The sequence below is a fragment of the Ostrea edulis genome, chromosome 2 (genome assembly GCF_947568905.1).
Source record: "Ostrea edulis chromosome 2, xbOstEdul1.1, whole genome shotgun sequence".
Classification (NCBI taxonomy): domain Eukaryota; kingdom Metazoa; phylum Mollusca; class Bivalvia; order Ostreida; family Ostreidae; genus Ostrea; species Ostrea edulis.
Genome location: NC_079165.1, coordinates 94,124,083 through 94,185,030, shown reverse-complemented (window position 1 = coordinate 94,185,030; position 60,948 = coordinate 94,124,083). Strand labels below are relative to the sequence as shown.

At 38.9% G+C, this 60,948-nt stretch overlaps 5 protein-coding genes across 12 annotated transcripts in view; 2 read left to right on the top strand and 3 right to left on the bottom strand.

Moving 5' to 3' along the window:
• The first annotated feature begins 2,170 nt into the window (after window positions 1-2,170).
• Window positions 2,171-15,437, top strand: LOC125681193 (uncharacterized). 8 transcript variants are annotated; one of them, XM_056155587.1, is made up of 9 exons: window positions 2,171-2,443; window positions 2,624-2,745; window positions 5,990-6,028; window positions 6,712-6,750; window positions 7,434-7,472; window positions 8,177-8,215; window positions 11,845-11,883; window positions 14,140-14,178; window positions 14,889-15,437. In XM_056155587.1, exons 2-9 carry the CDS (start codon window positions 2,723-2,725, stop codon window positions 14,896-14,898), a joined length of 267 nt encoding a protein of 88 aa, XP_056011562.1. In that variant the 5' UTR covers window positions 2,171-2,443; window positions 2,624-2,722; the 3' UTR covers window positions 14,899-15,437. The 8 variants fall into 8 exon arrangements, 7 of the variants coding, with proteins under 7 accessions (XP_056011562.1, XP_056011564.1, XP_056011563.1 ...); XR_008800295.1 differs by having other exon boundaries at window positions 2,172-2,443; window positions 11,845-11,948; window positions 14,889-14,977; XM_056155589.1 differs by lacking the exon at window positions 11,845-11,883 and having other exon boundaries at window positions 2,195-2,443.
• A 3,503-nt stretch (window positions 15,438-18,940) lies between these two features.
• On the bottom strand, window positions 18,941-27,454 carry LOC125680851 (uncharacterized). The gene is made up of 8 exons (XM_048920634.2): window positions 27,186-27,454; window positions 26,757-27,036; window positions 26,091-26,645; window positions 25,010-25,194; window positions 24,412-24,661; window positions 24,207-24,311; window positions 23,924-24,087; window positions 18,941-19,449 (listed from the first exon to the last, which is right to left on the bottom strand). The coding sequence occupies exons 1-8, from the start codon at window positions 27,420-27,422 to the stop codon at window positions 19,027-19,029; spliced, it is 2,199 nt and encodes a 732-aa protein (XP_048776591.2). The 5' UTR covers window positions 27,423-27,454; the 3' UTR covers window positions 18,941-19,026.
• Window positions 27,455-48,724: 21,270 nt separating this feature from the next.
• On the top strand, window positions 48,725-50,128 carry LOC130051539 (uncharacterized protein F54H12.2-like). Its single transcript, XM_056153533.1, has 2 exons — window positions 48,725-49,759; window positions 49,889-50,128. The coding sequence occupies exons 1-2, from the start codon at window positions 48,725-48,727 to the stop codon at window positions 50,126-50,128; spliced, it is 1,275 nt and encodes a 424-aa protein (XP_056009508.1).
• A 1,935-nt stretch (window positions 50,129-52,063) lies between these two features.
• LOC130051538 (uncharacterized) lies at window positions 52,064-52,852 on the bottom strand. The gene has a single exon (XM_056153532.1). The coding sequence runs from the start codon at window positions 52,850-52,852 to the stop codon at window positions 52,064-52,066; it is 789 nt and encodes a 262-aa protein (XP_056009507.1).
• A 4,564-nt stretch (window positions 52,853-57,416) lies between these two features.
• LOC125680850 (uncharacterized) overlaps window positions 57,417-60,948 on the bottom strand; it is a 6,148-nt gene continuing 2,616 nt past the window's right edge. The window contains exons 4-8 of the mRNA XM_056155583.1: window positions 60,701-60,897; window positions 60,255-60,504; window positions 60,041-60,145; window positions 59,795-59,955; window positions 57,417-57,954 (exon numbers count right to left, since the gene is read on the bottom strand). Coding sequence (XP_056011558.1) covers window positions 57,523-57,954; window positions 59,795-59,955; window positions 60,041-60,145; window positions 60,255-60,504; window positions 60,701-60,897 — 1,145 coding nt within the window. The 3' untranslated portion in view covers window positions 57,417-57,522. The remainder of the gene's footprint in view (window positions 57,955-59,794; window positions 59,956-60,040; window positions 60,146-60,254; window positions 60,505-60,700; window positions 60,898-60,948) is intronic.

Below are 60,948 nucleotides of genomic sequence, written 5' to 3'. Positions count from 1 at the left end.
CATTTACAACTATATTCTATTTATAATATATACTATATTAATATGTTATTCTGTTTTGAGTGTGTTAGCGCTATGTCATGGCGGCTTCACCTCTGATTGTTTAACTCGATTTCTTTTTAATTACGAAAGTTCTAGTTTTAAGATTTGTTGAGCTCTTACAGACCAACTTGTTGAATGCAACAGCGCATAGAAACTATAGGTAATTTTGCGCTTTATAAATGAATAAAATAATAATAATATAATAATAATAATGATACTACAAACAAAGTAAATAACACATTTTACTTTGTCAATTAAGAAATAAAGCTACTGATCTAGGTGAAGACTACATTGTCATGCAAGGTGAAGATAACGAACAGTGATCAATCTCATAACTCCAACAAGCAATACAAAATAGATAGTTGGGCAAACACGGACCCCTGGACACACCAGAGGTGGGATCAGGTGCCTAGGAGGAGTAAGCATCCCCTGTTGACCGGTCACACCCGCCGTGAGCCCCATATCCTGATCAGGTAAACGGAGTTATACAATACAATATTCTGCTACATGTCATTTCATACAATATTCTGCTACATGTCATTTCATACAATATTCTGCTACATGTCATTTCATACAATATTCTGCTATATGTCACCATAATGCATTTTTTCATAGTTTCCAGTGTGGTGAAAAGAGTTACTCGGTTAGTTAGTTAGTTATTTAGTTAATGAATTAAATTCAACTGTAATTTCTACACTATTGAACTTCTTCGTTTGTAAGGCGTATGTTTTCAACTCTATCAATTTTAGAAGAACAAGACTTTAATTCCACATTTGGTAATCATCACATTCTATTTCATAAGACGAAATTCTATAAAATCTTATTTCAGTTTTAAACACTATCAATATCCTAGTCAATGTAATGAATGCATTTGAGTTGTCATACCTATACTGTATTCTAAAACTTCCCCAAAACCATGACAAAGATATATTACAGGACCCAGTAATTGGTCTACTTCTAAGGGAAGAACATGTATTAGCTGTTGTGAAGGAGAAACTTCAGACGCATTGTGCCACAACATATGCGAGAAACGGTGTAAATGAAATGTGGATTCTCAAAATTTCCAAAGAACTTTAATAAAATATTTGAAATTGGAAAACTTTTCCAAAATCAATGGTATCAAAGCGTATGATTTTGCAGTACTTTACAGCCACCGATACATTCCTCGGGATGAATTAAAGACTAGGCTATATAACATCATAGACATCTGTTTCGTCAATGGCTATCGGAAATATAATTCAAATCGTGTGATCGTTAATCCAAAAACACCACTCTGATTCTATGCACAAGAAGTCTGAAGTTGATATTAAAAAGATGATGGGAGTTCCACATTGACAAATTCACAATAACTTCCTAGTTTTTGGCGATCAGGTCTTCTTACATGCAATTTGGTATTATCTGCAGGATTATGAAATTGATCATTATTTGATGGCTTCGCCTTTTCATTCTAATGACAAACGTGCATAGTACTGTAATTCGTAAACCATATCGAGTCAAATTGTTTAGAGTGTCATGTCATCCATTTGTACAAAAATATCAATTTCATTCCTTTCTTGTCTAAATTGAAATAAAAGTAAAAAATAAATCATTATAATAGAATCTAATATCTGGACATCCTTGAAATATATTATTATAAGAATTCGTGTTGCCCTTATTTAGACATTTTAAGTCATGGTCTTTTTTCTACGGTAAATTATATTAAGGAATTAATGGAAATGACTAGAATATAGGTGGGGTAGATATAATTACAACGGAAGGTTGTATACCTGTCACTGGTATTAAACAAATTAATGTGCATTTTAAAATACACTGACAACATAAGTATCATGTCTTTATTTTCTGTATTGTGTGTTCAGAATCATATAGGATATTCCTCTATATGTTTTAGCAGCAATCACATCAAATTAAATCCCCTTTACGTGACATAGAAGTGCGGCTTACGTCTCGCCATCACTGTTTCAGAATTCCTAAATCCCTAACAACAAACTTGATAATAACATATTTTTCAGCCTAACCAGGAAGATGTCCCATAGAGATGAAATGCCCTAGGTATTTCGTTTTGTGTAGACACAAACTTGTATAATCCTACCAAAAACGTGGTGGGGATGACAGATTCCAGAAACGGTTCTTATCCCATTTGACACTTTAAGGAACCCTCTTTTTTCATTGTCGCCAGCAACTCGGTAATACTGCAACAAGGATAAATCAGACGATTAACTAATAATTTATCAGATCAAATGTTCCCAAAATCAACACAACCTTGGTCCAATAATATTTTCCAATCAACGTTTACATGGTTACCCCGATACATCCATTTTTATCTTAATCTGTTTATGAAGTCTACGTGCATCGAACGCACAGGTCATAATTAGCGGAGAGTCGAGAGACTGCATCTTATACTGAGGTAAGAATAACTCCAATGTTTTATTTCTTAAACTTCCAGATATTCACCAAGGTTTTTGTATATAAATTTTCCCGTCTTAACAAATTTCAATTTCAATCTTTTTACAAGGATTTCTTGAATTCAGCATATTCATTTTTGGTTGAAATATACGTATTTGGCAGCTTGTAATTCTACTTTCAGTGCGGGGAAAATTGTGGAACATAAGATGGTACAAATTATGGACCCGATTATGAAAATTGCAGTTGTGGCTGTTTTTTCTCTTCTTTTGATGCGTGATTCATGCACCATTGGTACATCGACCAGTAAGCGAAATATTTTAAAAGCATTAATTCATATTATAAATCATTCTTTGAAAGGTATAATTGCAGTCAGAATTAATTTTATAATATTTTTTTTTACTGAATTTCACATGAAGTATTTAATATTGATTATACTATAACCAGATTAAGCATATTACTCTCATATTCTCAATTTTGAATACATATTTAAAACTTATATATACAGGTAGTAAAAACGTAGTTTACATTTGGTCTTCGATGCTCCCTACGGAGTCTGTATTATGACTGTATCTACATTTTCGGTGATCTGGCGTCTTTGAGTTCTGTTACGTCGTAATGCCGGTGTCAACACGGTCTTCTTACGATGCAGACACATAAAACGCCGGTCTCTATGCGGATAAGCACGGTAGCTACCCGTACGTCCCCGGAAAAATCCCGGTCAGTGCCCGCGTGAAAATGAAACGTACGGAAGGTCACGGTTTCTGCCGGTCCCTCCTCGGATATACGCGAACGTTCACGGATTATCGCGGTCTTTCTCCCTTGCGTTTATCGTGACTCCCCGTGTAGTTTCCGGGAACAATCCGTAGACATCCGTGTTCTTCAGTAGAAAAGTTTCGTATACGGAAGACCCCGGACTTTACACGTATACTTCGGTTGCTAAACGGACTTCTCGGTTGATACACGGAACCTACACATATCAATACGGTGGATTTTCATTCGGGACGATCCGGGGGAAAATTAAACATGTTTGAATTTTTCCCGAATTGGTTTGACCAAGCCGGATGATCCCGGGCGACGCCCGATGCATATACGGCTTGTACATGGTGATGATGGATTGTCACGGACCATCACGGATTGGTGATCCGGAATGATCCAGCGTCTCATCTGGGAATGCGTGAAAGGAGCTTAATAAATGTTCAAACCTCATAAACAAATGTTCAAACCCCATAAGCCCGTAAACCGTAAGCATGTCGTAGAATGTACTGCGCTATCCCAGTACAGCCATTTTTTGCGGGAGACGTGCGTTGATTTTTCTTAAGGATATTAGGGGCTGCATAGTAATCGCATGTATTTGCCTTCCTCCAAACTCTTTCAAGAAATGGCACAATGGTCGTACAAACATAAACAAACATGAAAGACGTAGTCCGCAGATTTTTACGATGATCAAATCATCGCACGGAAAATAGCAGACTCTATTTATTGTATGACTGCCATGGCAGATGTACAAGTAAACTGGGCTTACTATACCTGTTTTTCTCATTTCTATGTTTGCACAACCCTGCTAGCAAATTTCCCTAAGCAATAGCAATTGGACAATAATTTGCAAAAACGTGTCTTTCCAATACTGGTTTTTATCTTTGAAAATTGAGTTAGACATGTGAGTACTTTTAAAAATACGCGTAGAGTTTATTACATTAATTTTAATTAACTGTAGATATCAACTTCATCTATAATGGAAAATCAAAATTTCATTTTATTTTTAAATTTTTTAAACTGGACACACATGAGCACTACATTGTAGGTACTAAATCAACACGTAAAATCACAACCAGATTGCAATACGATTCTCGTATGCGTTTAGTATGTTCACATCATGATTAGAAAACCAACAACAAACAACTTGCCAAATCGTATACTGATTCTTTAACAACTCTGCTCAACTACAAATAAAATATTTATCTATTCATTTCAAAAGATCTTGTAGGGATCCGGGTTAGAATAGATCCTCAGTACCCCTTGCTTGTCGTAAAAGGCAACTAAATGGGGCGGTCCTTCGGATGAGACCGCAAATCCGAAGTGCTGTGTTACAGCAGGTGTGGCACTCTACATTGAAAGATCCCTACCACCTCAAAGGCCGAAAGCGCCGAGCATAACCCTAAATCTTAGTTCTTCACCGGCAATACTCCATATGAGGGGAAAATTCTGGAGCGGGACGTTATTAGTTAAATAAATTCTTGGCAGGGTATATGGACTCGCATTCCCTGTCAAAGTATATATTCTCCCGAGCCTAACGGTTCGGGAATGTGAGTCGGTATACCCTGCCAAGAATCCATATAACGAATATGTCCTACAGCAGAGCTAGATGTAGAAATCGAACAATCAAAAGGGGGGATTGCGTTCTGAAAAGAAATTATTTATTAGAATTTTTTTCCATACATTTGTGAACTAATTCAACAAACAAACAACTCTTAAACACGAACAATTGTTTTTTGTTCAATTTTAACTTTGCATTTAATCTGAGAAAGTTATCAATAATATATAGGCCTTTAACATATATTAGCCTAAACCCAAATGGTGCCTTAGCAGCTGTGACGTCAAACGCAGTAAACTTGGTTTTCATTCATGGAGTTATGCATCTATGTTTAAATTGTGTATTGTGCATCCCTGCAAGAAGAGAAGATTTGGTAGTAACTGTGGGATGATATTTTCCCCGATTTTTTCATTAGTTTACGGCGCGTGACGTCACAGCTGCTGAGGCACCGTTTGGGTTTAGACTAATATGCGAAAGGCCTATTATATATATATATATATATATATATATATATATATATATATATATGTATGTATATATATATATTTCATATTACAGATGTTCTTGTTAAAAAAGTTATTTGTTATTTAAATTAGTTCACAAATGTATAAAAAAATCTAAATATTCTTTCAAGTTTTTCCTTTTCAGAACGCACCCCTCCCCCTCTTGATTGTCCGATATCTACAATGATCGGTCTGCTGTAGGTCATATTCGTTATATGCATTCTTGGCAGGGTATATTATCTCACAATCTCTGTCAAAGTTTATATTCTCCCTTAACGGCTCGGGAGAATAGTAACTTTTGACAGGGAATGTGAGTTCATATACTCTGCCAAGAATTCATGTAACTAAATTAATAATATACAACCGACCAACTTTAGCACAATAAACTAACTCTCCAAAGTTGCACTATTATAGTGGAATTTCTTATATACATTAGTTCCATTATCTGTGTTGCAACGTTAACAATATCTACCAACCAAACTACCTACTTACATGTGTACGTTCCTACCTACTTTCTTACCTACCTACTTACATGTACTTACAATGTACCTACCTATCTAACTACCTTCCTAATTGTTAATTTGCTTCAAAGTAAAATATGTTAATGCCAATAATTTTCATATTTAAAAAAATCAACAGTTTAGATGTCTGAATCTCTAAATGACTACTAGGTAGTTCAATATTCCATACTTTTGATTATTACATATATTCAGTGTCTTTCATTTATTTTCAGACACTGCTACTTCATCGACGAATACGACAGCTCCACCAGGTGATACAATATACGCAAAATGACTTATGCTATTGCTCGTCGTCCGCCGTGCGTTAACAAAGAGCATTTTAAACTTCTTCTTGATAACCACCCTTTCAATTCCTATCTAATTTGGAATGAAGCATCTTTCGGACAAAAGAGACATTATTATAAATTCCAGTACTCCTCCTTTCCTTGGAGGGTGGGGCAAAAACTAATAAAATTGTCCAAAATCCTGAAGCAACGAGTCATGGTGGAGCATCTTCCCCCTCTGTCTCTTTGTCAGCCCCAAACAACACAATCGTTGTTCATAAGAATACAGCTACTTGTACACTGCCAATATACAACGTGTACCTGTGTTTGTCACTTATTGTATTCTCCTGGAGATACAACTCAGATAATTAGCATGCATTATTTGTAATAACTCTGTGTCTCAAATGACCACACTATGACACCGAATTCAGACGCTGAATGAGAACTTTTGTGATATCTAATTTTATTTATTCTGATATGTATAGATCAGAATATATTTACATTCAATCTAATTCTTGGTATATTTCAATGTAAAATATGTTAATGCCAATAATTTTCATATTTAAAAAATCAACAGTTTAGATGTCCGAATCTCTAAATGACTACTAGGTAGTTCAATATTCCATACTTTTGATTATTAAATGTATTCAGTGTCTTTCATTTATTTTCAGGCACTGCTACTTCATTGACGAATACGACAGCTCCACCAGGTGATACAATATACGCAAAATGACTTATGCTATTGCTCGTCGTCCGCCGTGCGTTAACAAAGAACATTTTAAACTTCTTCTTGATAACCACCCTTTCAATTCCTATCTAATTTGGAATGAAGCATCTTTCGGACAAAAGAGACATTATTATAAATTCCAGTACTCCTCCTTTCCTTGGAGGGTGGGGCAAAAACTAATAAAATTGTCCAAAATCCTGAAGCAACGAGTCATGGTGGAGCATCTTCCCCCTCTGTCTCTTTGTCAGCCCCAAACAACACAATCGTTGTTCATAAGAATACAGCTACTTGTACACTGCCAATATACAACGTGTACCTGTGTTTGTCACTTATTGTATTCTCCTGGAGATACAACTCAGATAATTAACATGCATTATTTGTAATAACTCTGTGTCTCAAATGACCACACTATGACACCGAATTCAGACGCTGAATGAGAACTTTTGTGATATCTAATTTTATTTATTCTGATATGTATAGATCAGAATATATTTACATTCAATCTAATTCTTGGTATATTTCAATGTAAAATATGTTAATGCCAATAATTTTCATATTTAAAAAATCAACAGTTTAGATGTCCGAATCTCTAAATGACTACTAGGTAGTTCAATATTCCATACTTTTGATTATTAAATGTATTCAGTGTCTTTCATTTATTTTCAGGCACTGCTACTTCATTGACGAATACGACAGCTCCACCAGGTGATACAATATACGCAAAATGACTTATGCTATTGCTCGTCGTCCGCCGTGCGTTAACAAAGAACATTTTAAACTTCTTCTTGATAACCACCCTTTCAATTCCTATCTAATTTGGAATGAAGCATCTTTCGGACAAAAGAGACATTATTATAAATTCCAGTACTCCTCCTTTCCTTGGAGGGTGGGGCAAAAACTAATAAAATTGTCCAAAATCCTGAAGCAACGAGTCATGGTGGAGCATCTTCCCCCTCTGTCTCTTTGTCAGCCCCAAACAACACAATCGTTGTTCATAAGAATACAGCTACTTGTACACTGCCAATATACAACGTGTACCTGTGTTTGTCACTTATTGTATTCTCCTGGAGATACAACTCAGATAATTAACATGCATTATTTGTAATAACTCTGTGTCTCAAATGACCACACTATGACACCGAATTCAGACGCTGAATGAGAACTTTTGTGATATCTAATTTTATTTATTCTGATATGTATCGATCAGAATATATTTACATTCAATCTAATTCTTGGTATATTTCAATGTAAAATATTGTAATGCCAATAATTTTCATATTTATTGAACGAAACTCAACAGTAGTCACCGATGTTTAGATTTTTGAATATCTGAATCACTACTAAATAATTCAATATTCCATACTTCTTATACAGTAAATGTAATAAGGTTTTTTAAAATTTATTTTCAGGCACCACTGCTTCATCAACGACAACCACTCCTTCACCAGGTAATATGAAATGCACAAGGTCACGGTGACCTGGCTCCGGGATCATGAAACTGTCTTAAAGTTAAGTCAAAATTTTGACTTTAAATTAAAATTTGAACTTAGCTAAGATTGCTGACTTAAATGGATCACAAAACGAACTTAAGCAAATCTTAACTAAGATCTAGTCTAAGTCTAGAATCTTAAATTGCTATAGCAACAAGGAACTCTTTTGCGTAGAGGTAACAAAAAGATATAAAAAATAAATGACTTAAACAACATAGTCAGTGTCTAAAACGTCTAGTTTATGATCACTAATGCTGACGCAGGCACATACATGTACCCCCCCCCCCTTTTTTATTAAAAAGAAACTTATTTTCGTTATTACATACATGTGCATACAAATTTTGATGTATTGACTCCGTCGCCTCCCTCTTTCTAAAAGTAGTAATGAATGAAAGTGGAAATGTAAGAGTGATTGAAGCGATAATTTTATTAAATTCAATGCCTTTATTTATTTTGTCGACTGTGTGCGTACATGTAGCAAAGAAGGATAACTCTAATTAATTTCAAATTCGGGCTCGGACTGCACATTATTCGTGTGCAAATGCAGACTGCAAGTAATGATTGTTTTCTTCTTCCACATTGTCAACAAACTCAGTCAGGTAAATACATGTACTTTTGTAGTCGTAACTTTTTAGTGAAACGGTCGTATGTGTACGTGCTACTTTCACATTTACATCTACTTTACGAACTACGATGAGGCAGTGAAACGGACAATCGGGCGATCAATCCTGCGATATTTTGATCACATAAGAAGTCATATTTATGCCTATATATTTGAAAACACCCGCTCTCAATTTTTCCGGGCTAGTGGTGTTACTTTTCGATTACATGGATTTGACTTCTTTTCCTGTAAACAAACTTTTTATGTCAATACTCTGCTTTAAAAAGAAAAACATTTTTTTTTTCATTATATGATTTTCAACGTCAAGATCCTGTTTTCGATCTACCGACAGTCTATTGTTTCTTAAATAAATGATTTGTCCGCTTCATGGTAGGGATAGACAACTTCAACAACGGACATCACGCTAATTTTCTTACTAGCCTCAAAAATGCAACCAGCGCGGCCATTTTGAACGAACTCCAAGGCCGTCTTAAAATTTAAGACAAAATACCAATCTTTTAAGCCTAAGTAATTTTTTTTGTGATCCACTTTAAGACCAGTCTTAAGATTTAAGTGCAACTTTATTAATTTAAGTCAATCTTAAAGTTTAAGACAGTTTCATGATCCCGGAGCCTGATGTTATTGGTCTACGTCCGTCGTCGTCCGCCGTGCGTTAACAATTGAACAATTTCAAAAGATGAAATTCTTCAAAACCATACTTCAGTTTTAGACACATTTAAATCCCAGTCAATGGGTCGGATGAATATGAGTTACCGTATCTATACTGGATTCCTAAACTTCACAAAAACCCTTTCAAAGAAAATTACATTGCTAGATCCAGTAAATGTTCTACCAAGCCCTTATCTTTGCTTCTCACGAAAATATTAACAGCTGTGAAGGAGAAACTTCAAACGCACTGTGCGACTACATATTTTGACTGCGGATAACTCCGTTTACCTGATCAGGATATAGGGCTCACGACGGGTATGACCGGTCAACAGGGGATGCTTACTCCTCCTAGGCACCTGATCCCACCTCTGGTGTGTCCAGGGGTCCGTGTTTGCCCAACTATCTATTTTCTATTGCTTATAGGAGTTATGAGATTGATCACTGTTCGTTATCTTCACCTTGCATATGCCGGAAGTGGTCTAAATCAAATGTGGATTCTACAACCTTCTAAAGAACTTTTAGTAAACTTGAAATCGCAAAACTTTTTTCAAATTAACAACATCAAAACGTATGACTTTTCAACACTTTACACGACCATTCCTCACAATAAATTAAAGACTATACTTTTTGACATCATAGACATTTGCTTCCTCAACAAAATTGGAAAACGCAAATATTCCAATCTAGTGACCAGTCATTTGATTCCTCAACAAAATCGGAAAACGCAAATATTCCTATTTAGTGACCAGTCATCCAAAAAAATGCTTTATCAAACGCCACTCTGATTCTACGTACAAATACTCTGAAATTTAAATTAAAAGAATATGCTGGAGTTCCTCATTGAGAATATATTCGTGGTCTTTTTGGTGGTCAGGTCTTCTAACAGCCTGTTGTAATCCCCATGGGTACGAATTGTGCTCCTTTGTTAGCTGGCCTGTTTTTATATTCCTATGAACAGAATTTGTTCAAAAACTTCTACTTGAGAAGAAAAATCTCTTAATGTGGCCTTCAATTCGACATTTAAATATATCGACGACGTGGTATCTATTAACAATAATAATTTTCATTCATATGTCGATTCGATATATCCCAGTAAACTCGAAATAAAAGACACCACAGAGTCGTCCACTTCTTATTCATACTTAAATATTTTATTGAAAGTAGATATCAACAGAAAACTAACAACTTAACTTTATGACAAACGGGATGCTTTCAGCTTCTCCATCGTCATCTTCCCATATTTTGTAGCAATATTCCATTATCACCTGCATATGAGGTTTATATCTCTCAACTGATTCGAAACGCAAGAGCTTGTTCTGTAAACAAGTTGATGGTGCAGGGGTTCCAACAGTCTCGTTTAAAGTCAATATTTTGCAAATTATATGGTCGTTATAACGATCTAGTTTGCCAATACAACCTATCATTGGGTCAAATGCTGTTTGACGTGTTTCATACCGATTGTTAGACCGTTCTTGACAAACTGATTTTGACTACGGATAACTCGGTTTACCTTATCAAGATATAGGGCTCATGGCGAGTGTGACCGGTTGACAGGGGATGCTTAATCCTCCTAGGAACGTGATCCCACCTCTGATATATCCAGGGATTCGTGTTTGTCTAACATTCTGTTTAGTATTGTTTATAGGAGTTTTGAAATTGTTCACTGTTCGTTATCTTCGCCTTTCTTTTAACTACTTGATAACTACCCTTCCATTTCTTTCTAATTTGGTATAAAGCATCTTTCGGACAAGAGGGACATAAATTATAATTTCAGTACTCCTGGTTTTCATTTGGGTTGGGCAAAAACTAATGAAATTGTCCAAAATCCTGGAGCAACGAGTCATGGTGGAGCATCTTCCCTCTCTGTCTCTTTGTCAGCCCCAAATAACACAATTGTTTTTCATAAGAATACAGCTACTTGTACACTGCCAATATACAACGTGTACCTGTGTTTGTCACTTGTTGTATTCTCCTGGAGATACAACTCAGATAATTAACATGCATTATTTGAAATAACTCTGTGTCTCAAATGACCACACTATGACACCGAATTCAGACGCTGAATGAGAACTTTTATAATATCTAATATTATTTATTTTGATATGGATAGATCAAAATATCTTTTACATACAATGTGATTGTCAATATGTTTCAATTTAAAATATATTGTAATGCCAATATTTTTCATATTTATAAAAAGACGTTCAACAGTAGTCATTGATGTTTAGATTTCTGAATCTCTGAATGACGACTAAATAATTCAAAATGCCATACTTTTAATACAGTAAATGTATTCGTTTTTTCCATTTATTTTCAGCCGTGGCAAGTTCATCGAGGATAACCCCTGCTGTATCAGGTGATACGAAATGCACAAGGTCAAGATGACCTGATGTTATTGGTCTACGTCCGTCGTCGTCCGCCGTGCGTTAACAATTGAACAATTTCAAAAGACGATATTCTTCAAAACCACACTTCAGTTTTAGTCACATTTAATATCCCAGTCAATGGGTCGAATGAATATGAGTTACCGTACCTATACTGGATTCCTAAACTTCATAAAAACGCTTACAAAGAAAGATACATTGCTGAATCCAGTAAATGTTCTACCAAGCCCCTATCTTTGCTTCTCACGAAAATATTGACAGATGTGAAGGAGAAACTTCAAACGCACTGTGCGACTACATATACCAGAAGTGGTCTAAATCAAATGTGGATTCTATAAACATCTAAAGAACTTTTAGTAAACTTGAAATCGCAAAACTTTTTTCAAATAACAACATCAAAACGTATGACTTTTCAACATTTTACACGTCCATTCCTCACGATGAATTAAAGATTAGACTTTTTGACATCATACACAATTGCTTCCTCAATAAAATCGGAAAACGCAAATATTCCTATTTAGTGACCAGTCATCCAAAACAAATTGCTTTATCAAACGCCACTCTGATTCTACGTACAAATACTCTGAAATTTCAATTAAAAGAATATGCTGGACTTCCTCATTGAGAATATATTCGTGGTCTTTTTGGTGGTCAGGTCTTCTAACAGCCTGTTGTAATCCCCATGGGTACAAATTGTGCTCCTTTGTTAGCTGGCCTGTTTTTATATTCCTATGAACAGAATTTGTTCAAAAACTTCTACTTGAGAAGAAAAATCTCTTAATGTGGCCTTCAATTCGACATTTAGATATATCGACGACGTGTTATCTATTAACAATAATAATTTTCATTCATATGTCGATTCGATATATTCCAGTAAACTCGAAATAAAAGACACCACAGAGTCGTCCACTTCTTATTCATACTTAGATATTTTATTGAAAGTAAATACATGTATCAACGACAAACTAACAACTTAACTTTATGACAAACGGGATGCTTTCAGCTTCTCCATCGTCATCTTCCCATATTTATGTAGCAACATTCCATTATTACCTGCATATGAGGTTTATATCTCTCAACTGATTCGAAACGTAAGAGCTTGTTCTGCAAACAAGTTGAAGGTGCAGGGGTTCCAATAGTCTCGTTTAAAGTCAGTATTTTGCAAATTATATGGTCGTTATAACGATCTAGTTTGCCAATACAACCTATCATTGGGTCAAATGCTGTTTGACGTGTTTCATGCCGATTGTTAGGCCATTCTTGGCAAACTGATTTTGACTACGGATAACTCGGTTTACCTTATCAAGATATAGGGCTCATGGCGAGTGTGACCGGTCGACAGGGGATGCTTAATCCTACTTGGCATCTGATCCCACCTCTGGTATATCCAGGGGTCTGTGATTGTCTAACATTCTGTTTAGTATTGTTTATAGGAGTTTTGAAATTGTTCACTGTTCGTTATCTTCGCCTTTCTTTTAACTACTTGATAACTACCCTTCCATTCCTTTCTAATTTGGTATAACGCATCTTTCGGACAAAAGAGCCATAAATCATAATTTCAGTATTCCTGGTTTTCATTTGGGTTGGGCAAAAACTAATGAAATTGTCCAAAATCCTGGAGCAACGAGTCATGGTGGAGCATCTTCCCTCTCTGTCTCTTTGTCAGCCCCAAACAACACAATCGTTGTTCATAAGAATACAGCTACTTGTACACTGCCAATATACAACGTGTACCTGTGTTTGTCACTTATTGTATTCTCCTGGAGATACAACTCAGATAATTAACATGCATTATTTGTAATAACTCTGTGTCTCAAATGATCACACTATGACGCCGAATTCAGACGCTGAATGAGAACTTTTATAATATCTAATATTATTTATTTTGATATGGATAGATCAGAATATTTTTACTTATAATGTGATTGTTAATATGTTTCAATGTAAAATATATTGTAATGCCAATAATTTTGTGATATTTACTTTTATTTATTTCGATATGTAACCATATGTAGATCAGATTATTTTTACATACAATCTAATTATTAATATATTTCAATGCAAAATGTAAATATAAAAGAAATGTCAATAATTTTCATATTCATAAAAAAAAATCAACAGTAGCAACTGATATTAGGATATCTGAATTTCTAAAAGATTAGCAGATAATTCTATATTCCAAACTTTTAATACAGTAAATGTATTCAGTTTCTTTCATTTATTTTCAGGCATTACTACGTCATCGACGCCAACGACATCTTCACCAGGTGAGAGAAAATACACAAGTCAAAATGACTTATGCTATTTGTCCACGTTCGTCGTCGTCCGTCGCGCGTTAACAATTGAACATGTTTAACTTTTTCTTGATAACTACCCTTCCAATTCCTTTCTACTTTAGTTAAAGCATCTTGAGGACAAGAAAGACATAAATCATAATTTGCAGAACCCCTGCTTTCCTTAGGAGCGGGGCAAAAACTAATAAAAAATTGACCAAATAGGTGCCTTAGTACCAGAGTGCGAGCAAAATGGTCAAAGTGATCAAATGTCTTTAAGTTTTCTAATACTATATGTATATAAAACTAAATCCACATAGGAAAAGGAGAAAGAGATGTATCAAAATTGTGAATTTCGCAACTGCAGGGTTCTGACTAAAGGGCAAGTCCAAAATACATATGTAGTCATATAGTGTTACATATGTAATACATGTATATAACTATATTATATTATGTAGTCTTTCATTTGTGTTGACACTTTTGAAGGCGCCTGTGTGTTTTTTTTTAAAGTTCTTGTTTATATTTCTGCTGAATAGTAGAATTAATCTAGAAAATTATCATAGATTTCGTTTGGGTTAACGATATTTTAAACTAATACTCAGTGGATCGTTAAGGCCCGTGGGCCTTTTCTTTTAAGATATTGTCATACAGTCTCTAATATTCTTAATTTTTCAATTTTATTTTTTCATACCCTACTACTGTAGCGGTGAATAATAACAGCCATTCAATTTCGACTTCACCTCAAAATCCAGAAGCAGCGAGTCAGGAGAATACAGCTACTTGTATACTGCCAATATACAACGTGTACATGTGTTTGTCACTTGTTGTATTCTGGAGATACAACTCAGATAATTAACATGCATTATTTGAAATAACTTTGTGTCTCAAATGACCACCCTATGACGCCGAATTCAGTTGCTGATTGGGAACTTTTGTGATATCTACTTTTATTTATTTTGATATGTATAGATCAGAATTTTTTTACATACTATCTACAATTGTTTGATTGATAATGGGATATTTATCAAATGCAATTACATGTATATCTTATGCAAATTCAATTATTATAATCATGTCAGATTACTGTATTATAATTAATCTGTGCTATAACCAAGATATCTTCATATTTTAAATTATGAAAATGCTGCATTCCCTATATTCGGAACCCGACTTTACATTAGAAAGCTTAATATATCTAGCTCACTTTTTTAAACTCAGTTAAAAAATGGAACATAAATTATCAGCCTTACAAACTGTGACTCATGTTTTTCTACTCAAAAGTATAATGTGTATGTTGGTTTGTATCCCAATGAAAGGTGAAGATAACGAAGAGTGATCAATCTTGTAACTCCTACAAGCAATACAAAATAGATAGTTGGGCAAACACGGACCCCCGGACACACCAAAGATGGGATCAGGTGCCTAGGAGGAGTAAGTATCCCCTGTCGACCGGTCACACCCGCCGTGAGCCCTATATCCTGATCAGGTAAACGGAGTTATCCACAGTCAATATCAGTGTGCCAAAAACGGCTTAACAATCGGTATGAAACACGTCAGACAACATTTGACCCAATGATAGGTTGTATTGACGAACTAGATCGTTATAACGACCATACAATTTGCGAAATTCTGACTGAAGGATGTTTCACTTATATAGAGGCATCAATAGCTGGAGATGAATATCTGATATTTTCCACCTAGATACGTGATCCTTAGTGTCGATTCAGTGATGGCACTTATCATGACGAAGATTACCGTGACACAGAACCTCCGTTACTTTCACTTCTAATGTCGGGCATTAGCCAAAAGAAAGAGCTGTTAGCATTTACTTTAAACGTCGTAGGTTAACGCGGCTCTGGGATTAAAAAATGCAACCCGGGACCTTAAGGTTTTGGGTTCAATTTTCAATCTCGGCACCACGTCACTAGATCGAGCTTAAATCTTAACAAACACAGCAATTCAAGATAATGCAGTGCAATGATTATGTGCTTTTCCCCCGACAGAGATCCTGCCAAAACAAAGTACACGTACCCACATTGTCCACCATAGAACTAAATGAGCATCACAAAATGGTTCTGGTTTGTGGCATTGTTGAAAGAAGACTCAAACGTGTCATGTTATCCATTGATATAAGTTCATTTAAAATATTCCAATAGGCACAGGGCTAGACACAAAAAAGTCCAGAAAAACGTCAGATCTTTGAAATTTGCTTAGTTTAAGGTCCATAATTCTTTCAAAAATAGGACAAGAAAAGCCAAACTCAAACATGATCTGCAATTCATTGATATAAGTTGATGTATATATTCGCAAGTCAATAGATGCAGTGATAGCCAAAAATGTCGGGAAAATGTCAGTGCTGGGACCGCATAGACTGATCACTACAGGGCCTTCGTCTATAAATAGATGTTTTGCACACTTAAATGGCATGCTGGGTTAAACGGTCACATGGGAAAAACTTGCATCCGGGTTCTTAATCAATGTGATAAACGCATGACGATAGCTGATCAACAATTTCTATTACATTGGTTTAAGCATGTAAGTTGATGAAATTATACCATTCGTTAGAGTTACCATTAAGAGTTGCGGATAAATTAAATAATGTTTCATTTATATTTATTCAATTTGATATTTTAACTTGTGAAGTAGCTTCTGCGTGTCTCTTGATATCATCGAGATTCGTCGAGGCTGGATATTTTGGACTGATGCCTCTTCCGAATCTCGGACCAGTGTCACACAAAGTGATTCAGGAAATCTTACCTGAACTTTGGCTGTTTGTTGCGATTAAAATGGGTTAAACTGAATTTTTGTTCGCCTCAACTTTTCGCCTTAGACATCATATGAACTCTCTATCACAATGAAGCATGCATTTCTTACCTTTAGATAGTGTAAATTCTACAGTAATTAAGGCTGGTTATTTTCGAAGTCGTTGCAAATGATCACCATTTCATTTTTACCTTCTGCGTCATGTATCAGAACAAGCGACTTTGTCACAAAGTTGTTCTGCTATACGTCAGGACGTCGACAAGGAGATTACCCACCACCAACATTGTTTGCATTATTCATGAACGATCTAGCAAAGGAAATCAGAATAATTATGGTACCTGTTGTAGCATTCTTCTATACGCCAATGGCATCGCACTCATCTTTGGTTTTGATTGATTGTGTATTGTTTAATTAACGACTCTCTCGAAATTTTTTTCACTCATATGGAGACGTCACCATTGCCGATGAAAGGCTGCAAAATTTAGGCCTATGCTCGGCGTTTACAGCCTTTGAGCAGGGAGAGATCTTTATCGTGCCACACCCGCTGTGACGCGGGACCTCGAGTTTTGCGGTCTCATCCAAAGGACCGCCCCATTTAGTCGCCTCTTACGAGAAACAAGGGATACTAAGGACCTATCCAAACCTGGATCCCCATAGGTTAAATCAACAAATTTTCAAAGAATGCTCGTCTAAAAATTGAGTCGAATGCTCCTGTTTCTGTACAAAAATATCAGAATTATCAAAGAAAATTGATGGTTCTTTTTATGATGGTTTTCCCATAGCCGTATTTGGGGAAAAACGAGTTGCGATAATAGTAAAAAATTAAAGCGCTGTCGGAAGTCGATAGATAAATTTGAAGACAGGGTAGATTTGGTTACTTGATGGATCTAGTCCTTTGATGACAGGATGAATTTGAGTACTTGGGGACTCTACTCTGGAGACAAGGTCAATTTTTAGTATTTGATGGCTCAAGTCTTATCACCTGTAGTTTACTATACAAAGAAAATAGAATATATTCAGTCGTCACTATACTCTCTCACAATAAAAAAGTTTTTATTAATTCAACGATGACTTACTTTAAGGCTTTTCTATTCAGAATATGTGCGATTTTAATTCAGAGTGCATAATGTGCATACAGGTTGAATTTCATTGTCAGACGGGTGTATGTTGTACCGTTTGCGGTACCCTTATTGGCTTTTGTAATTCTATGAGTCAACGTAGGATATTATATAAATTATAACCGTTCTTTTTTCTCTCTCTTAAACAAAGTATTTAATTTCAAGTTACAGAGACTTCTTCTGATGTCAAACAGCAATAGCTCTGATAAAAATATTGATTTCAGGATCAATTCCACTTGAACATCCCTCAGCACACACAATTTAATTAATTTTGTGAATATCGCCAGGGATTAAGGTGCCAAACAAATACCTGTGTTTCAAAAAGTCCTGTGTCTCCCTGATCAAAAGTGACAGAATGCATTTGATGCATTCTGAAAACAACTTTAACATGGACATTGATTTCATGCTGCAGTTATTTGTATATCAAATAGAATTTTACTTAACATATTGTTTCTTTGATCGTGTTACGGCGACTGAATGGATGAGAAGGGGTCAATTCAGCCATTTAGATTCTACATGCATTTTTAGATATGAATTATTTTAATCATATACTAGAATGTACTCATCAGCAACAATATACATGCAGTTATAGAATCAAAAGATTATCAAATGATTCCTTGAAATAGTGCGCATTGAATGGAAATACGAGTTGTTTTATAAACCTCCTTTTCCTTCATGCCAAAGTTTGAGGTGTTTACATTCTGTTTACATCAAAATGGTACATGTGAATGCCCTTGAAACCTCAAAAGATTTATCTTGACGGTCCCTCGCCGTGTAAATGTAGTTCCAATATCAACTACTCAGCCAGTGTAACTTCAGCACAGTGAGTATGGTTTTAGTGAATCATGACAGTAAACAAAACATTTTACACTATATTGAACAAAGTATCTTTAATTCAATGAACAAATTTCATGTATATATACATGTAATAAGGTTGGATAGAAATTTGTATTATTTTCTATCAATCAAATAGATTTTCCCACACGCAATTTTGTGTAGTAAAATCGAAAACTGTGCCTCCAGCACACGACTGTACCCATGGTGTTAGTCCAGTATCGCAGTGTATGTACTTGTGAGGATCAGGATGAGGAAACATGGTAATCGCCCTGTCTACTTGGTCGTGGGTACAAGGATTTGATGACCTATGCAAGTTCTCAATACAAGCGTGAATCTTCTGGCCCCACACTAAAGTGGGTGGACACGGCATGACCCACGCGTGTCTCCAGACGTCACAATAGATGAATTTTGAATTATCCCTGCTATACGGGAAGAAGAACTCTTGGTTGGCCACCGCTTGTGCAGTACAGGGATTAATCAAATCCGGATCAAGAGGGATCTTGTCGCCAGTCATGATGGTTGTTGTGGTTCCACAGGAATGTGAACCCTTTTACGCAAAAGAAATTTTAAAGTAGTGCAAACATTAATTGCATAACGTTGACTTATGCTATTTCAAATGATGAAGTGCAACTTCAATAGTATAGAACTATCGTATCTTATGGATAATATTAATCACTTTCTGTGATGATTGATTGATTGTATATTGTTTAACATCCCTCTCGAGAATTTTCCACTTCTATGGAGACGTGTTTTGTGACATACGACATACATGCAGTATACTTTTACCATGTCAGCAAATAATACTACATGCATAATCATGTATAATTTCACCTCAACAATATTTTAATTTTTTCCAATTTTCACTAACAACTGTATTCTGTATCAGTTTCTCTCTCTATCTCTAGGTATTAGTAGATTGCTACAAAGAATCACGTGACTGAAATGTATTTGTTCACATGACCGAACGACTTGCTTGGCTGTAAGGTCTATGGTAAGTAGAGGTATTGCGATATGATCATAACATTCCATGTTGTCTATCATATTGTATTGTTTATTTTCAAAAGCAGTACTGCTTATAGGTTGCAAATACATGTAAAATATTTTACAATAATAACCTAAAGGGAAATACAACCCTAACGACACTGTTGCCAACATGAATCAAAGTACTGACAGTACTTATGGGAGTTGATTTTATGTAGATTTGCACTTGATGCGTCTGGGATTGAGAATTATTCCAAATAATAAAACAATGGAGAAGTACACTCAAAAGTCATAAAGTTACGCATAACGTATGCTATGTCTCTAAAACAAAGCGTAATTGTTCATGTCTACGTCCATATAGACACTAGTAAGTATAGTCTGGAATGTGTTTTACTAATCCAGCTTATTATAAACTCTTAAAATTGCTCATTTTTGTCAAAATATGTCACTACATTATTATTCTTAGCACAAGAACATGTCTGAAAAACTCCACACATAACTTAATCTCGGGTTTATGCTATTTTTAAAAAAAAAATTCCACAACCCCTCTTAAAGATTGACATGACTTACACAAGTAAACAATTCCTCTTTGCTTAAAGTGAAAGAACTTGCACTTAAATCTTAGACATTTACTTATCCTTTATCTTTTAAATTGTCTATGATCTTACTTAAATTTGAAATGCGATTCCTAGAGCTCCATGCAAATCATCTAGGAAAATCTCGACGTACATAACTTCGTAAGCATCAACAAATGACAGTAAAACGGCTATAATTTATTCAATCTACAAAAATAGTTAAGTGGTCTTAATTTTGCGCATGAGAAAAGGTGAAGATAACGAACAGTGATCAATTTCATAACTTTTAAAAGGAATACAAAATTAAGAGTTGAGCAAACACAGAGTCCTGTACTAACATATTAGAGGTGGGATCAGGCGCCTAGGAGAAGTAAACATCCCCTGTCGACCGGTCACATCCGCCATGAGCCTTTTATCTTGAACAAGTAATGATTAGTGATTGTGTACTGGACTCCAGCTCCCATTCCCCCTTCTTGTGTTTTTGAATGGTATTTCGGGTGTATTTTTGATAATTCAATGGAATACATAAATTTCGCATAGAAACCGTGTTTTTTTTTTTAAATGTCATATCACCGATCATAGGATATGAAGAAGGTATGCAATTCAGTCGGCGACATTTTGAAAAGGTCAGCACTATGCAGGGAGAATAGAACGGTCATTCTAACACCGAAGTATATGTGCTCTATCTGTCAATCATCTGACACTTGCTGCTGAAGAACTTGGTCGCAGCCCACGGGAAGATGTGCATCAAAATGCGTATTAAAAACCCCTGAAATTCTATGGCGTGTGGTTTGATTTTCAAACTTATGACAAATCGTCTTGGACAATGAATGCAGCCACTCTAACATTGAATGTGGAGATTCATGAGATCAAATTGACACTAGTACAAACTAGTTGACACTACCATCATTGTCCATTATTTGATTTCCCGATTGTGGAAACGTGTGTATGTACATTTATATGTATCTTTGAATTTGAAAGGTCCACACAACTGCTATAGGATACTCAGAAGCCGCAATTTCAAAGACACCGACTTTTTTCTAGGCCCATGCTAAAGCGTGGACTTTCAGTCCGCAGGACCCGTGTTTTTGACCTGTACTGTATATTATGATCCGCTATATTTTGTCCGCGTGTAGAAATTTTTGAATAGTGTGAAATATCGCTGTTATTTATAGTGATATTTTGGTCGTTTTTCAATTAACATACTCAACTGACCGACGGTAGAAAAGTCACTTTTACAGAAATTATGCATTTTTAACGTGTAATACATAAATAGTTTACGAACTATTTGCTGCTAGCGCTAAACATTGCATCTGTTTGTTAAGAAGTGCTAAGGTCCACACCACTTTATGCCAAGTGACTGCATAGAGGAGTTGATAAAATCAACTCCCAATAAAGTAATATTTACTGGTATCGTAAATGGCAGTCTGTAAAAACAAAAAACCTTGTTAAACGATATATTTTAAATTACTCGCCGCTAAGAGAACGGCCATTGAAGTTTAACTTATGACGTCACACCGTCGGTTCCGGTTTATTTCAACAGCAGCACTATAAACATGACAAGTCACGAAAAGTTAAGTTTGGAACCGTATAGATTTAAGCCCATTCTTTCGCAAGAAGAAATAAAGAAAAGAAGACGTTCAGTCGAGTCGGAGACCAGGCAGACGGTGCACATTTCTTCACACAAATTCTCGAACCTCAACTTGTCATTACGCAAATGATGGATCCACAGTTTACATAATCTTTTCTTTTCAGATGACTTGGTTAGATCAGGAATGTCGAAAAAAAAACACACAACTTTTTTCACATCTCCCCTTCGCATTAGTGTAATTAACTGCTTGACAGGAAGGTATCAACCTATTTATTCGTAAGATCTACCACCTGCACATCTTTGATGACCTTAGAATCTCATCAAAACCGGAACAGACGATGTGACGTCAAAATTATTGATTTTGGTGGTCTTAAATACAAAAGAGTTCCACATCATGGCGGGAATTTCAAGTTTTAACGTTTTCAAATTAGTACTGAAGCTTATCTAGGCCGTATATCAACAGAATAATATGACAATTTTTTATCATTTAATCAATCCTATCATTTTTCATGTAAAACAATTTTGGGTTGCCTTCCCCTATAAGTGAAAAATATATCAATAATTTATAATAACAATTTTTAAGCATGACAACCTAATCAAGACTCCGATTACACGATGTGCAGATAATAGATGTTTTGCACACTCCGCGCCGCCATATTTAATTACCTGTGAGTCAAAGTTCAGGGAGAAAACGACGTAGCCATGGACACAGCCTTTTGACAAATAAACGATATAATTTTATTGCTTTCTATTTTTCCCCCTTATATTTTGACACAATTTGTTTACATAACAGACAGAGGAACTAACATTTTACTTTACAGATTTTGTCTTAATGGAACGTTCCTTTCTAGAATTTCTTTGAGAAACTATTTATTTGCACTTTAATGGCAAACTAACAACTAACTTTATGACAAACGGGGTGATTTCAGCTTCTCCATCGCCAACGTCCTATATCTATGTAGCAATATTGCATTATCACTAGCATATGGTGTTTACATCTCTCAACTGATTCAATACGCAAGAGCTTGTTCTACGTATAGTCAATTTTTTAAATCGAGGCAAGGTAATGACAATGACGTTGATGTTACATGGGGTCTCAATAGTCTCGTTTAAAGTCAGCATTTTGCAAATTATATGGTCGTTTCAGTGATCTAGTTTGCCAGTACAACTTAGCATTGGTTTAAATGCTGTCTGACGTGTTTCCTACCGATTGTTAGGTCGTTCTTGGCACATAGATTTTGACTACGGATTACTCCGTTAAGCTGATCAAGATACAGTGCTCACGGTTGGTGTGGTCTGTCGACAAGGGATGCTTACTCTTCCTAGGAACCTGATCCCACCTATGGTATATCCAGAGATCCGTGTTTGCCCGACTCTCTATTTCGTATTTCTTATAGGAGTTGTGAGATTGATCACTGTTCGTTACCTTCACCTTTTATGCTTAAACAAACTATGTCTTACAGTGATAGAAGTTGTTGATCAGCCGTTATCGTTCGCTGTTTCGCATTGAGGAAGGACCTGGATGTAAGTGTTTTCCCTTATTTTTTGATCCAGCATTACATGTACGTTGGAATGTGCAAAATATCCATTGGTTCATGGTTTATAAGAACATCCTGATCAAGGTATGTTAGTATAGCACTTTTGAGGGTCTGTTATACTAGTATTTTGCAAGCTTATTTTCATGATTACATGCTTAACACTCTCTATGTATGTCCCACTGGTATTGATGCAGTTGTTATTATATAATAGGCAGCAGCAACACTTACGAAAGGGTCTGAAATTAGCTATAAGCATTTTAGTTATCTTCGAGAAGTGGGACCATGCCCCTATAAATACTTTTGACCACGTGATTTGCGACAATGAAATACCGTTACCTGGAAATACCGTTCTCCTTGTGGACACTGAGTAATGTACATTTTATGCTGTTGGTGACCACATGTTATAAACTTTGTATTATCATACGGATGTGGGTGGAATAATTCGTTGTTTTGAACAACCTCCATGGTGCACGGGTTTGGTACTGGGGCTTCTTTCACACCTGAATATCGATGAAATACAAGTTTTAAACGTCCGTAACCATCTAATACTTTATGGGTAATATTAACTCTGTACAGAGTGAATATATTTTTAAAAAAAAATATCTGAGCCTTGTGTTACCTGCTGGTGAACTACACAAGTAATCCTTATATTTCTTGTGAAGTTGGAAATCAAGTTTTGTGCACTCGCGCTCTTGTCCGTTTTGTCGACAAATTATTTCTAATCCTGAAAAAAAAGTTTAAAACATTATTTGTAGTCAGACAAAGAGTAAATAATTAGATTAGAGCAAATTCATTCATTCGTAAAGTTTATTTGAATGGGAAACCTGATTTGTTTACGTATGTAAACGTCATCTCGTAATGTGCGTCACTGCAGTTTTTCAGGTCTGCAGCATCTGATGGTAAACGTGTCCCTACATACGTCATGTAGAGCGGGCGGCCATCCACTGTTTTATTCAGGAAGAGCACCGCAGGGTGGCCATCTGTAGCCGTCAGCTTGTTACTGTAGAGAACTGAACTTGGATGAGGGTGGTCGTAAGACATGTACACATGGACGATTCCACAGTTCACTGTCAACTGTAGAAGAAATTCTAATACTATAACACGCAATGAATACGCTAATACATGTAGAGCTATTTATTTGTACTATAACACGCAATGAATACGCTAATACATGTAGAGCTATTTATTTGTACTATTTCAGAGCGAAATCTTTACTTTCTCTGTTTCGAGTTCATTATCTCACTTCCATTATAAGACATCTTAACATAAATGTTATCTTCTTTTTTATCTTTTGTGAAAACAGCGAAAACTGAAAATAGCGAATAATAAAACTGTATGACAAAGACGAAAACAATAATAATTCATTATACGCACGTATACCATAGTACATTATCGATTATCATAATTTTGCTTTTGTCTTACTTGCATTATACTTTCGCCATCTGTATCATTAGCTGCGTTGTTGGTAGGTACCGCAACTGTCTTTGTTTCTGTTTTATTTGTACTTAATGTCTGTGTTATTGTGTAGTTATGAAACGTTGGTGTGGCGGTAGTTGTTCCGTTGTTGCCTGAAATCACTGGCTGATGGGGATCAATTATAATGGGAGCTATAAGAAATAACAAGATTTATTTTCAACAATGATATGGCAGTTACGCGGGAGCATATTCTGCGTATGGTCATTTTTTTATTCGAGGTAGGCTACTGACAAATAGGATTATGTTACAGAAATGTCAACAGTCTAGATTAAAGTTCGCTAATGCTCTTGTCATATAATGATATTATTTGCACATACAATCTATCACTGGACCGAATGCTGTATGACGTAATTCATATCAATATTAGGCTGTTCTTTGACTACGGATTACTTCGTTCACCAGATCAAGATAGGGCTCATGGCGGATGAGACTGGTCAGTAGAGGATGCGCATTCCCCCTAGGCACCTGACTAACTCCTCTGGTACATCCAGGGTTCCATGTTTGCCATTCTCTTAATTTTGTACTCTTTATAGGATTTATGACATTGATCACCGTTCGATATAATCACCCGTTCATCTACACTTAGAACCTACAAATCCCATGTGGATCCGGGTTAGAATAGGTCCCCAGTACCCCTTGCTTGTCGTAAGAGGCGACTAAATGGGGCGGTCCTTCGGATGAGACCGCAAAAACGGAGGTCCCATGTCACAGCAAGTGTGGCACGATAAAGGTCCCTCCATGTTCAAAGGCCATAAGCGCCTAGCATAGGCCTAAATTTTGCAGCCCTTCACCGGTAATGGTGACGTCTCCATATGAGTGAAATATTCTCGAGAGGGATGTTAAACAATATTCAATCAATCAATCAATCAAAACTTACAATCGCAAAATATATAATTCATAAAGATACATATAAGTATATATGGGCACAATGCAACCGCAGAATTGGAAACGCAGAACACCATTTACTATACCTTTCTGGGATAAAATCGCAAAAATACTCGTTATACCGTATACATGTGTATTTTACCTCTACAGGCTGCTTTTCGGATTTCATGTATTAAGCTGTCAATGTCAGAAAATCCAGTCAGGAAAAATACGTGAGTGCAGCTAGGCTGACTGGCTATTGCCTCCAATTCATTCATACAAATGCCACCGATTCCAAGCGCAAACAGAACTATACCATCTTTTCTCTTTGCGTACTGAGCCTCTTGAATGGAAGCACTATGGTCGTTTGAACAACCATCAGTGATAACAAGACCGACTTTGGTTGAACTCCGGCGTGCTCCATTTCGAAAGACAGATTCTCTGGCCAGACGAATTCCTTCAGCAGTATTTGTTCCACCCCCTTTATAGCTAACATCGTCAATAGCCCTATGTAGATTGGCGTGAGAGGTATAGCTACCAAATCCAAATGCAGTAGAGGCATAGGAATCGAAAGTCACAACCGCTACTTCCACTGCTTGTGGGCCGATCACAAACTTGTCAGTTACATTTTTAACAAAACCAAGCATGGTTTGAAAATTACGATTCCCGATGCTTCCGGATTCATCCAGAATAAATCCGATATCGATTTGGCAATCCTCTGAAAAAATATACATCACAATTTTCTTATTCATTGAATAACAGAATAAATATTATATAAGAAAATAAAAGTAATACCAATACTATTCTACAATTTTTGAAATGCACTTACCAACAGGTATTTTTTGTATTTGGGATATGAAATAATCTGGTGATTTATCTGCATGATAGTTATTCATCCAATATTCGGCTTGTTTTTCCAAGACTCCAGGAGTGTTATCTCCAACTTTCGTCAGTAAAACGAGACTGGCAGCTAGTCCTGAATATAGAGGCTTTGTGAGATCCCTCCAGCGTACATTTTCCCATGCTATTTTTAGTTCTTCCTGGATTTTCATATATTGTTCCACAAGCAAAGGGTTATGTTTGGTTGAATTAAAATCAGATTCTTCCACCTGAGACATCAATTATTGAAATTCAATAAGCAGTTGTAAGAAAAATGCAACGTAGAAAAATGAGGATGTATATTTCTACAAGATACATTCAGTCATATGCAGGAAGACTTTCTGATATCCATAATGACAAATTGAAAGAATATACAAACCTGCCAAATTCCACCATAAAAATTCGGTCGAAAAGTGTTCAAGTTCCTTCCATCTCTGGATTCAACATACGCCAGACGTCTGAGAAACACTCTATCGTTTGGATAGATGCAATTATCCCTTATGAGATCAACAACAGCCTGCACAATGTCTGCACCCACCGCACGGTCCTCACGTGTACGGTCGACGACAGAGAAGGAGACTTCGATGGAGATCAAACACAGGAATAAAAGAAACATTTTGAATTAAATCATATTCCGTGTGCACCACATTTATACCCACGAGTGTTTGCGGAAGTGTATCAAAATGATGCTGTTGTCGAGAGATTTAGAAATTTTACAGCGAAAAAACAGAGATGAGTAAGACTAGTCCTATTAGAGAGTTACAAAACACTGCAATTAACCTCAGAACAACATTGGGTGCAGACATTCTACATAATGTACCATTTACTTAAATCACGCAGTTGTAAAAATAACTTCTCAAAAATTGTCGAGATGTTTAACTCGGTAAAGAAGATCATGAAATGAAACATAGTATATCAGAAGAAGGGTGGTATTTCCTCTCCCGCACATCTCTCAAGTTCACAACAAGACAAAAAGAATATGAAGAAGTGAAAATAACAAATCTCATAAATCCTATAAAGAATACAAAGTTGAGAGTATGGAAAACACGGACCCCTGGACATACCAGAGTGGATTATAGCTACATGAAAATGTGAAGATAACGAACTGATCAACCTTTTAACTCCCACAAAGAATACAGTTTATTTTAGCTCAACTGAGCTGAAAGCTCAAGTGAGCTTTTCTGATCACCCGTAGTCCGGCGTCCGTCTGTCCGTCCGACCGTCTGTAAACTTTTAACATTGATGACTTCTTCTCAAATACCACCGGGCCAATTTCAACCAAAGTTGGCACAAAGCATCCTTAGTTAAAGAGAATTCTAAATTGTCAAAATAAAGGGCCAGGCCACCTTCCAAGGGGATATAATCAAGAAAAGGTAAAAATAGAGTAGGGTCATTAAAAAATCTTCTTCTCAAGAACCACTGGGCCAGAAAAGATGACATTTATAGATAAGCTCTATTAGGTAGTTCAGATTCTAAATTGTTCAAATGATGGCCCCCGGGGGTAGGATGGGGCCACAAGGGGGGATCAAAGTTTTACATACAAATATATAGGAAAAATCTTCTCAAGAACCACTGAGCCAGAAAAGCTGATATTTACATGAAAGCTTTCTGACATAGTGTAGATTCAAGTTTGTTCAAATCATTTCCCCCGGTGGTAGGATGGGGCCACAGGGGGGATCAAAGTTTTACATACAAATATATAGGGAAAATCTTTAAAAATCTTCTCAAGGACCACTGAGCCAGAAAAGCTGATATTTACATGAAAGCTTTCTGACATAGTGTAGATTCATGTTTGTTCAAATCATGGCCCCCGGGGGTAGGATGGGGCCACAATAGGGGATCAAAGTTTTACATACAAATATAGGAAAAATCTTAAAAAATCTTCTAATCAAGAACCATTGGGCCAAAGAAGTTGACATTTATATGAAAGCTTTCTGACATTGTGTAGATTCAAGTTTGCAAAAATCATGGCCTCCAGGGGTAGGTTGGGGCCATAATAGGGACTAAGGTTTTACATGCAAATATATATGGAAAGTCTTCAGATATGGGCCAAGGTGACTCAGGTGAGCGATGTTGCCCATGGGCCTTTTGTTTTTGATTTCCCAGAATGTATTCTATAACAATAATGATAGTATTAATAATTAAAGACAATGTATTTACAGGGCAGTTGCCAGGGATGGGGCCCTGGCTAAGCTTCCTCGAAATTTAACATTTTAAAACATTTCCTATTGTGGCACGCCGGGCACATTCTATTAATTCCTAATTTATAATATACATGTACAATGTACAATCTAGTACTACATTTATCTTTATCTATTATACTAAAATGAATATTAGTACTTTGTTATGTGTATGATAATTGTTGTGACAAAAATTCTAACATACAATAAGATTTAATTTGTTGATTATTACCAAAGAATCACTGCTGATAACACTATTAACCCCCCCCCCCTCCCCCCCCCCCCCATGTTTCATAAGATCTTTCCATGTTTTCACATTTATCCAGCCATATTTTGCGGTAGCATTTTTTCTTCTCATTTCCTAAGTATATTCCTAAACATCTTAAAGACTCATTGTCAAAGTACCAGTTACAGTGAGTTAGTATGCATTTCATTTTATTAATATTCACATCTAAATTTAGATCTTGTATTTTTAAGTCACCTACATGTAAGTAAACTCAGGCGACCTATTGCAATTGCTTGTCGCCTGTCGACGTGCTTGCGTCAACAATTGAACATTTTTAACTTTTTCTTGATAACTACCATTCAATTCTTTTCAAATTTGGTATGAAACACCTTTGGGGGACATAAATTGTGAATTAAATGTCAAGACTACAGCACCTTTGGGGTCTTAGGGGAGGGCAAAACGTGTAGAAAATTGACCAATTTTCAACAACTTTCTTCTCTACAATCGCACACATGTAAAAAACAAAGTATATGCATAGTGATGTAGAGCAGAAAGGCCTCTACCAGACTTGCAAATTTCGTGATCCTCGGGGCAGAGGTTCTGACCTCAGGGCGGGGCCAAATTTAGTACATGTATATAGTGTTTATGTGTAAAAAAAAAAAAAAAAAAAAAAAAAAAAAAAAAAACAACAAAAAAAACTTCGTTAGTGCTATCGATACTAAATTAAAACTAAATGGATATTTAGAAAAAGCATGTAGTTCTTTACCAAAATTGTAAATTGGAAGATCCCAGGGTTAGGGGTTTGATATCAGGGTGGGGCCAAAATGATGTTATTAAATGCGTGAACATATAAATTTTTAACTTCTTCTTGATAACTACCATTCCAATTCTTTTCAAATTTGGTATAAAGCATATTTGAGACAAGGGAGACATGAATTGTGAATTGCGGGATTCCTGCACCCCTGGGGCAAAAAGTGCCAAAAATAGACCAATTTTCAATAAATTATCTTTTCTACAATCGCACATGTGTAAAAAAACAACAAAACTAAATGCATAGTGATGTAGAGGAGAACGGCCTCTACAAAAATTGTAAATTTCATGTTCCCTAGGGCAGAGATTCTGACCTCAGGGCGGGGCCAAACTTAGTATATAGTGTTTATGTGTAAGACCCTTGGATAGCATCTTCTTTAATGTTATTGATATTAAATTGAAACTAAATGGATATTTAAAAGAAGGTAGTCATTTACCAAAATTGTAAAGTTCATGATCCTAGGGGGGTAAGGATTTGGTTTCAGGGTGGTGTCAAAATTATCATAATGATTTGAAGGACTTCTTTAAGTTTGCTGTTACAGTATAAAATCTAAATGCATATTTCAGAATAACAGAAAAGGATGTACAAAAACTGGTGAATTTCAATACCCAGGGATTGACTCTATAGGACGGGTCCAAATTAATCATATCGTTTAATGTTAATTCATATATTATACAAAGTCTTTCATCAGGTCCCGTGGGAATCCGGGTTAGAATATGTCCTTAGTACCCCTTGCTTGTAGTAAGAGGCGACTAAATGGGGCGATCCTTTAGATGAGATCGCAAAAACCGAGGTCCTGTGTCCCAGCAGTTGTTGCACGATAAAGATCTTTCCCTGCTCAAAAGCCGTAAGCATCAAGCATAGGCCTAAATTTTGCAGCCCTTCACTGGTAATGGTAACGTCTCCGTATGAGTGAAAAATTCTCGAGAGGGACATTAACAACATCCATCCATCCCTCAATCCTTTCATCAGGGTATGCACTTTTGAGGGCAGTGAAGTTTTAAGAACACATCTTGTTTTATACTGTTGCTGAAAATTAGGATTTAGCATAGATATTCAGAACAGGATTTTTTTTCTAGATTTCATAGACCTTGGGAGTAGTGATGCTTTTAACTAGTAATCAGGTGACCGATAAGGCCTTTGGACCTCTCGTTACATATTTTCAATTCTTTCAAAGCTTCTTTTAAAGAATTAATATTCCTTAAAAATAAAGTGAGGTCATCTGCATGTTGATCATGTTTTACTTCTTAACCAAACTAGATGTTTTTATTCCTAATACTTTTCTTTTAAAATTTCATAACCAGGAGTTAGGTACAAATAGGTATAATATTGCAGAAATTGGACACCCCTGCCATATTCCTCGTTTAATGTTGCAAATTTTAAATATCCAACCATAATTTTTTAAACCTAAATATTGGGTTTGTATGCAATATTCTAACTCATTCTAGAAAATATTCCTCAAATTTGAATTTTGTCAATGTTTTGAACTTGAAGTTCCATTCGACAGAGTCAAACTTTATCAAAATCTACAATACGCAAAATTCCTTCATCAGTTGATTCATGGGAGTATTTTAAAATGTATAGAATTAGACTAGCATTCTCTCAAATAGATCGACCTTTGATATACGTGGACTGATTTTTGTTTATCAGATTATATTTTTTTTAAATTGAAGTCTGTTTTGCAAATATAAATGCCATAATTTTATAGTTAAGTGTTTATTTGTCTATAATGTTTTTAAAGTCTTTTGTGTCTCCTTTTTTAAGATTAGAGAAATTACAGCTAATCTTATTAAGAGTACAAAATAAAGAGAAGGACAAACACAGACCCCTAGACATACCAGAGGTTGTATCATGTGCCTAGGAGGAGTAAGCATCACTTGTTCACCATTCACCCCCACACCCACATCAGCCCTATATCTCGATCCGATGGGTAAACGTAATAACCCACACTGAAAATCGGTGTGTAGAGAACGGCGTCAATTGGTTTGAAATACATCAGACAGCACCCAATGAAAAGTTGTATCGGTAAATTAGATTGTTATAACGACCATGCAATTTGTCGAAGTAGTAACTTTGAACGAGACTCTTGAAAACCCTCTAACATCAATTTGTTGATCAGTAGCCTGTCTCGATTTAAAAACTGACCACACGCAGAAGAGGCTCTTACGTATCGAAGGAGTTGAGAGACATACATGTAAATACCATATGCAGGTGATAATGGAATAATGCTTCTTAGATGTGAAAAGTTAACGATGGAGAAGCTGAAATCATCCCGTTTATCATAAAGTTGAAGACAAATAATTGTATTTATTATATAGCTTATAAATAGTCTAATATAAAATCTGCGTAAAATCTAGAGAATGTTAGCGTTCAATATCCTGAGAATTTATTGAACGCTAACTTTGCATTGCGTAAATTGTATGCGCCCGAAACATTCCGAGTATGAGCGTTCAATATTGACGTTACCGTAACGACGTAAACAAGCCAAAATGTCAAACGACGGTCCTCCGAATCTGACAGAGCCGGTATTTGATATTTACTTAAGCAAAATGTTTTACTGTACATAAATTATGATGTCCCCATTTACAAATCAGTTTGCTTCATGCATTAATGACGGGTTAAATATTGAACAGTTAAGAAATGCATGCTGTTATTGCACACTGCCAATATTGATGAATTCTCGTCTATTTTGGAGTAGTTTGAGTGAAAAGGGATATAATTTAACAACTAAATACTTTAGCTATATAATAAAAGGGTTATTGAACTTATATAGGTGAATATTGGCACTCGTTGGCTGTCAAAATGCACTCGCAAGCTCGTGCATTTTCACAGCCAACTCGTGCCAATATTCACCCATATAAGTTCAATAACCCTATAGTATGAATTCGAGAATGCATGAGGGTATGTACTGTGACATTTCACGCCGGTACGTCATGAAGCGCGTTCTATGTCGACGTGAAGCAGTTCATACTCTCATGTATTTTCGATCTACTTTCTTTTCTGTCAGAATTCCAAGCCGTTAAAGCCTACCATTACAATTTGTAGATATGTCGAATGTAAAAACATTGGAAATGAAAATTGTAGTAATTTCTTCAACTTGAAAGCTTTTAGAACTTTTAAAAAAGTTACTCCATTTTAGTTCTGTATTTGCTATTGGAATACCATTGCAAATATATCATATTTATATGAATTTGATACAATATAATAGCTATCATTCTGTTTCTGAAATCCGTGTCATATATATTTCTTACAGAGGGCTAACGCAAAGCACAATTCTATTTTTTTTTTTAAAAAGATTTTAAATGCAGAAGAATTATTCTTTATGATTTGATACATCCAACATAGGCGTGGTTTGTTTCTTTAGATATAAAAGCAACATGATACTATAGGGTTATTGAACTTATATTGGTGAATATTGGCACGAGTTGGCTGTAAAGATGCACGAGCTTGCGAGTGCATTTGACAGCCAACGAGTGCCAATATTCACCTATATAAGTTCAATAACCCTTTTATTATATAGCTAAAGTATTTAGTTGTTAAATTATATCCCTTTTCACTCAAAATACTCCAAAATAGACGAGAATTCATCAATATTGGCATCTAAGGTGAAGGTGTGCAATATCGGCATGCATTTCTTAACTGTTCAATATTTAACCCGTCATTAATGCATGAAGCAAACTGATTTTGTGAATGGGGACATTCTAATTTATGTACAGTAAAACATTTACTTAAGTAAATATCAAATACCGGCTCTGTCAGATTCGGAGGACCGCCGTCTGCCATTTTGGCTTGTTTACGTCGTTACGGTAACGTCAATATTGAACGCTCATACTCGGAATGTTTCGGGCGCATACAATTTACGCAATGCAAAGTTAGCGTTCAATAAATTCTCAGGATATTGAACGCTAACATTCTCTAGATTTTACGCAGATTTTATAATAGACTATTTATTAGCTATATAATAAAATGGGATATTGTCTAATGCAATGGAATATTATCTAGAAGGTGAACAATATCATTAACCTGCCAGAATGAACTAAAGTCAAGGACTAAATGCAGAAAAAAAGAAGTTTCGGTATAAAAACAGAAAGGTCTTTAAATGGTTTGCTTTACTATTTAGACATTACCAAGCGATTAAAGGTCGAATTGCGTCAACAAGTTTTCTTGTAGTATAAATGTGACACATTTTCAAAGTTTCAGTTTTATTTTTTAAACAAGAGTATCTTCCTAAGTTTGGTAAGGTGTGTGTGTAAATAAATTGTTTAAATCCCAATTCAAATAACTTTATAAATGTCACTAAAATGATGAAGTATAATATTACATTATTTGCTTTCCATAAGGTTAATTTATCAAACCTTTAATAAATTATATGTCTAGTATGGATTTCCATAGATTGGCCTTATTGACTGGTGTTGCTTATGGGTGATTGGTTTTGGTTGGTTGAAAGTTTAGGTCACGTGGTTTTCCTAGTCTATTCAGTAATTTGAATATAACACTTTTGTCAATTAGGCTGAATGGCTGCATTTATTATATTCTGGGATTTTTCTTTTTATGGAACTTTAATGATTGCAGTACAGGGCAGTTTATTTTATTCACATTGATGTCAAAGTATGAATGATATGAGATTATCAATGTTTTGCATTTGGAATATTGTTTCTTGTATAGAGTTTGCCTGATGTGTTGATTGGTCGTACTGGTCTGGTACATGTACTTATTGGGTAAGGATATATGATTAGGAGTAATATACATGTGTGTATAGTCTACATGCAGAACATCTTCTCATGATCTGTATGCATTTATATGAGGTATGATAAAGATTCGTTCACTTTTAAACATTCAAGAAATATTTTCCCCGATTCCTCTTCACATATGCATGTTGTTGTTTTTTATAAACCATAATATTGTCATACAACAATTTCTTTGTTGACATAATTTGATTATTTCTTCTCTGTTTATAATCTTTCTCGGAAGCTTCGGGTGTCTTCGTCTGCTAAATATCATTCGCAACATAAGTCTGGGTTATCGTTCCTGCACTTCCGGGCCGGTTGATGCACAGGAACGAAATTGACTCCGATTGTGAGTGATTCGATTGATGTAATTCAATATCCACGAGTGTTAAAAATATAACGGAAACACGAAAGTAAAGAAGAATGTCTAATCAATTTATTTATACATGCATATCCAATGTTTTGACTTGCTTGAAGTAAAAAATCAGGCGAAGTTTGAACCAGGTGAGGCAGACGACATGAAAAGAGTTGCATGCCTTCTCTTCTCATAATCGCTGATGTTCGTGATTTTTAATAATACGTGAGAGACGAACAATAACAGTTTTGAATGATCTGTAAAGTGTATCTACAAACCATGAATAGAAAAAATAAGTATATCCCAGATCAGAAAAAAATTAGGCGTATGGGGGGGGGGGGGATATTTATGATCCATGCCCCAAGTGTCTGTGATTTCAACTTCTCATTTTCTATTTTTGCAAAGGTCATAGATGAAAACAAATGTTGTCATTACCTGCCCTTCCTTTGGTGGCCCAGTGGTTAAAGCGTTCGCTTTGTGACTGAAACCTCATGGGTTCGAGTCTTCCTTATGACCTTGCTGCGTCCAACCAAAGGCGTACAAAAGTAAGAGCTGTGGGTCTTTCGGATGGATTTACACCCAGCAGAAATAAAAAGTAGCAGTCCATCATATTTCAACAAATAACAAGAGACTTTACAGCTCATTTTGCGCAAAAATCATAAAATGACAATTTTCCATGAGCTTTCTCAAATTTTGTAACAGTATTGAATGTATAAACTTTGCGAATCTTCAAAATTTGAAAATTCTCCGTTAAACACAGAAATGAATACTTTTGGACGGCCCTGTAAAAATACATTGACGCTCCTCCTTTCGGTCTGCAGATGCATGCGCACAGACAGTAAACAGTGCAGCATGTCGTACAGTTAGAGAAAGCATACAGTGGATGGACGCAGAATTTTGACAGATTATGCGAGAAAAGGGGTTTAAATAAAAAGAGATACAACTCATACGGATAAGGATAAACTATTCGTGGGGATAAGTAACCAAGAGCTAAGAGACACCCACGCAGGGCTTTGCAGGTACATTTAACCGCTATTTCTTTTATCTGAACACGTCACATGTTAGTTTAAAAAATGTTACATTATTTGTCAGTAGGGACATGCATGGAAAGATTTCTATTAGGATAATGATTTATAATTACATCATCATAAATCACGTGATGTAAAATGTTCCGAGTCAGCAAGAAACATTTGAATTCCGAATGATCTTCAAAGCGCAGTTGAGAGCAAATAGATGCATTCAAATTGTTATAAATTATCAGTATCGGTACAACTTTTCATCCTTTTATCGATACATGTTTAAAAACACTTGATTAAGATGTGAAAATTGAGCTGTAGTGTCTCTTTAAGATTGATGAAAGGTGAAGATAACGAACAGTGATCAATCTCATAGTTCCTATAAGCAATACAAAATAGAGAGTTGGGCAAACATGGACCACTGGATATACCAGAAGTGGGATCAGGTGCCTAGTAGAAGTAAGCATCCCCTGTCGACCGGTCACACCCGCTGTGAGCCCTATATCTTGATAAGGTAAAACTGAAAACGTCGATTTAGAACATTTCCATATCAATATTTACATACATTACGAAAACGGAGAATAACTCAACATGTTATTACACAATTCATGTACTTCATCGTTATTTATGCAAAATAACACATGAATATATATATATATATATATATATATATATATATATATATATATATATATATATATATATATATGTATATATATATATATATATATATATATACACATATATATATACATGTATATATTATATATATATTTATATATATATATATATTTGAACTACTTATTTATATGATTTTAAAGTTGCGAATGTCACATTAGAAAACCTCTTTATATGTTTTCTATATTTAACGTGTTTAACGGCATCATGAAAGTAAAACATACAGGTTTCGTTTAAAGAAATATCCATACACTTTTATGGACGTAACATGTCGTGTTCATCAAATGCCTTAAACATGTATCACAAACGTAGTCGATTATTTCCCATTACTGGTAAACATTTGTCAATACCATTCATCTGAAAACAAAAATAACCATGAACCAGTCCATTATATTAGTAGTATAACGCGTCCCGATAGGGAGTTCAACTGAGTGCACTTTTTATGCAAATGAGGTCAAGCAAGAGCGTTTTTGATTGGTCAACCGGTGTCGGGGTCAACGGAGTGCACTAGGACGGGGTCAACCCCAGCAGGGGTTGTAGAGCGGGTGAATAGGCTGGCCTATGGTCCTAATTTTAGCATGCGGTACTTTCGCTTTGAGTTCCTGGAAAAGCTATTTTTCTGAAAATCGGTATAAAATCCAGTGAAATCCTGTGTATTAAATCTAAAAGAATAACAGTGTATTAAATCTAAAAGAATAACACAAGGTTTTAAGTTGACATGTTTATTAAAGAACAATAGTACAATCCCCAGAGGTGGCACGGTCCCTAGTTTTACCCAGCGCTGTCTACAGGTAATATATATATAAAGCGGCGCGCGGTGCATTGGGTGTCACTTTCGACATCATGTCAGACAAGTTACCTACTGGACTTCCACGGAGTTATATTGAACAGCGATTGAGATTTTTGAATGATCAGCTGAACAGACAACGGCAGCGTGAATTACAACTTCGCAGAGAGAATCAACGAAGACTACAGTATTTACAGCGGGGAGGGGGGAAAAAGAAACTCATTTCGGATTATTACAAAATTCAACTGGAACGAGGACGTCAATCACGGAAATTTAAAGTCAAGGAAAATGTCTACAATGTTGCTTTCAAACCTATTCCAGAGAAAGAAAATACAACCTTCATTCGTCGGCTCTTCCGGGATATGTTAAAAAATGTGAAACAGGAAATGCAGTGCAATCCCAATGATTATCTACGTTTAAATATTCGGCACCCGTCTCTGGATTCAGCTATTTGGTACGAATTTACACAGTCCAATCAGCTCAACGAGGACAAAATTCTGAACAAAATAGAATCCGTCCAGCAATCTAAAAAGGAATTCCTAATCACCGACGGGGCAGTGCAGATGGATTTTTTCCATGTCAAATATCCACAAGGCAGCGGGTGCACTAAGAAAAAACATCTACACATGGATAAGGAGAAATTCAAAAACTCCAAGAGAGCGATCGTTCGCATTCAAAATCCTGAGGATTCTCTCTGCTTGTCCCGGGCTATTGTGGTAGCACGTCTACACAGCCAGAAATCAAACGACCCGGCATGGGAAACGAAATGGTTACGCATGAGAAAAGGGGATTTCAAAACGCTCGACCAGAAACGAGAAGCGATAGCCTTGATGGAACAAGCTGGGTGTGTTATGAACCACCCGTGTGGGCCGCGTGAATGGGAGCAATTACAGCACGCGCTCGCCCCACAGTATCGATTGAAAATATTTCAATTCAAAACGAATACAACTCGTTTACGACTGGAACCTATTTACAAAGGACCGGGGTACGGGACTTGTTTGAATATCCTGCTGGATAACGAGCATTACGATGCCATTGTGTCTATGGCTGGAGTGACGGAAAACGGATACTATTGCGATTATTGCGATGTTGGTTACAGTCACATTGAAGATCATCGGACCGTCTGTCCTCATCGATGCTCATTTTGTTTAGCCGATACCCCCTGTACCCCGGACGGGACTCAGACGAATTGCCCTCATTGTAAGGGATTTTTCAGAAATGCAGCTTGTTACCAGACCCACTTGAAACCTTACAGCAGTAATACAACAACCACGGTCTGCAGTTTAATGGGGCGGTGTAACCAGTGTCAGAAATGGATGTCCAAGCAATTATTAAAACGCCACGCGTGTGGGGGTCAAACCGAATGCCGCATCTGTCACAAAGTCGTCACCATGCCTCATCACTGCTTTGTACAGACGAAACCCAAACCTAAGAAAGAAAAAGAAGAAGAAGAGGAGTTGAAAATATACATTTATTACGATTTCGAATGCAGTCAGGAAAACGGTATTCACATCCCCAATTTATGCGTGGCAGAACGTGTGTGTCAACATTGCGACAGTGTGGATATCGACAAGCCCTGTTCTCATTGTGAAGGATTCGGATCACAACGCCGCTTCCTATTTCAAGGCCCCGACACGCTAAAACAGTTTATGGAATGGCTCTTACAGAGCGAGACCGATGAGCAAGGCCATGTGGAACTCAAACACGATGAAGCCACCATCATTGCCCACAATTTCAAAGGATACGATGGGCAGTTTATTTTGAATTACCTGGTGCACACGGCGTGTATCAAACCCACCGTCATCCTGAACGGGAGTAAAATCTTATCCATGCAAGTCTTGGGGTTGAGATTCATCGATTCTTACAACTTTCTACCCTTTGCTCTTGCCAAGATGCCCTCTGCTTTCGGATTAACGGAATTGAAAAAAGGCTATTTCCCGCACTTTTTCAACACGACAGAGAACCAGCAGTATGTGGGTCCTTACCCGGCCGCTCATTTCTACAATCCTGACGATATGTCCACCGCCAATCGTGAAGCCTTCTATACTTGGTACCATCAACAAGAGGGCAAAGTCTTTGATTTCCAGAAAGAATTCTTAGCTTACTGCATCTCGGACGTGGATATTTTACGCCGCTGTTGTGCCCATTTCAAATCCACCCTGTTTGATCTGGTGGAAGTAGACCCCTTTCAAGAATCCATCACGTTTGCCAGCACGGCTAATTTAGCCTACCGACGAGGATTCATGGTTGAAAATACCATCGCCATCATTCCTAATATGGGCTACCGGCCAGCACGACGATATTCAGCTAAAGCTTGCCGATGGCTCGCCTGGTTAGAACATCAACATCACTGCATACGACATGCTAGAAATGGGGGTGAAGTCACGCTTGGACCCTATACAGTAGATGGGTATGATGAGGAATCCCGTATCGTGTACGAATTCTATGGCTGTTACTGGCACGGCTGTCCCACCTGTTACCCGAATCTGTTGACTGACATGCATCCTCATCGTGTTCAGCATACGTATCAAGACCTCTACCTGGACACCTTAAAACGAGCCAGTGCTTTAGAAGACCAAGGCTATACAGTCGTGAGCATATGGGAACACGAGTTTGATCGTCAGACCCAGACCAATGCCGACTTACAGGAATTTTTACAAGGAGTCGATATACAAGATCCTTTGAATCCCCGTGACGCTTTGTACGGAGGCCGGACCAATGCTACACGACTGTATTGTGAGGAGGGTGACATGCGATACGTGGATGTCTGTTCCCTGTACCCGTACGTGTTGAAATACAAGCCATTTCCCGTCGACCATCCCCAAGTCATCACCAGCCATTTCACCGATGTCAGAGACTATTTCGGGCTCATTCGTTGTCGTGTCCTCCCACCCCGAGAGCTGTATCACCCCGTATTACCTTACAAGACCGGGGGCAAATTACTCTTTCCCTTATGCCGCACCTGTGCGGAACAGCGCAACTTAGGACCCGACGAGCGGTGCCAGCACACCGATTCTGAACGCAGTCTCACGGGCACCTGGGTGACCACCGAACTTCACAAAGCATTAGATCTAGGCTATCGTCTCGACCGCATTTACGAAGTTTGGCATTTTGAGAAAACCAGTGACCACTTATTTCGAGCGTATATCAACACCTTTTTGAAAATTAAACAAGAAGCTTCCGGATTCCCCGAGGATTGTCAAACAGCCCAACAGCAGCAACATTACATTGAGGAAATTCAGCAACGAGAAGGCATTGCCATGAATCCGGCCGACATCCAGAAAAATCCGGTCCGAAGAACCATTGCCAAACTCTTTTTAAATTGCTTGTGGGGAAAATTTGCTCAACGATTACAATTACCCAAATCCCTGTATCTCACGGAAGAAGAAGAATTACAACAGAAATTACAAGATGCCACTTTAGAAGTCAAAGGCATCGAACTCTTAGAAAATCGTGAACGCCCCGAATGTGATATGATGCTGATCAATTATCAGGAGAAAGAAGAATTTTTAGAAGACTGTCCCTTTGGAAACGTGGTGCTGGCGTGTTTTACAACAGCTCATGCTCGTTTACATTTGTACGAGACGTTACAGCCTTTGGGAGAGCGTGTCTTATACTTCGATACCGACAGTATCATCTATCAGCACGACGAGACCCAGTTCAATCCGACCATTATCAACAGTTTAGGCGGCTGGACCGATGAATTGGGTGGAGATCGTATCATCAAGTACATGTCGGGCGGGCCCAAAAATTATGCATACGAGACCCAGGGGGGAAAATCTGTCTGCAAAGTCAAAGGATTGACACTCAATTATCGTGCCTCTAGAGTCGTGTCTCTCGATACGTTGGAAAAAATGTTAAAAGGAGAAGAAGAAGAAGTCCATGTCCGCTATCCGCACTTTATTCAACGAACCCGCCAACATGATGTGCGAACCGTTCCTCTGGTGAAGAAATACCGCATGGTGTATGATAAACGTCAACGTATTCATGACTATGACACGCTGCCTTACGGGTATTAAAAAGGACATGCTAGAGAAAACCATCAGTCGGCAAAATGACGGACTACGAATCACTACATAACCCGGGTACACCACGTTATGCTCTACTGTCAGATCGAGTAGCGTCGTTTGAAAATGCTCCCGAACACTTGCAGAACCTATTACCTACCATTGCAGAAGCGGGATACTTTTACAAAGGGTACGGGGATAACACGTGCTGTTTTTATTGCAACTTTGGACTTCACCATTGGGGAGCTGTCGACAATCCTTGGATACAACATGCTTATTGGTATACTCACTGTCCTTACCTGAAGTGTAATAAGGGTAAACAATGGGTACGACAAGCCTTCAATGCCTATGCCCGCGCTAAAGACAGTGGTTGCGATTGGGAAGGCTTACCCTTAGACGCGGCAGGGAATCCAATGTGTACCCAGAAATGTCACATTTGTTTAGAACGAGACTTGAGAATTGCTTTTTTACCTTGTGGTCATTTATGTACTTGTGCTATATGTGCTACGGGACTGAAACAATGTCCTATTTGTAGACATGGTGTTGAGCAAGCTGTACGTATTTTTATTTGTTAATAAATAGATATGATTTTCCTGAACTTGTGTCATTTATCAAGATGTATACCTACGAGACACTTGAGCCTTTTCAGTTGAAACATGAATTTACCATGGTGGTGGCCGGACCCTCTAAATCGGGTAAAACGGAATTTGTGAAGCAACTGGTACAAAATACGCAGTGGATTGCACCGCCTCCCGAAAAGATAGTATGGTGTTATCGAGAATGGCAGTCCGCGTACGAATCCTTACAGGACAAGGTCACTTTTATCCGCAATATACCTCAAGACGATGAGCAGATAGTGGCGGATCTCAGTACGCGTCATCTACTCATTTTTGATGATATGATGGGAGGTAAAGCCATCGAATCGATTGTCGACTGGTTTACGCGCAAAGCGCATCATCGCAATACCAGTGTCATTTATATCACACAAAATCTGTTTGATCGAGCAGTACAACATCGTACCATCAGTCTGAATGCTCACTATCTTGTGCTGTTTAAAAATCCTCGAGATAAATCTCAGATTGGGGTGTTAAGTCGGCAATTACAAATGCCGCATTTACTTCCAGCCTATGAGGACGCCACCCGTGTACCTCACGGGTATTTACTAGTGGACTTGAGTCCTCAGACGTCGGACGATTTAAGATTAAGAAGTCAACTCTTTACCAACTTGGCTGTGCACATGCCCCCGAGAGTATAAATAATGTCACATCATGGGCAGGTGTATCATTCGAAAGACAGTCTTCATCATGGGTAGACCTTCCGCGAAGAGTAAATTAGTCAAAACGTTACGCCGTTTACAACGGGAACGGGATCCCGTTCAACGGAGCCATCTCATTGAATTAGGACGTAGAGCCTTACTCAACTGGTTTGCGATGGGCGCTCGAAATTTATTGCGAGGCGTCTTACCAGGCAATAAAATCACTCAGCGGTTCATTCAATCCCATCGCCAAGACTTGAGTGTCATTGCCGATAAGAAGTCCAATGAAGAAGAGCGTAAAAAAGCCATTTTGAAACGAGGAGGCGCCGGATTCTTAGGAGGGACCATTATCCGTCATTTATTCAAATGGGAAACAGGCCGTAAGCCCCGTGGGGGACAACCCAAGAAAACCAAGAAACCACGGGCTAAGAAAGCTAAAAAATCACCTCAGAGAATTCCTAAACTCATTATTCGCTTACCTAAGAAGACACCTAAGAAGTCCCCTAAGAAATCCCCTAAGAAGACACCTCTCAGGATGAAGAATCCGTTTCCCAATTGGGCTCCAAAGAAAACCCCTCTCATTGTGAAGATGCCGTTTCCCAAGGCCACTCCCCCCAAGGCCACTAAAACGTTAGCCAATCTGAAAGCCGGATTAGCTCAAAAGAAAATGGAACGACCCATGCATGGGCCTATAGGAAGTTCCAGAACCAGTGATACTGCTCTACCGAGTTTTGCTCATACCTTTGGAAGCATGAAATTTCAACCCTTAACCACCTCAACACCGGTTCAGGTGCAAAAGAAATATAAATGTAAATTTTGCCCTCTGGTCTTCAATGCGAGAGAGAACCGCAATCGTCACGAAGAGACCGTCCATCACAAGCGTTTTGATCCTAAACATCCGAGTGCCATTGTCCTGGACTAGGTATAAAAAGGAGGGTAAGGTGCCCCACCCTTCATTACCATGGCTCATACGAAGAAGTGTGAATGTCGATTACGACCTCATTTACCGCTCTTGCAGACGTTAGCGGCTCCTCACTATTCCAGCAAATTAAAGACAGAGGTGTTGAAACATTGTTCCAATGACTGCATTTTAAAGATTTGTGAGATTGTGTACAATCTATTAAAAGGGGTGATTCCTCTCAATCCTACTCAGAAGCGACAACTGGGTCGAAAGAAACACATCTTAAGACGCTTAGTCCGGACTCAACCCGTGAAAAAACGACGAGGTATACTCATCCACCAAAAAGGATTGGGTTCGTTTGTGTGTGGCAAGATTTGTAAGAAATCATGAGTCGAAAAATGGTATTGGTACCGGAAGCGATGCTCAACGAATTAAAAGGCAAATTACCTAAACCTCCCGAATTTACCTCGACTATTGGTTTACGCAGTGATTTGGACGAGATTGAACATCGAGATGATTTAACCGAGAAAGAAAAAGTGGGGTTGTACGGTCATCAACTTCATCGCTATCGTCAATATTTACAACAAGCTCGACATCCCACCCCAGCGACTCTATCCTCCCCAACCACTGCAACCAGTGCCGCCTCAACACCCACAGCCGCCTCAGCATCCGATGACTTGGAGGAACAGATTATCAAAAGCGTCAATAAACCGGGTCGAAAGAAAGCAGGTTTATTACTCGATCATCTCAAGAAATCCAAAGTGGTGACTTGGAATAAAGAAGGAGAAATCAGCTATAGAGGACGCAGGGTTCCCGATTCCAATATTGTGGATTTAATGACCGAAGCCCAACGACAAAGACCCTTAAGACATCGTGATCCCCCCGCGGGATTAGAGGAATTTGCTCAAGCGTTAAAAGAGACTCATGCTCCCAAAGGATATGTGAACAATCGGGATGTTATAAAAGCCATGGACAAACCAGGGAAAATCAGTACGCCTAGACCTCTAGAGGAAGAGGAGAGCGGATTTCAAGAAATCTCTGGTTTTGACCAATCGTTCTATGAAACTCCCAGACGAATGATGACCCCTAAAAATATCTGGGAGGCCAGTAAAAAGACATCACGTGAAATTGGAAAATGGTTAAATCTACCATGAAAGCAGAACAGATCTTACAGCGACTGTATTACGATCCCAAGACAGGGTATGGGGGAGTCCAGGCGTTGTATCGTCAAGTGCGTCAATTAGGACACAAGATTACCCTGTCTCAAATTCGAGAATGGGTGAAAGCTCAAGATACCTATACCTTGCATAAACCGATACGGAGGAAATTCAAGCGACGACAAACACGAGTGACGGATATGGATGAACAATGGCAATTAGATTTAGCCGATGTCTCCAGCTTGAAACAAGACAATAATGGGTATACGTTTTTATTATGTGCCATTGACGTGCTGTCTAAATATGCCTGGGTCGTGCCTTTAAAACAGAAAACGGGGAAAGAAATGATACGAGGCTTACGAGGGATTTTTCGAGAGGGACGTCGCCCCGTGCGCATTCAGTCTGATCAAGGAAAAGAATTTACCAATAAAGAATTTCGTCAAGCCTTCAAATCCATTCATTTCTTTACGACCCGTAATGCCGAAACCAAAGCCAGTATTGTGGAACGTTTTCAACGCACGCTGAAAGCACGCATGTGGCGGTATTTTACACGTCATAAAACACGACGGTATGTCGATGTCTTGGGGGATCTGGTGTATGGTTACAATCATACCTATCATCGCAGTATCCGGCGAGCTCCTGCTCAAGTCAATGCCAAGAATGTCTTGACCGTATGGAAAACCTTGTATGGAAAACAGAGTGCCGATACCACGAGTCGTTTGCAAGTGGGGGATCGTGTACGCATTAGTAAAGCCAAACGTACGTTTGAAAAAGGATATTTACCGAATTGGACCAAAGAACTGTTTACCATCTCTAGAAAAGTGCCAGGACGAAACGTCTATCGTATTCAAGATGATCACGGGGAAGAATTAGAAGGAACGTTTTACGAGAAGGAATTACAACAAGTGATTAAAGACGATGATGTCTATGAAGTGGAAGAAATCTTAGGGTATAAAAAGCGGCGTGTGGGAAAAAAAGTCATTTCAGAAGTCAAAGTGCGTTGGAAAGGATATCCTCCCAGTTTTGATTCATGGATTCCGCAAGCGGATCTCATTCGGCCATGACCAACCAGTGGACTTTCTTGGGTGAAAAAGTCCCTCGAGCAGAAATTGTGTATTTTGCACAATTATTCCTGTGTTTAACCATCATTATCACTTCGGTCGTCATGTTAGCCTTAGGCGATCCCAATCGCGATTTTTGGATGGTGACCTTAAGTTCTTTGGTGGGCTACGTCATGCCTAGTCCACAAATGACGTTAGCGAGCCCGAGTATAAAACAGGAACGATCTTCTTCAGATTCATCAGTTCACCATGGCTAACACACAGTACGCCTGGAAACAAGAGGGAAAGAAAACGGCATGGTTTGCGGATAAGCAGATGTGTTTGATGCATTGTAAACAACACAAAACGTCCACGCATCCTGTGTACTTGTACAAACGTATACTGATACCTCACGGATGGTCAGCCTTTATCATGAAGACCAAGTATCAAGAGTTTCGCTGGAAAGTCAAAGCCTTCTGGGGATTGATGGGACGACAAGACGAATCCGATTGGACCTTAAATGAGAGTCCTTGGTTTGACCATTCCGAGGACTGTCTCCGACATTTCAAAGACATGATCAATGAAGGTTATGATGTAGCCGATTGCTGGGGAACCCGACACTATCTGGTGATGCGACGACGCTTAGTCCCGAGACGAACACTAGAGTTGGAAGACTCGGATGCGTTGATGTGGGGTGGTGGTGGCCGCGATCAAGAAGAATGAATTGAATGTATTGTCATGTTGTATGTTGTTTCAAATAAAAAATTGTGAAAAAACAAAACGGTGTTGTGTATAAATAGAGAAGGAAACAGAGACAGGGGCTCATTTAAGACATCATGGCTGGAGGAGAAGGGTTTTACATGACTCTGTTGAGTGATGGGTCGATGGAATCGTTTCCGACGAATACGACGGCTCAATTTAAAACGTTATTGCCACACACCATGGACTTAACGGATGGAGCATGGGAAGTCGGATTGACCGAAATGATGTACTCGGCCAACTTACAAAACGTATCGGATAGCGAGGCTTATGTGGACGTTCTCATTCCAGATCCGTATACGAAACATGTCCAAGATCCCAACACTTATAAATGGGAAAGATTTAAGACAGAGAATATGGGTAAAGTCACGATGGCCAGGTGCGAGGTGGTGGTCCCCTGGGATCTGACACCATGGTCCCATCTCTTTGCGGGAGGGGATAGTTTATTTCCCTTCGATATCATTCGCATTCACTTCCGACCCGGAGCTTATACACAACCTTTGGCGTTAATCAATGAAATCAACGCAGCCTTAAGGAGAACCCTGTGGAAAGTATGGAGCGAGTTAGGGAATCCTAACGACGAGGGGAACAACCAGATCTTAGTGTATCACCCCGAGTACGATCGTGTCGAGTATCAGTTTAATGGGAAAGCACTGAGAACCACCCCCATGTGCATTCGTTTCCCTACGCCCTTAGCGTACAAGCTAGGTCTGGATAGTGACAAAATGATCCTGGGCGATGAAACCATGACGAAATGGATCAACGTGAATTACTTGGGGAACACGACCATGGATGTCTACGACAATCTGAAAGCCATGTATGTGTATTGTGACATTGTGGATCCTCAAGTGGTGGGCACCAACAAATTGAAATTATTGAGAGTCGTCCCCTGTACGGGTCAATACGACGATCGACAACAAGCCCGTTGGGAACCGATTCGAGCCGAATATTTGAAACTGAGTAAGAAATATTTCGATACCATTGAGGTACACATCATGAATTCTTTAGGGCGTCCTATGGGTTTTTTAAATGGGCGCTCCTTAGTCAAACTTCATTTCCGCAAAGTGTATTGAAAGATGAAGTACCATCGAGGAGTCAGACGCCAGAAAGGACACGGAATCTGGTTTCTCATTCCGTGGATTGCCAATGCCATTGTGGGTCAAGCGGGCCAAGGAAAGAAGAGAAAGAGACGGCGTAAAAAGTATAAAAAGCGGGTGTAACCCCTAACGAAGTTCATTTACATCAAGATGCACTACCATAAAGGTTTAATACGGCAGCAGGGTCACGGGCTTGGAGCCCTGCTGGGAATAGCCAGCAAAGTGGCGGGTCCCCTGATCAGCGGATTATTAGGTGGAGCCCCCGCACAACAGCAACAACAACAACAACGTCCTGTCTATCAAGAGAGATATTATGATTACGACCGCCCTTATCGCTCTTATCAGAGGAGACGACGTAGAAGCCATCCAACAGAAGAATATGATCCAGAATCTGAAAAGCAGAAGGGAAAAGGATTTTTCACCGATTTACTCAAATCGGGGGCTAAAAGTGCCTTAAAGGCTGCTGCTAAAACAGGGATGGATGTGTTAGATAATAAACGATCACTCAAAGACGCTCTCAAGACACACGGTGCCCAAGCCCTGAAAGAGACAGCAGGGTATGCCCGTAGGCGAAGATCTCGAAAAGCCCCATCCAAACGAGGAAGAAAAGCACGCACAGGAATACTCAGGAAGCCTGGAACCACGACCCTCAAAAGAAAACAGTTGGGAAAACAGGTGGGAATACAGGAAGGAAAAGGATTTGTTAAAAGAAAACAACGTATCTTAGCTCGGGGAGGGCCTCATAAGAGACCTAGGAAGCAACCTAGGAAGCGATCTAGGAAGGGAGGTAGGAAGCTAGTGAAAAGGGGTAAGCCAAAACGCTCTCTAGATATTTTCGACTGAGAACCCTATAAAAAGGGAGTGAGAAGGAGACCAGAACACATTTGATCCCAGTTCACGCTGAGTAACACATCGTTCCAATATGATGCACCGAGAATCTTGCGCTTGTGGCACCAGCAGTTTAGAACTGTTTAAAGTGCCCCCGACCAACGTCACTTTAGAAGATTCGAAATGGATGGAATATTACCCCATTTCCAGTACCCTCAACTCGGATACGGCTCCGATTGAATTTGAAATCAAAGGACAAGGAGATGAATATCTGGATTTATCCCAAACTTATCTCCAGATGGTCTGTAAATTCACGAAAGCCAATGGAACGAATCTCGCAGGAGGCCATTCGACCTCCACCCCCGTGAATAACATTCTCCATTCCTTGTTCAGTGAAATCGATGTCAGTCTCAATGGAAAAGTCATTACCCCGGGGACGGATACTTATCCCTACAAAGCGTATCTGGAGAAATTGTTGTCTTATGCACCCAAGACTCTGGAAACCCAGATGAGAGCCTGTAGCTTGTGGGAAAAAGATACGGCAGGACATATGGATGAGGTCAAATTAGAAGCTCTGGCTCAAACTCCTGTGGAATTTCCAGTAGTGTCTAACAAAATCAGCATCGCGGCCGTCATTCCGACTCCCGAGTATCCGGATGATTCCAAGAATGTAGGGTTGAGAAAACGTCACGAGAAGATTACAGACAGTAAGGAGATCGTGTTGATGGATCGATTACATCTGGATTTGTTTGAGCAAGAGAAATGTCTCCCTAATGGCTTGGATGTCCGTCTCCGATTCAATCGCGCTCGACCCCAGTTCTACATGATGACCGCTGCCGGGAGTAGTGGGAAAGTGGCCATTCAAAGTATGATCTTGTGGGTGAGGAAAGTCAAACCTGTGCCGAGTATCATTAATCTCATCAATCAGCAACTGAGTACTCAAACGGCGAAATATCCATTGAGACGAGTGGAAGTGAAAACCTTCACCATTCCTAGTGGCACCCAATCTAAAATCACCGATCATCTGTTTCAAGGACAGATGCCTAAACTGATCGTGTTGGGCTTTGTGGACAATGCGGCTTTTAATGGGGATAATACCCGAAACCCCTTTCATTTCCAAAATGAGAGAGTCAAGAAATTAGAAATCAGTATCAATGGAGAAATGATGGAAACCCGCCCTTTGGAACCTAATTTCACCGACGATCAGTACCTGAGATCGTATTTGAGTCTGTACAAAGGCTTGGGAAAATTAGGCCAGGACTGGGCTCCGGACATTACCCTGGAAGAGTATAAAAACGGTTACACCCTCTGGTGTGTGGATTTCACGAAAGATCAAGAAGCCCAGACGGATAAATTTCATCTCATACAGACGGGGAACTTGAGAGTGGAAGTGCAATTTGCCGCCAACGTAGCCAGGACCTTAAACTGTGTGGTGTATGCCGTGTTCGACAATCTGTTAGAAATCAACAAACAACGAGAAGTCAGCATCGATTACTAAGAGAGAGATGGATACTCAGCAATTGAGAGATGTTTTACAACGAGATTTAGGACCGGCGTTTGCAGGTGTGTATCCTCGAGATGTCATACCTGAGCTGTTACCTCATCACAAAGCCATCGTGGTGAATACAGACCCTCACGATCGCCCTGGAGCGCATTGGGTCTGTTTGTATTTGAGTAGCCCTACCGTCGAATATTTTGATTCTTACGGATTACCCCCCAGCCATAAAGACATCCAAGACTTTATTCAACGCCACGGAGAGACTTGGATTCATAACACCCATTGTTATCAAGATTTGAATACGGATGTCTGTGGACAATACTGTGTGTATTTTTTACATCAACGCCATCGCCATAGAAGCACCGTACGAGAATGGTTACTTCCCTGGAAAGGCACGGCCTTACAACGCGATCGTTTTGTGGCGGATTGGTTTAAAGAGACCTTCCGTAAACCGAGAACCCATCAAGGACAAACTTGTCAATGTCAAAGACTGAATGTATTGTAAACTATGTTATTGTTATTGTTCATAGTTGGAGTTTAATAAAACGTTGGAAAAAAAAAAAAAAAAAAATTTTTCTTGTCATTGTAATCAACCATGTCTTTTCAAAAAGAATGGGTAGCCCTGAAAAGGGCTGTTTTCTTTCTCTCTCTCTGTTCTTGGTCTTTTCTCTTCTTCTTCTTCTCTCTTCTCCTTCTCTTCTTCTCTTCTCCTTCTCTTCTTTTCTTCTCGGTCCCCCTCACTGTCTGTTCTTCTTCTTCTTTCTTCTCTTCTTTTTCTGCTCCTCCGGGGGTTGCTCGTGGTCAAACACAAAAACGGGCAACCAGCCGTGTTTAAAAAACAATCTCCCCGGAGGCCGCTGTACCACTTCTAACTCTGCGTCCCAGTTTTCCTCTGGCGGGGGCAGATCCTGGCTCATGGGCGGTGGGGGAAGAGCCTCCCGTGAGGCCGGCGGGGCAATCTCTTGCTCCCAATCCTCCTCCCATTTGATACAATAATCATTCACCGTAGGGTCTGGTCCTACTCTGCGACTCATGGTTCTGGTTCCTTTAAAAAACCGGAATGCCCGATTTTTGACGTTGCGCTCGTTTAAAAAGGCGAGAGCGCGGACGTCCTCGAAAACATCCCCTACCTCAGATGGTTGACGTCATGTTGATGACTCATCAAAAAACACTATATAAATAGGTCACTTGTTACCATTTTTTCTCAATCATGTCGTTTGAACGGTACGCGGATGATGAGAAAGATGTACTAGTGTGTGGGTATTGCCGAGGACCTTGGAGCACTTGTGGCTGTTTTCATTATAAAAAAGAAAACATCCTGGCCAAACAGAAGTGGATAGAGAGATTGGCAGAGCTGACGTTTTATCCCTTTGTCTATAAATGTTGTGGTCACACTAGAGAACCCTGGCTAGAGTGTAAGTGTCCGCAGCATTGTACCATCACCCCTGAAGAAGAAATAGCGCATAAGGACTGTACCTGTGAGATCTGTCAGGAGTTTAGAGAGCGCTGGACTCAGAGAAAGTTTGATCCCCGGGTGTTTCAACATTGTCCTTACAGTCAAGAACCCTGGTCAACGTGTACCTGTGAGACCTGTCAACCAGCATGTCGGTGACGGATCTACGAGGAGATGTATTATCTCTACCCTGGGTGGATGCTATTGTACAACAATGTTTAACGGTGAAACCTCATGGATTAGCCGGAGGCAATTGGACTCATTATAGACGATGGATTTGTGACTTTGCTTATCAGTATCATAAACATGTTTACATTGTCAAGAAAATGTAACTTTATTATAGCTTTATTCTAGCTATTACTTGTGTTAATAAAAACTTTTTTAAAACAAACTTGTGTGTTTCTTGATTTTTGCCATAAAAAGTGTCTTTTCAAAAAAGTTGGTGGCCCTGAAAAGGGCCGTTTGGTCCTAAGGACCGACTTTCATTCCCTGGTTCCGGTTAACCGGCATAACGGGCACCGTCCCCGGGTGTGTCGCCGCTCCTGTAACTCTTCCACGCACGAGCAGCAAGCTGGGCGCTGCCCACATCCCCTGCACGTGATACCAGAGTGTACCCTGTCTTGCCAGCAGACAGGGCACTTAAACCAAATGGGAACCGCCCTATCTGCCCAGCCAGGGACAGTCATAGGGTGGTTCCTCGGGGGATGAGTTGCCACCGGTGCGTGGGTTGGTCTCGGTGGCGGAGTCCTCCCTGCAAACCGGATGGTAGGTGGTGGGGGTCTTGCAGGGGCTGCCGGTCTCGGTGGTGATGACGTGGCTGCCACCAGCAGCGACGGACTCTGGGCTGGACTGGGAGGTGGTGCGGGGGACGGTGACCGCGGTGAATACTCCACCGGTGACGCTGGTGAGTCGCTCATCGGCACCGGGCTGTATTCCACTGGTGCCGATGGGATCGCTGGTGGTGGTGTTGTAGGCGTCGCCGGGGAGTAAGGTGGTGGTGGTGAGGGTGGCTGTGGGGCCCGTCGGCGCGGTCTCGTGGCCGTGGAGATCCGGGCGGTGCGGCGGCGGGGTGCCCTCCCTTCATACTCGGCCCGCACCCGGCAGATGATCTCACGGACCCCACTCTGGTCGAAAGGGGAGAAGGTGCTCAGGTCGTTCTCAGAACGCACGACCCAATTCTCCCCTACCCGTTCCTCAGCCACCACTACCAGCCGGTACCGGAATCCAGGCAAGGTCTGAAAATTGTAGAGCGGGTCTCTTCTTGTAGCCATTCTTCTTTCTTCTTTCTTCTTTAAAATCCTTCAAAAATCTTCTATAACTGTGCTGGATCACCAGTGAAGCAAACTGGCGAGTGCGCCGGTATATATCGGGAAAGCGCGGACCTCCTCGAAAACATCCCTCGCTTCGGAGACGAAGCCAAGATGGTGGCCGTCAAAATGGCGGATTTGTGCTTTCGAGTAGAGAGTTTTTTCTCATTGTCTTTTTCTAGACATTCGATATCTGTGCAAGGTAGATTTAATCTGATAGATTCTGAGACGGCGAATGCGTTAAACTTATTTTTATTTTGCTACGTCGCATAGTTTTCAAAGAAACAGAGGTTAAAGAGGTCGAGTCGAGGTTCAATGTTTCTTCACCCCCTCTTTAAAAATTTATTTCTCGACCATGTACATCCCTAAAAACATCTCATAAGGTCTATTCGATAGAAAACACCTTATTTGATTCGATTTTCACTCTACCTTTAGGATTTTCTGGATTCCTCAACAAATAAACCCTTCTCTGAGAGACTCAACCAAACACAGCTTTCGTGTAAACAATTTTATTCATGTCACATATTTCAAATACATAACTCCCACACACAACACCAATTCACATGTCTTTTTAAAATAGGTTCCAACATTTTTTCCATTTCTCGAATCCTGCGTTGAAATCGATAGCGATCAGCGGCTACAGTCATCCAGATACTTGTCCGGTCTTCTTCGGGTAACAGATGCACTTCATTTTGATCCAGATTAAAAGTCACACGTTTAACTTGACGTACATCTCTCGAAGACATCGTAGTCTGATTTTCTCGATTTCTGCTCTGTCTGTGGGTCGAATTCGTTTCAATTCCTGGCCCATTAAATGAATCAGTACTAAGGCTTGCGGGGTGATCCGGTTCTCGATCAAATACTGACAGAGACATGGATAGTCCTTTAAGCTGATGGGAAATAATTCTTCTCGCATATAGTGTAACACAAATTCAATCTGCCCAGAATGAATGCCTGTGAGATAATCCAATACATAAACTATCGCTTTCTCTGTGATGTGGTCACTGCTGGCCATCCTCCGGGAATAAATGAAATGAATTAAGTTCTTCACACTTTATGTATACTTCTCGAAGCCAGTCCTTGGTGATACTTTCAATCTCGGCGGTTTTTTCAGGCATGCGTTTCTTGAATTCCTCCCCCGCGACATAAATTAACATCAACCCCGCATCGTTATAGAGATTGATGTACACATGGTTCCGTAGATCTGTATATTCGTCCAGAGTCATTGGAAACACCCCCGCTATCAGATAATTTTTAACAGCTTGAAACACCGTATCGTCTTGCATTTTCTCCACCCATTCTAATGCATGGTTATGCGCTTTTTCTGCGATGTTGTCACTGCTAGCCATCCTCCAGGAATAAAGGAAAAGAAAACGGTTAGGTTTTTTTATACACCTTTTCCAGCCAGTGATCGGTAATCGCTACAATCGCCCCAGTCTTCTCAGGTTCCCGTCGTCTAAATTCTTGGTCCATGTTATAAATCATGATCAATCCAGACTCTCTGTTCAGGTTGTCGGCTATATGCTTGCAAACGCTGGAATATTCATATAAGGTCATAGGAAATTCCCAAAAGATCAACAACTTCATGGCGAATTTATATCTCAACGGCTGTTTTTCTTTCCAGTCCTTGATACACCGTAATGCAGCGCTACGAGCGTTGTTCACCGATTCTTTGTAGTCCTCGAAATGCTGTAATACAGCGGTAAGAACGTTGTTGGTCAATTCAGCCATGATGATCAAAATGAAAAAATTCTAAAACGTTCTTGTTTTATAACAGGGCAGCCATTCCTTTCATACGAATCAGTTCCACGAATCCTTTTTGTAGACAATCGCGTAAGATCCGATCAATGTCACTCATCTGGTCTGGAAGATTCTGTTTCAATTCCTCAGCATACAAATAAATCATGAGTAAACGTCCCGTATTGGTATTCTCCGCTAATGAATCAGCAATCCGTTGAAAACTATGTACATTTCTGACCTCCGGTGACATCTGTTGTACAAATTGACGAGCATTTTGAATGTGAGGATTATGTAAGGCCACGTTCATACATTGTAGTACATAACTATATCCATTTATTCTCGTAGTAGCACTGCCCCCCATAGTAAATAACGAACGTTCAGAAAACACCTGTATTTATAGGTAAAGGTTATGCATCACGTGATCAAACACCTGCACCACGTGATCAAGCACCTGTACGTCAGCTGGTTTTTCTACAGTCATTCTTGTCTGACCTTCAGTCATGGATACACGGAGAATTTTAAGAGCGAGACGCCGCGGCCAGGGAATACAACCAGTGGAAAATTTAACCATAGTAGAAGATTATGTAGACGAGATGGAGATCTGGGCCAATTTAGTACAGAGATGTCGCCATCGATTACGCTGGGGCCGATCTAAAAATTGGTGTTTTGACTATGTATTGCGGTCACATGAAACAGTGGAGGATATTTACCTGCGTTTAAGTGACATGTACCTGAAAAATTTCCCCCTCATACAGTACATGATTTACCAGTTTTACACGTTATTGAACGGCACTCAAAAAGTATCGGGATTTATTCGACTGGAGAAACCACGTTACCGGAGAAGTGTATGGGTATTGTTTTGGGATGCACACTGGATGTGGGAAACCGTCGAAGAGATACGTTTCCCCGGGAGAAGAGCTCGACAATTAGTACAACACATTATATCCGAAGATCATGACTTACACGTGTATATAGAAGAACCTGCGTATGAAGCCGGCCATTTTTAAAAATAAAAACTTCATGCACAGCCCTTTTTAGGGCTACTTTAAACACCAATATAAGTTCCATTCCACTAAAGTCAATGTGTACCAATGGGCACTAGCACGCGCTGGTCGCGAGAAACCGGCTTTTCAAGTTCAATTAGTGCACTAGCACGCGCTGGTCGCGCGATGTTCTAGCTGAAACCGGTTTTTCCAGAAAAAGATGATGCAACCACGTGCTCCCCACGTGCCCCTCACGAGACAGAATAGTCTAGACATTTTGCTGGCTATAAAAGCGGAGCTCCAGTGTCAGTCCTCATTCGATCTTCAATCACCTTCCAGAAGACATGGCTCAGAAACAACTAGAATTTGTGGACAAAGCTCAGAAGAAAATAGATCAGCTGGTACAGAAGGAGATGGGGCCACAGAAAGACTACATTGAACTGAAGAAAGCTAAGAGTGACGATCAGAAGACTGAACTGGGGAAGACCTCGAACTTCTTGCTCACGTCTCCAGACTACGTTGCTCAAAGAAGAAGAGAAGAGAAGAAGATGGCCCAGACCTCGAACCAGACCACGAGCTTCAATCTCACGCCTTCAGACCACGTTGCTCGACAAGTGAAGATGGCCCAGACCTCGGATTACCTCCCTAGCCAGAATCCGACAGACCCGGGATTAGGCTTCTATTTTCCCGATTCACAGGACGCTACGGGACTGGAGATGGGCTTATACGATAAACCCCCCTTCGGCGGAGAAGATTCCCCCATGAGCAGGACCGATTTCGCCATCATTACCACGACACTAGACGGGATCGTTAACCGCATTAATGTGCTGAGTAATGAGATTGGAAATCATACCACAATCCTACTGAAGAAGCTGGAAGACCTGACTTCTAAAAAACCTAGGAAGGAATACACTCCAGATTACACTGCTAACCCGTGCTACACGTGTGGAGAAACAGGACATTGGTCGCCGGATTGCCCACAGAAAACAGATTATCCGCAGACCAGTAAGAAATCGTGGTCGGCAGATTCTCAACAGACCAGCAAGAAAACCAAACAAAAGGATCCTTGCTTCAAATGCGGAAAAATAGGACACTGGATTAGTGAGTGTCCAGAAGAACAAGCGGAGATAGATGCGATGATTGGACCCGTACCTGGCTCAAAACCCCCTGTGAAGAGAGAATACACACCGTTAGAGATGTGGAATCCGCCCGCACCTACTGAAGAACGGCCAAAAAAGAAGAAGAAACTCAGCAGAAAGTAATGGACTGTGCTTGAACTGTTATGCTTATTGAACTGTTTTTATGCTTATTGAATTGTTTTGCATTGTTCTATGCTTGTACCATTGTTCTTTAATAAACATGTCAACTTAAAACCTTGTGTTATTCTTTTAGATTTAATACACTGTTATTCTTTTAGATTTAATACACAGGATTTCACTGGATTTTATACCGATTTTCAGAAAAATAGCTTTTCCAGGAACTCAAAGCGAAAGTACCGCATGCTAAAATTAGGACCATAGGCCAGCCTATTCACCCGCTCTACAACCCCTGCTGGGGTTGACCCCGTCCTAGTGCACTCCGTTGACCCCGACACCGGTTGACCAATCAAAAACGCTCTTGCTTGACCTCATTTGCATAAAAAGTGCACTCAGTTGAACTCCCTATCGGGACGCGTTATACTACTTATATTATATGTTATATTATAAGTATTAAATATCAATGCACGTATTCTACCTTTATTTTCATTCTCTTATATCATGGATTGTATGATTGTGTAATTATGGGTTCAAACGAGAAAAACTGTATTAATATCCAGTATTAATTTTAATAGGTACATATAGTATAATTTCATAGGCAGTATATTGATGATCGCTCGTATCAAAAACCACTGAAAATAACACGAGTTGTCGATCAACCAACAATGGATGCACTGGTATCCCACACACAATTCTGTGACGCGAAATCAAACACAGTTCCACTGTTACAGGACTGCACCCAAGGGTTCAGGGCGTTGTCGCAGTGGATGTACTTGTGGGGATCTTGGTGGGGAAACATCGTGATGCCTTTGTCCACCTGGTCCTGGGTACACGGGTTAGAAGAAGTATGCGTGTTTTCAATACATGTCTGACCCTGCTGGTTCCAAACTAAATTTGAAGGACATTGCATTAGCCATGCATGACCCCAGACGTCACAATGAATGAACTTGGTGTTATCTCTCGTATAAGTGAAGAAGAACTGGTGATTCATTAGTGCTTGAGCAGTACAAGGATTTGACAGGTCGGGATCAAGAGGTGTTTTGTCTCCAGATATAGTAACAGTGGTAGATCCACAAGAATGGGAACCCTACAAAATATTTTAAGATTATCGCTTTTATCCTAGTAAGATGTCTGAAATATGAAAATACACAATTAGTCGCAATACTGGAAATTCTTGGAAAGCACCCTATAGCAACAAGTCTTCAGAATACATGATATAGATGAAACATAAATAAACGTGATTAAACAATCATAAATAGGAAGGTCTGAAGTTTCCTGTTGTCACCTGATGTACAGTGTATTATATTCGAAACCAGCAGAAACCACTTAGACCATAACGCAAGGTATAATATAGCATTCCTCCAAGTTTAACAAAATAAGATTGTTTCAATCGTGTATATTAAGGGGAGAAATTTGCAATTTTCTGTAGTGACCTTGCTTTTACGAGTTTTTATTTGTATTTTTCAATTTTTGTTGTTGCTTTCTCACCTTTTGTTATGCAAGGAACATGTAACTGGATAAAGATCTTACGGACAAAGACCCCTGTCCCGCTCCAGTGACCTATTACAATTACCAGCCGTCGTGGTAGTCCAGTGGCGAGAACGCTCGCTTTGCAACCGGGTAGTCACAGGTTCAGTTCTTGATTGCGTCAAACCTACATCGTCGCAAGCCACGCCTATTGTCTCCGTTTACACTACGTCAAATGCCGTGGCTGTATGATTAAAAAAATCCTCGACTTCATGAATATTTATGTTCATTAGTCAATCAATTGGTGAACTTCGATGATTTTTTTTTTTTTTTTGGTGGAAAGAAAATCATTCGGATGCCATTGCATGCTCGTAGCGGAATAATCCGAGGATTGCAGATTGAAAACAAACTGGACACCTTTTAGCTGTTGTAAATTGTAATGGACGCTTCTTAGTTGACTTCACCGGTGTAATAAATTTACCATATAATATGTGTAACCACACGGCTCTCTTTAAAAGATAATTGTCCCAACTATAGTCTTTCAGATTTCAACACATCCATTTTACCCCGAATTTCCTCATCAAGTTTGTGATTACATTAAGTTTATTAACACAGATTGTACAAGTGTAAGCACTGCTGTTAATGCGAATTTCTTGTAATAAATACTTATAAACTTTACTTGCTTCTGTAAACAGGAATGTTTTGCCTTTCCCCCCATTATTACTTGTAAAACAAAATACTGCACGTTTTAGTTGTGGGCGCAGCCATCAAAATATCGGAAATCCGTTATTGTTAAGTTCTGTGATTGGTCCAAAAACATTATTGTGTCATTTCATAAATATTCATGACAATCGAGATTTTCGCTGATCATGCAGCCACGGTTTGAGATAGAGTGGGCACTACCGGGCTCAGTAACCGTGGCTAGCGACGCTGCAAACCTAGGACATTGGCTGTTCCTTCGCTAGCCGCCCGGCATTATAGATGAAAGTCATGGATCGTTCGCATGTGGCCTTTAATACAGAAGTCCCGTATCACGGTAGGCGTTGACACGATAAAGACCCCCCACTGGTACGACCTTGAGCGTCATGGATGATCAATATTTGTGGCTCTTTGCCTAAAGCTGGTAACATCTCTAAATGAGTGACAAATTATTGAATGGGACATAAAACAATATACAAACAAAAACTTAATCCTATTTTCGTTTAAGATCAGCATCCACGCAAGTGTGGCTAGAACTGGATACATATAAATTGGCACTACTTGCATATTAGAAACATTTGTTCTGAGCGTATTAGCATTTAAATGTTGTCTTGAGAATTAGTAGGACCTCAGAACTTAATGCAATGTAGTAGAATTTCGTTAAAAATCGACTAAGAATGTAACGAACCAACGAACGCATGGAGGAATTATTAGAACGACATGTATACATAAAATTCCGTCGTGAAATTATGAAATACAACCTGGTGATATCTTTCTCCATTTGGACACTGTGTGATGTACATCTTCTGTTGATAGTCACATCTGATGAACTTTGTGTTGTCATACGGGTGGGGGTGGTACATTTCGTTGTTTTGTATGGCGGTCGCCGTGCAAGGATTTGCAAGTGGTAGTTGATTAACGTCTTAAAAACAAAAGGGTATCATCCATATGCACACAAATCTTTATTTCTAACAGAGTACGTATGATTCGAATTCTTGATACTTTACCTCCTGTGGAACTGCACAAATATTCCTTAAATTTTTCATTAGAAGTAATATCCACTTTCGTGCATTCACGATCCACGCCATTTTGTCGACAAATAATTTCAACATCTAAATGAAAGATTTTTATTACGTTGAAAATGTAATTGGAGCATAAAATTTTTAAAATATTAGAACATCAAACATCTCTACAAATTGAAATATAACAATTAAACTCTACCTGTTTTATTTGTTTTGAAAAAGGTGGTCACATATTTTGCATCGCTACAGTTTTTCAAACCAGCCGCTTCTGGTGGTAGTTTCGTTCCCACATAGGACATATAGAGCGGGCGCCCGTCCACGGTTTTGTTGAGGTATAGAACTACTGGATGTCCGTCCGTCGCCGTCAGCGTCTGGCTGTAGAGGACAGGACTGGGGTGAGGGTTGTCGTAAGACATGTACACGTGGACGATTCCACAGAATACCTTCAGCTGTGATAGAATGAGAATGTATACAGAAAAAACTGCCTCCACTCATAATACAGTCTTTGATAATAGACATTACACTTGTCGCAAGACTTAGAACATTGTCAGTATGGCCATAAAGCAGAAATATCAGCATGTTGCTGATTGTTGCATCAAATAAGTTATTGATAAGAATATTTCAAAGATCCGCCTATATGCTTACATCCACAACAGTGGTCGTATTGTCATCTGTAGTCCCCACTACTACGGTTGTCTTATCAGGAAGGGAGTTGGTTATAGTATGGTTTTTATTCTCGTTGTTCGGTGGAATCATTGAAGGTGAAAGGGTGGATCCAAATATATCGGTAACTTCTGTCGTTGAATTGGCAGTGGATGGCGGAAATTGTATCGATATTGGTGCTACATAATAGTATTCAAAACTCTAATACATATATAAACAGCTACTATAAT

Excerpts from the sequence above, each read along its gene's own strand:
- LOC125681193 (XM_056155586.1), top strand. The coding sequence starts at position 2,649 with ATGGTACAAATTATGGACCCGATTATGAAAATTGCAGTTGTGGCTGTT. Across the intron at positions 6,751-8,176 it reads GAATACGACAGCTCCACCAG|GCACCACTGCTTCATCAACG; the intron begins GTGATACAATAT and ends ATTTATTTTCAG. Across the intron at positions 14,179-14,888 it reads GCCAACGACATCTTCACCAG|CGGTGAATAATAACAGCCAT; the intron begins GTGAGAGAAAAT and ends CTACTACTGTAG.
- LOC125680851 (XM_048920634.2), bottom strand. The coding sequence starts at position 27,422 with ATGTTTCTTTTATTCCTGTGTTTGATCTCCATCGAAGTCTCCTTCTCT. Across the intron at positions 24,312-24,411 it reads TACATACGTAAACAAATCAG|GATTAGAAATAATTTGTCGA; the intron begins GTTTCCCATTCA and ends CTTTTTTTTCAG. Across the intron at positions 19,450-23,923 it reads AAGGAGAACGGTATTTCCAG|GGTTCACATTCCTGTGGAAC; the intron begins GTAACGGTATTT and ends TTTGCGTAAAAG.
- LOC130051539 (XM_056153533.1), top strand. The coding sequence starts at position 48,725 with ATGATGCACCGAGAATCTTGCGCTTGTGGCACCAGCAGTTTAGAACTG. Across the intron at positions 49,760-49,888 it reads TTCATTTCCAAAATGAGAGA|GACTGGGCTCCGGACATTAC; the intron begins GTCAAGAAATTA and ends AAATTAGGCCAG.
- LOC130051538 (XM_056153532.1), bottom strand. The coding sequence starts at position 52,852 with ATGGCTACAAGAAGAGACCCGCTCTACAATTTTCAGACCTTGCCTGGA.